Below are 69,532 nucleotides of genomic sequence, written 5' to 3' on the forward strand. Positions count from 1 at the left end.
TTATATTTTTTTCATCCCCATTTGTCCAAAAACCCCTCAAATGGACAAATGGGGAGGACAAATGAGAGTTCGCCCTTGGAGATGCGCTAAGAATAAATTCACTTAATATGAAATGGATGGAGTACTAAAGATTGACACATAAGCATCTAATTGACGTGGAGGAGCGAAGTAGTGAAAACGAGATGAAGTGGATTCTTGCAGATGAAACCGGTGCAACACAGATACCAAAGAGAGCCCTGTTGGACTATTTTTCATCTCCCGGTTCTGTCCATTTTTCATCTCCCGGTTCTGTCATCCCTCGATCTCTCCATTTTTCATCTCCCGGTTCTGTCATCTCTCGATCTCTTTGTTTCTCTTAAATCTCTTTGTTTCTCATCTTGTGGTCTCTCTCTTCCACTCAAATTAATCTCTACGTTTCTCTCTCTCATCTCCCAGTCTCTCAATACCTTTTCATTTCTCTGATTCCTCTCTCTTCCTCCTGATTTTAGTCTGCAGGACATCATGCAAGGCTGGGACAGAGATGAGGAGTACTAGCAACAACGAGGGCACCCAAATCACCCCATAACAGAGATTTGTGACTTTCTAGATCTCATGGTCGTGTTTCTTATTAAGTCCACTACATGGTTATGTGCAAACCATGACATTCTGAAGGCAAAAAAAAAAATCTCAGGCACTATATATGTATGTACCATGAAAATAAAAATATGTTTCTTTGGTAGAATTGGTTGTAGTTTTTGTTGAAATACATGTCATATTGAGGTTATTATTTTCCAAGCTCATATTGTAGATGGACAACAAGACAAAGATGTTAATTTATGCGATGGCATATGGCAACACATATATCTTATCTCGATGAGGGCATTGCTTATTGAATCTATGAAAAAGGAGAGGTATGTTATGTGATCTATCCTATGCAATAGTTGGATGTTAATTTATAGAGTGAATTCCATTATTTACCCTTTAGTTTCACTTTAGTGACACAATGGAACTAATCCAGAATTGTTCTTGGTCGCTAGTTCTTTTTTAGACATGGATAAACATCTGGCCCTTACATACTAAGCAAAGACTCCAAACGAATAAATCGCTCCACGATTATTTTTCTGAACAATCGAATGAAACATGTACTCAAGCAGCAAAGTTGTTTTTAGCCCAACGTGCTTGTGAACGAGAGTTCAGAGAACACACACTAGAGAGCAATTGAATACCGGATGGAGAAGAGCGTCGGAGGGAGCAAGCTGATGGTTGCTCGCCGTCGCGGCCACTGAACGATGACGCCGTGCACGGAAACAAGAGAACACCCTACTCAGGGAACTTATGGCTAGGAGGAGGAGAGCCTACAAGAGCTTGGAAGATGCGCCATGTTTGGTTAGTTAGTGGATCGTTTCAACTCGATCGATCGGTCAAGGTGTTGACAAGGAAGAGATAGGATTGACGTGCCGATCTATCATAATTCGGAAAAATGGGAAAAACATTATATGGGGTAATTTGTGTCACAAGTTTTGCTTTAGTGGGGTAAGATTGTAGAAATTCTGTTAAATGGGATAGGTTGTGTCATAAAAGTGAATTAGGGGTAAAAAAATGGTAGTATTTTTTTCAACTTCTATGGAAAATAGTTTCCCTTTGAAATCTAGCAGGGATGTTTACTACCCTCAAAGCGAATAAAATATCTCACCAGTTATTCGTTCTAAACTACTGGATAGGTTGAACCTGAAAGCTCTATACTAACAAATTCCATTTCCTATTTTCAGAGAAGACGAAGCAACGTGGTTGCAACTAAAAGACCTCGTGAGATTATTCGTAGCTGAAAGTTAGGTGCCATCTCAATCAATTAGTCTCTGTCAACTATTTATAGCACTAAACCGCAAAATGGAAAGGGAATGACACTCAAGATGGGGTACTGCATCTCCAGCCACAGGAACTAGATACCACACACACATAATGTTGTTCTGTCGAGTATGTCCACAGCAAAATCAAGCAAGATGGGCACGCCAAATGTTAAGCTACATAATCATTATCGTCGTCTACACATCGCTGGATGTAAACCAAACTCAACACCGAACCATAGAAATAAACCGAGCATTCGATCTGCTGCTCGACAAACTCCTATCATCATTCATAGAGGAAACATGGACAGTGACAGCATCCATCAGGAAGTTAAACCAGCGCAATGCTGCTCTCCCCTCCCGGAGGCTTGCGGGGTCCACCTAGGAACTCTCGGGTTGGGGCCTTGCCATCTGCAAATATATTGCTGCCGGTCATTTCTTTCAATTTCGCCGAGCTCAGATGCTTGTCTGCAGACTCTGGTGCCTCGTCTCCTTTGAATATGTTATTCCCTGTGAGATCAGCGAATTTCTTGCTGGTTATCTTCTTGGGAGTTTTCGAAACGCTGTCTGTGTTGGCCTCTCCAAATGAGAAGCTGCTCACCTGTTCAAGGAGGATAACATTAAAATAGTATCCCAGGTAGCAGAATTCCCGTAAAATACAAGCTAGATGAGATGCATTACGTTTGCATTCTTCGCACGTGTGTGTGAAGCAGAGCTGCCATTTTCTGAGTTCCTTGCCTTATTAGGCCTGGGATCTTGGGGTTCAGCAAAGATGTCATGGCCACTGAGCTCCTTGGATTTCGCATTAGATATCTGCTTCTTCATTTTACTGTCCGTGTCACTTTGCAGAGTACCACTAAGTTCACGCTGCTTTGCCACCTCAGCTACCGAAGTTGGCTTTTTGGGAGGAATACTTCCATCCTCAGCAAACGAGATGTGGCTTACAGTACTAATTGTCTGTAGTTAAAAAAAATAACCGCTTTAGATTCCGATCAAATCATGCACTATTACGAGTTTACGGTTACTTCTCCTGATTGCAAAGTGATACAGTAAAATCTATGGAGTAAAAGCATGCTTCTCTTCTTTGGGAAAAATAACGAGTCAATTCAGACAACTTTCCAACTACAAAATCAACCGCTAACTACAAAATCGTTTGTTTCAGAATCTGCAACTCCCAAAACTATCGTCAGTTGTTTTCGCTACCTTGGAAGCAACATCACTAGTCTTTGCTGTGCACATCAGCACATAATTATCCCCTAGTCAGCTACATATACAAATCGATACAAAGTAAATCCCGTGGATCATGATATTTTGGACAACAAAGTGGAAGACGCATCGCTCACTTAATCACATTGGGCTGATTTGTGTGTCAACAGCATATTCTGGCCTATGGGGAAGCCACGTCACAGAACCAAAAAATGTGGTGTTGCGTTTTTGGGTGAGGGGCTTGGTTGCAGGGGCGGATCTAGGGGTGGTGCTACCCGTGCTGTAGCACCACTCCAGCCAGGGTGTTTAAAAGAGATGATATTAGCGATCTAGGTCATAACTATGGAATATGCACAAATATAGCACCATTAGATCTATATTAGCACCATCCTTCTTTAATTTCTGGCTCCGTCACTGCTTGGTTGATGCCTGGTTTTGATAGTTGAAAGGCATCAAATGTCTATTTTTGGACCTCAGGTTAATTTCCAGTCTCAGAGAAGAGTTGACAGGCGCTAAGGTGGACTTATTGCTTGGTAAACTATATCAAGTAGTAATAACTAATGAGTCACAACTCATGCCTATCTGCTGGACATGCTCAAGTGAGGATTGCTGACCAACAGTAGCCACTACAAGAAAAAGGCTAATAACAAAGTTGAACACTCAAATTAATCCTACAGAGTGGTAGTTGGAACTGTTACCTAACTGACCAGATATATATTGTTGTCATTCGAAGAAGCAATAACAACAACTCTGTAAAAACTACTACGTCCTGTTCAGAAATGAACAAATGTTCTACAAAGTGTGCCATCATACTTCTCTATCTTTCGACAAATGATACACGGAAAACTATTTAGGTTAGTTAGGTGGAAATAGTACCGCCAAGAAAATATTTTCATCATAGTTTTTCATTTCTTATACTATAAATTAATAGAAACAATGACGATCCAAATTTCACATTGGAGACCATGTCTATGCCAAAAACATCATCTATCTACCAACAGAGGGAATAATTGACATCTAAATCGAACAGTTGACGCAATTTGAATATCTAGGTTCTGTTTAGTTCATCAAGCATCCACAGTTCTAATTTGTTCGGAAACCACATGTGCGGTAACAGTACCAAACATTTTCTTAACCTTGCAGCTAAGAGTTGTTGATGAAATAGCAAACACGACAAAGGTACGCCTGATCTAACAAATACGATGTGTTACTTCTTCCTGAAAGCCTAGTGAAACGAAGAAAAGCATTCCACATGGCAGCATTTACAACTAGTCCATGCTTCCCCATTTTACAGTACAACACATAGCCAATCTAAGCGAGCAAAAACCACATGAATGCGAGAGCTTTCATAATCGTGAGTTTGGAGACCAGCACCTGATAACTGCGTGAGGTACCCCGGCCAGTCGTCGGGTCGGCAGTGGCGCCACCAGACTCCTCCACGTCGCCGTTAGCCTCAGCCACGAAAATGCCGCTCCCTGACATCTCCTTCCACTTGGGCGCCGAGCATGGCTTCCTAAAATGCAAACACACGGTTCAAGGCCAACAGTAATTAAGCTCGCATTGGATTATGCAGGTACCAAGCGAGGTCAACCAGTTTCCCTTGATCTAGATCCCAGGAACAGGGTCAAGAAGGTGATGTAATCCATCCCTTGGTCGATTTCTCACCTTTTGTTGAGGCTCTCGGACTCCTCTTCGGACACTTGGCCCCCGAACACCACCTTCCTGAACGCCTCCGACGGCTGACGCAAGAGAGGAAGAAGGGCTCAAGGAACAGCAGAAACCATAGAGGCGAGCGAGGGAGGAAAAAGCTATGGTGGAGGGGTTTACCTGGTGGGGGCGGCGTGCTGGTGACGGCGTGGCCGTGCCGTCGGCCTGCTGCGGCCACGAGAGCAGGTCGGCCGTGGAGGTGTGGGACTTCCTGACCGGCGCCGCCCTCTCCATTTCCTCTTCTCCCTCCCCCTCGAGGCGTTTGTTGCTCTCGATTTCCTCCGTCTCCTCCTTTTCTCTGTCGCTGAAAAGGGTGGGGAAGAGGGGTGAGACTCGTGAGAGAGAGGTGGAGGGGAGCAGGATGGCAGGAAGGTGAGGTGTCCCCGTTCTGAGCTTTCTTTTACTCCCGACTTTCAGAGACCCTACGCGTGGCTACCACCACTTGCTTGCTTGCCCACTGGAACGTGGGGTCGGTCGGAATCAGGCCCTCAGGCGTCACGGGTGCGTGGGTCGAGTCATGCCCGTAGAGCGACCGGGTAGGCCTCGGCTGTCAGACTCGTAGCAAGGAAGGAGTGGTGTAAAACTCGCGTTTGCTCAAAGTCAAAGGCGCACCGCGTGTGGGTGAGTGGGTCAGAAAACTCACGTGTAGTAACTCACATATAGCTTTTATTTCCATGTAATTCTTATTGGAGGTGCTAATTTTGTTTTAAAAGCGCCAAGTTATCTCCGCGTCTGATCGTATGGCGTGACCGTTTGATCAGGTAACCCCTGGATGGTAAACTTGCAAATACCCTACTTCTCTATTCTGGTCGGATGTTCCACAGGAAATTTACAGGTTTCTATGTTTTACAAGAATTGTACAAAACAGGCCTGGGCGCACTTGTCGGGTGTGTATAATTCTAGTGTTTCTTTCTTAGTAATCCACATGAAAATTGACATCCAATTATTTGACAATTTCTGCAGTTTTTCTATTCACGTGTTTCGCATAACCCAGATCCGAAATACCTAGCCGACCGGAATCCTTCCTGCCACTTGGCTGGCCAACGTGTCAGCCGGACACCACCCCACGAGACACAATTCGTTGTGCCTCATGACCGCACTCCGGTTGCTGCTCCTCTCGGCATGTACGATAGCATAAGACATGGTTTCATCTGAATTTACTTTTCACATCCCGGGTCGATTGACCTTTTTTTATCCTTCCTATTTCTTTCTTTTGATTCCAAAGATTATTACGGATTGAGTTCTGAAGGGATGGACACGATATTATCATAGCAGAAAACATTTGTAAGATGTAGCTCAAACAAAGATGTGTAACTCAAGCAGTGGGGCCAGCAGCTTTGTGTGTTGGGACGTCGTTTGCGTGCCAAAGATTTCCAGCGGCCTCGAAATTCTGGACATTAAATTCAGCGCCGCTCTTAGTCTGTGATGGGCTTGGTTGAATTGGCCTCTCAGGAGAAGCCTTGGGCCTGTTTGGAGCTGCCTTTATCCGAGCCCGACCTGGCCTTGCTCGGCCTGCTCCTCGATCTCGATTGGTGATGGAAACACATTTTATTTCTGGAAAGATGCCTGGGCAGACGGTGCTTGCCCGATGGACCTTGCGCCAGAGGTTTTTGCCGTGTCACGTAGAAAAAACAGAACTACGAGGCAGAAGGATGTTTGGCTTAAGGATCTGCCGGCTAGCCTTTCTCCGGTGGAGCTGCACCATTCGTCCAAATTTTCTCCTTGGTCTCCCGCCTCAATTTTGTCTGAGGGAACTCCGAACGTCATCGCTTGGAAGCTGACCACTTCAGGTACTTATGCTGCCAGATTCCCCTATTTGGCTCAACTTCAGGGTCTTGCGCGTAGGCCTTTTGCCGAGCTGTTTGGAATTGTTGGGCGCCAGAGAAGTTGGCAGCTGGTGCAGCAGCGGGTCCCTAACGCGCCGATCTTCTTACCAGGAAAGGAATCCGCAATAAGTGGTGTCATTTCTGTCTGCATGCAATGGAGAGCGCGATGCACATCTTTCTTAGTTGCTGTTTCTCCAGGCAGGTTTGGAGGTTAATCGCGAACTGGATCGGGATCTCAAATTTTGACTGTTCTCTTGGAACATGGCCTGCTGGATCGAGAGTTTGTGGACGGACAAAATTGTCGTCGCAAAGCACACTTTAAATAAGTTCATTGCCCGCAGAGCTACCTCCCTTTTCTTGCTGTTGATGTCCCTTCGGTTGATTTGGAAGGAGCACAACAACAGAATTTTCAAGGCCAAGAGCAGCCCAGCTGCTGGAGTTGTGATGGTGATCGGGAGCGAGGCGGCTTTTTGGCGTGACAGCAAGGGCCTTGGTGCCTTGCTTTCTGGATGGGACAATGTTCCGTGATTTGCATCTTTTCCTCTTTTCATGTTTTTATTTTTGTTGTTTTCCCCTCTGTTTCATGATATTTTTTTGCGAGAAGACCAATGCCATATATTAAATCAACCGATCCTTACAAGAACCATCTTGAAAATAAAATAAAATAAAATTACATGCAAGTTCTTGTGGGGAAACGTCGTTGTCTTCCTTCTACACTCGCCGGTGGCGTGCCGTGAACCTCGATAATGCCTCTGGACCTCTGAACCACATCGGAGCCAGGAAAACATTGTTGACGTAGCAGTCGGAAAGTCGCTGGTCGGAACCAGAAGATGTCGGCGAACAAACCATCGTCCCGAAAAAAAAGACGACGAAAAGGGTTAGATGACAATTCTAGACCCGGTCAAACGGATCAGGGAAGACATAGCCTCGCTAACTCAGTGACGAAGTCGAAATTGACCGAGCCTCATCGATTGGAGAAGGAACCAACAAACCAAGACATGTAGATAACTCTGTTTTCTCTCGATCCTCGGTCAACCTTATATATATAAAGAGGGCGCCGCGCTTTTTCGTCAGAAAATGTATCGATGTAACCTATCAATGTGAATCTAGTTTTAAAACTCCTGTTACAAGAAAATCAATAGCGCAGCAGATTGCAATTTGGATGTTCAGTTCAAAGTTATTGCACATTAAATTTCAGGTCTTGTAAAAGAAAAAAACTAAGACCCATCTTCGAAGGGACCCTTTGCATCCTTTCCCAGAATGTGGCACATCATGTTTTTTTTTTGCTGGACCACTCAGGAAAGGTTGTTTTTTTAGCAAAACCATACATATTTTTGTTTTGAGTTTTAATACGAGACATAAGATCGTTACAGTAGGCTTTTTGGGCCAACTTAAAAGCCCAGGAGGGCAACTTGTAAGAGCAAATATGCCATGGGCGCACGGGGCATCATCATTTCCATCTGCAAAAGATGCTGCTGTATATAGTAGGCTAGCCTATCCTAGTGGCTGATTCAGGAGTAGGCAATCATCACATGAGCACGTCTAGAGATATGTAGAGGGTGGTGCGGCCGTGTCCGTGTGGGTCCAGAGCAATCGATTTGTTCCTCCACTAGCAGATGAGAGAGAGCGTCTCTTTTTTTCGTTTTTGAAACAAGTCCTTAGTCGGTGTGAAAAGGCGCCTGCCTTTCTGATGGGTTTCTAGGTGTGCTGCCTCCGGAACTTGCATGTTCTGCCTGACATCTCTACCTTTTGCCAACGATCTCTCTCTCCCTTCCCCTCCCTCCCTACTCTCTCTCTCTACGCTAGGGTTTAGGCTAGCCAAGTGATATATAGATTGACTCAATAAACAAGAAATGCCTATTTTTCGCGGGTAAACAAGAAATGCCTTTTGTTTCAACAACAAGAATGTTTAATCAGTTCCTTTTTCCTTCAATTAATGAATAAAATGTGTAGAGCATGATGTTGCTGCCTAATTTCAGTGTGAAAAGCTTTGTAAGATGGATGCTTTTCTGTCTGTGGTAGGTAAAATTCAGATATTTCTTAGTCATCAGTCATAGCTCCAGTTAATAGTTTAATAACACTTCTTTTCCCTTCTGAGTAGATCAGGTAGGGGAGACCATATGTAGCAGACAGATGTATGTGGCCAACAATGTTAGATGATGCAATCATGCATATGTTTGATATGGATGACAACTTTGCAGACGTACACTTCATCACGATATGTAGATCATATGTAGCATGTATCATAACTCAGGAAAAGGCAAGCTGATTAGGGAAAGAAAGATAGAGATCAGGTAAACAAGGCACACGTACGTACTAATTTGTTGCCCATATATACATCCATCAAGAGACGACATGCATTTAGCTAGGCGCATTAATTCAGCGCTGACGTATATATTATTATTCATATAGATAGATAGATAGAGATGCATGGCATACTGTATAACATATTCTCTAAGCTAACTAATAATTTGTGATTTCTGGAGCAAAAGTATTTATCATCTTATATGTCGATCGTTCAGTCATTCTCCTCATATTATGTTTATTCTAAATTGGACTCTAATCTTAAGTACGAGTATAAATTAATAGGGTGTCAAACTGTTAATATTGATTTCAAGCTGAAATGAAAATTTACAAATATTTCAGAATAACTTTTGTATAGCAACCAATTTGAACTTAATTAATTTAGACATTTCGGCTGATCGACACTGGCATGCATGATCCCCCCCCCCCCCCCCCCCCCCCCTCAATTAAGTCTCGTTTCATGTGCACTGGTACTGATCTTCATAGATGTGTTAAGCATTCATGCAAGAACTGATCATGCATAATGCATTTTTGTGTGAAGAAAATGTAGGCAAATCATCCACTTGCCCCTAGCTTGATGAGGTCTCCAATTGTTCTCCAGAAGATCAACATCTTCATCATTTCAGGGTACAAGAGATCATTTCATCCATTTGGCTCCTTGCAGTACACTGTATGGTCCGAGCAGCTTTAGAAAATATATATGGAACTAAAGTTTGTGTTAAAATTTAAAGTAAATTTATATATGTAGGAGAATCATTCTGATACCACACCCTAGCTCGGTCTAAAAAGGAGAGAGAATCATTTTGATACCTTTGTCTTACATAACTCTTTTGATTTATCTGGTAGTATTATATGTGATCGAAAAGAAAAAAGGAGAGATGACGAGAGATAAAGGCTAGCTAGCATTATGCATGTGTACATCGATTCTTAAATAAATTTTACGTATGCACACGTGATGGACAAAGTACGCATAATAAATATTTCAGTATATAGGCAAACTGTATGCCATCAATCTTTCAAGTACATATACAACAATTAAAACGATGATAAATGGCTGCACGTACGTCTAGCTTTGATCATCATGCATATATAGTTTCCTGATTAAGTATGCTCCAGTACTAATTGCTACGCACTAGCACTTCCAGTGAGATCTAAATTAAGTTAATAATCAGGACCACTTCTTCAAATAGATTTTGTTAAGTTGAACTAGATATACTACATTCAGATAAGGGACTGAGTTAACACTGTTATTTAGTTGTTACTGACACGGTTTGAGAAAAATGCCAAAAAGAAGGGATCAAATAGTAGCAGCTATTTCTAGCTACAACTAGCTAGCCCAAAAATGAATTATGTTGGTCAACTTGTGTAAAACTACTGCAAATTAAAAGCATGCATTTACTTTGTTAACTTCAATAATACGGAGATGGAGCTTGTAAGAAATACAGTAAGTACTCAAAAGTCATAACTATTCTGAAAATAGATAAGTGATAATATATCAAACGATTAGCAGTTTATGAAAAAACTACTCCCTCCGATCCATATTAATTGCCTCAAATTTGCTCAATTATGGATGTATCTATGCCTAAAAAGCGTCTAGATACATGTAATATTTCGATAACTAATATGGATCGGAGGGAGTACAACACTGAAACAAAATATTGCAACGTGCATGTATATATATGCATGCATTAATCGACTTGCCTCTGTGCTCTGAGATGGCATGCATGAATTAGTTTGCCATGGTAACATGTACACACAGCAATCAAATTAATTAAATGAAAACAGGCAAATAGTGGAAGCATGTTTATTTTTCTATCCATTTCAAAATACTTGTCTCTTGTGTTTCGTGAAACTATTTTTATATATCTTTGACTATTAATTCAGACAAAATTATCAACACTGGCAACATCAAATTGATACCCAGCTATAATTTTAAATGTCCACGAAATATAATTTGTCAAAGTATCACATTGGAGACAGTGCCCTTGTCCTAAAGATGGGTATTTGGAAATAGAGAGTAATTTCTAATATAAGAAAATCCATTATAAATTCCAAACACGTTTTGGATTAGTGGTTCATAACCAGTCAAACTTAAGTGACTAAGATTAAGATCAATAGTTATATATGAAACATAATGTACAGTGTCCCATTCACTTCTTGGTATTATTACTTGCAATTGTGAGCTTCTTCTAGTCAATTATATATTAATGAATTTGCATTTCTAGCAAGAAACAACACAAATGCATAGAATTGTGGACGACAGCAAATTAGAGCACAACGTACTACAAATTAATATCAAGCCCTGCATGCATTCATACTGTCTGATCCCGTAAACCTCATTTAATCACCAAAGAAGATAAATACATGAACTACCTCTGCATGAGTTGATCGCATCCTACAAATTAGACCACTGTCAAAAGGCACACATAAAAGAAAGCAACCTTATCTTCCACAGTAGTAAATCCAAATTAAGCTGAAAGGTTAAGGAAAACAGGAGGAGAGAGTTGGATCATTTCATCTCATCTCGACAAAGACAATTGTTTGGCTAGCTAGCTAGCGACGGAAACCAAACAAAATGGCCACACGCCTTCATAAAAGAATATATATACTGCTCACTCCGTTCCATAATTCTTTGTCTTGAATTTTTCCAAACATGGATGTATCAATTTCTAAAATGTGTCTAGATACATAATATAATATTTCGACAAGATATAATGGAGGGAGTATTCTTTTACATATTGTAGGAAATCATCGATCGGGGTGATGAAGGCAAACGCCAATGCATGCATCCAATATTCCTCCTAGTAATTTGCAACAAAAAAAACCGCACTACTCTTTCCATTTTATTTGCATAGAAAAAATTATTCAACAAGGTCGGGAGGGATCGAAAACGTGAAAAAAATAATCACCAAATATATGTACAAGCATCACATAAAAGCCAAGGAAACTCACATTTTTCTGTGTGTATCAAAAGGAAATTAACTCACAATAAATTAAGCAGCTTGCGAAATGCCAAATAGTAGTAGTGGCCAAGTAGTAGAAGGTAGCCACACTTATCAAGCTGCTCCTCCATCTCCATCTCTCAGTCCCAATCTCAATCTATTCTCCCAGATCACAAAAAGACTCGCACGCAGAGAGAGAAAGAGAGAGATACGCTACGCACGTGTACGTCGTAGCTGCAGCTAGAGCTAGTGCCGGTCATACTTATCTCCGGCGCCGCCCAAGCCCAAGGAAGAGAAGAAGCCAGCATGCCCATGGCCGCCGTTCGGGGCCTTCTCGCCGCCTTCCGCCGCACTCGCTGCCTCGAAATCGTCAAACGGGTTGAACCCTCCCAGCATGCCGCCTCCGTACTGATCGACAGCGCCCGATCCACCGGCGGTAGCAGCAGCGATTGGCATCTGCGCGTTGCTCCTCGCGAAGAGCGCGAGCGCGTCCACGAGAGAGTTGCTAGTACTACCGGCGCCCGTAGCAGGGGCCAGCAGCGATGCAGGGTTGTTGTTGTGCTGCTGCGGGTACTTGAGAGGAGACGGGCGCAGTAGGAAGGGCGGGCCGCCGCCGCCGAGGAGGCGCGGGCGGACGGAGGGGGGCGGGCCGGCGGCGAAGGGCGGCGCCGGGAAGCCGGTGAACTCCTGCACCATGGCGCGGAAGTTGGAGGTGTCGGTGGTGAGCACGGTGGTGGGCGGGCGGCGGGAGGCTCTAGGCCGCTTCTTGGGCGGCTTCGACGACGGCGGCGCCGGTGCGTGAGAAGGAGGCGCTGGCGGCGCCGGGGCCGGCGGAGGGGACGACATGAAGCCGGCGTGGAAGGAGGAGGAGTCGTGGTCGAGGTATAGGCCGGCGGGGGAGGAGGAGGAGGCCGAGGGGAAGAAGACGGAGGAGAAGGACTCTTGGTCGGCGCCGGGGAAGGAGGGGGAGGAAGGGAGGCTGTCGCTGGTGGTGGACGCCATGGATGTGGAGTAGAGATTGATTGACGGATCAAGCAAGGCTAGCTCCGATCGATCTCGATGGGGGTGAGGCCAGGGAAGGAAGAAGGGGGAAGAAGGGCCGGTGTACTGGATGGACTGGTAGATAGATAGGGTTTGGTGTGGAATATGGAGAGATCTTGATCGATGTGGGTGGTGGATTGCTGATGAACAAGCAGCTAGCTAAAGGGGCGAGGGGGAGAAGAAGATAGCCAGCAGGTTGATGAGGACGTACGTGCTGGAGACTGGAGAGAGTAGTGTGGTGGTGAGGAGGAGGAGGAGAAGAAGCTGCCAACTTTTCTTTTTCGATCCTTGCGTCTACTTTTCTTTGCTCTTGTCCAGGTGTTTGTGGTGAATTTTAGAGACACAATGAAGTTCGTTGTGGTGAGCATTTTTCTTTTTGCTTCGTTAATTAAGGGAATTTAATCACTTCTATCAATTAGAAGTAGTACGTACTAATAAGATTAAATTTCACGGAACCACATTTTTTGTGACAGCCGTCTCACAAAAACACAATTTTTGGGATAGTTTGTCAGTTTGTACGTACCCAACCCAAAACATCACCAGCTGTCACACTAGAGCAAAGGCAACTGACGTGGCGTCGAAAATGGGTCGAAAAGATGACGTGGCATCTGACTGGTGGCCTCGGGTTGTCGGAAACACCATCAACTAGCTTAATTATTGAGATTAGGGTTTTCTGAGACCAGCTGTCACAAAAGTTATGGTTTTGTGAGACTATTATAAACAACTGTGGTTTTGTGAGACAACTATCACAAAATGTGTGTTTCTAAGAAATTTACTCTACTAATAATAATGTTTGTGGCAGATGCATGTAGGAGTTTGTTTTTTCTTCGAGGAAACCTTCCAGCGTTGGGAAACGAGATTGTCCAAGGTGCGTCAAGTTGACAAGGGGGTACATCGCGCCCAGAAGCCAAGCGCCCTAGGCAAGGGACCAGCACCATCACCCGCAACAACCATGTTCGCTGAAGGACTCCAAGGCCACCAAGACAACGCTCCCAATAGAGAAAAACGACGCCACGCCGTCGCCGCTGCCGGGTCTGTCAAACAGACCAAGGATTTCCTCCGATGCCTCCAAGAAGGTCATGGCGCTCGCAGACGTCATCATCGTCGGCGTTAGTAACAGCCACACAAGGATTGCTCCCAGCCCATGAGCATGAACTCGCATCGATCCAGAAATTGCCACTGTGACATGCTGGCGAGTCCAGTGCCAAAGGGAGGAGAATCCACCGAGGTCATGACCCTACCCGCGCCTGCCGGATCCGAACCTCCACCGGGGATACCATAGAGGCGTCGCCGGAGATCCAGCGCCGCCACCCGGGCCACCACGCTTGAGACACTTAATTTGGATTTTTTTTATGTTGCATGCATTGTTTTCTTTATGCGTGTTTTGGAATGTTGCAACATTCTTTCGAGTTGGTCATGCAGACAATGTTACAACCACAAAAAAAAAACATGTTACACACAGAGGAGAGGTTTGAATTATTACCCGATCAACTTTTAACGTCCCCCATTTCATATGACTTGACTAGTCAAAAACATGCCCTCCAGGGAGACTTGATTGTCGTTGTATGACTTATCAGCTGAAAGGGTGGTGAAGGCTCCCCCTGTCGACATTGCCAAAATGTCTGAAGCGGTAAGCAAACTGAAGGTAGGAGAGAAAACTGAAAATAGAGAGAAAAAAAGATTTATCGTCTGATAAGTCCGCTGAAAATCTGCAGAAGAGCCCCTGGTGTGTCCCATCTTTTGTTCGCAGATGATAGCCTCTTGTTCTTCAAAGAGGATACAAGTGAAGCTCAGAGAATTAAGGACATCCTTGCAACCTATGAACACTGCATCGGGCAGTCTATTAATCCAAGCAAATGTTCCTTGTTACTAGGAGAAATGTGTGCGACGGATACTGCGGAGGAAATTAGGAGGATTTTGGGCGTCGAGTGAGCTGAATTTGAAGCTAAGTATTTGGGTCTCCCCACACCCGAGGGAAGAATGAACAAGGGGAAATTCCAAAGCCTGCATGACAAAATGAATAAGCGCCTTGTCCTGTGGGGCGACAATAATCTATCTGCTGGAGGAAAAGAAGTTTTGCTTAAATCAGTGGCCCAGGCCTTGCCAACTTATGTCATGGGAGTTTTCAGATTGCCTGCGGGTCTGTGCACTGATTTGACTCATATTGTTTTGGTGGGGGAAAAAGGATGGCAAAAGAAAAATGCCTTGGGTTGCCTGGGACACAATGCTCATACCAAAATCACATGGTGGCATGGGATTTAGAGATATGGAATTGTTTAATCAAGCACTTCTAGCCAAGCAAGCATGGTGACTTGTCCAGAACCCCGAAAGCCTGTGTGCCCAAATCCTTAAGGTGAAATACTTCCCTTGTGGAAACATCATTGATACTGTCATTACTGGAAACCCATCTTCTTCGTGAAAAGCCATTGAGCATGGCCATGAGCTGTTTAAAAACGAAGTTATTTGGAGAATTGGAGATGGCACTAAGGTTCGAGTCTGGAGAGATCTCTGGATCCCTAAAGATGGAAGTAGACGACCGATCTCTCAGCCGTGGCAACTCTCGCCTCCGACGGGTGGCGGACTTGATGAACGATCAAGACGAATGGGACATCAACAAAATCAATGAAAGTTTTCTCCCCATAGACCGTGAAGAAATTCTGAAAATTCGTTCTTCAAAGAGATTTCCGATTGATTTTCTGGCGTGGCAGCCGCATCGGCTCGGACAGTTCACTGTAAAAAGCGCCTACCAGCTGGCCCTGCGTGACAAAATGATTGAGCAGGGGGTAGGAGCCAATAGTGAATATCGGGATGGGCAGCGACACCTCTGGAAAACAGTGTGACAGGCAAATGTTCCTCACAAGGTTAGGATTTTTGCCTGGAAAGTGGCAACGGAAGCTCTCTCAACAAATGCAAATCTCCGCCACCGGCATATTGATACAGCCCCCAACTGTCCTATTTGTGGTGCTGATAAGGAAGACTCCTACCATGCTCTGATCACTTGCCCGCATGCTAGAGCTCCGTGGGAGGTCATGGAGGCAGATTGGAACCTCCCTCATATTGCCGACATCGTTAACAATGAGCGGGAATGGATCCTTAGTTGTCTGAACCGTATACTAAAACGACTAAGTTGTCGTTGTCCTTATGACCCTGTGGAGAATCTGACATGTTCACAATGAAATTACGCATGAAAAACCAATGCCAACCATTGAAGGTTCTCGCCGATTTCTTTCCAGCTACATTGAAACGATGCTACTTGAGGATCAGCACCAACACATTGACATCATGAAAGGTAAGCAGGTGGTCGATATTTCCAAAGTTCTAGCTGGTGGTGCAAACAAGCATCATATCCCTCACATCCCCGCCAGGTGGGAGCCTCCGGACCCTGGATCTCTCAAGATCAATGTGGATGGATCCTTCTGATATGAAGATGGTCAAGCTGGAATTGGCATTCTTATCCGTAACGATGCCGGTGTGCCCCTGCTGGCCCTGTGCAGAAACCTACACTACTGTGCTGACCCTCTCGAATCTGAGATGGCAGCCTGCGAAGAAGGCTTGGATTTTGCCACGAGCCGTTTTGATCAACCTTTGATCCTTGAGACTGACTCCGCTGAAGTTATTAACCTGATTAACCACCCGGAAGCTCCGAGATCGAGACACAGACATCGCATCCTGGCGATTCAGAGCACCATTGTCCAGAGACAGAACATCTCCTTACGCAAGATTCACCGGGAACAAAACAATGCAAGCCACTGGGGCTTGCAAACCTTGGTCGTGTTGATAGGCAGTCCTGTGGGTGGTTTAGCAACTTTCCTCTGCCTTTACTGAATGTACTAAGGGATGATTTCTCTATGCCTGATTAATATATTTTCTTTCCCTTGCAAAAATAAATAAATAGGCCGCACGTCTTGTGCATGTGCTGATGCGGAGACTATGTGCATTAATGATACGGAGGGGACACTACTGTATCAATATGGTGTTTGTAGACACTGATGTTTTTTTATAGAGATAACCGACGCCAATCCTGAAACAACTGCCTTTTCTTTGCGACAATAAGTCGGAAGATCAATTGTACCATGTCAAATTGCAGAATGAAGTAATTAAATATTGTTATTCACTTGTGTGGACGACCTCATAATTGTATGATATACCGATCGAGGACATGCATGGTATTGCTAATTCCATCTCTTTTAATTTATGAGTAATTATTTATGTTTGTAATTAATTAATTCTGAACAGAGCATCTTAACACGGGAAATTTGTTCTTTGTTGCAATTTTTGTAATGCATGCTTAACATGTCAAGAAAAGCAAGTTGTGGTACATGGGAGATCGATCAAATTAAAACTCATAAAGAGTGTCGACATAGCAAGCATGATTGTGACCAAAGGCGGAAAGACCTTTCCGCCAATGTCATTGGAGGAAAGGCCACGTGTCATTTTATGTGCATTCCGCCAAGTCATTTTTGACATTTCGCTCTGGAGAGGTCATTTCGGTCAAAAACGTCCGTCGCGGGCCAATTGAGAAAAAAAAAATCATCTATCGGCTGCTTTGCAGCACAGCAACAAACAGTACATGCACCTGCACGGCTAGCTTATTAGGTCTAGCCGCCTCTCTATCTCGCTACAGCTTTCTGTTTTCTTTTAAGAAAAATGAGAATCAGTTTCTGATGCTTTAATTTGCAAGAAAAACCTGTGCTTCTTATTTAATTTCTCTTTATTTGGTTGGAACTGTTCGTCTGTTCCGACCAAAATGAGCAGCTAACTAAGACACGAGTCTCATGGAAATGAATATAATTCAGGTATACGGAACATATGGCGCTGGCTACTATATAGCTTTGGGTATAAAGATATCACTCAGGACTATACCAGAATCATCCATAGGTGGAGTGAATAATCGGTTGGTTGGTTGTGTTGGGATAGTCATTGGTCAAAGGCGTGTTAACGAAACGAAATACACCAATCTTTTTAAAAAAGAGGGAGTAAAATTTCAACAGGGACCAGGTCATGAGTCTTATGTGGTGATTAATAAGTCACTAAAAGTTTTTTTAAGTCAAAGTGTGCGTCAACAGGTATATATCAAGCCTTTCCAACCAGGAGGGGTAAACAAGTGGAGCCGTAAATAAAAAGAAAGAAAGGAATGATCAAGCAAAAGAATAAAAAGGAGAATGAAGGGGAAGATGAAAAAGACCAAGGTGGATGGAGGATAAGGATGACTTGGTCTGCACCGTCCCTTCCTCCATTACTCCCCGGTACCAGGGTGGCGTTGCACATTTGTCGAGGGCCCGTATATAACATACAAATATATACCCCTTGAGGGGGTTGTATGTACTCTCATTCGTTATATCTTAAATCCATTCAAGTCTTGAGGTAACGAGACCGGCTCTAGGATATCTTGAATGACTCGAAGCGAAGGCACACACATAACAAACCAGTGCGTCGAGGATTTTGCATACCCTCTACTCATCTAGACCTGGGCATAGCCCGGGCCGGGCCAGGTCTCGAGCCAAAAATGACCTTTCTGGTATTAATAATATTTTTAAGGATAAATAATTATTTTTATACATATTTTTAGAAAAAAATCTTTCATCCATTTGGGATTTTTTTTGGGCTTTTGGATCGAGCTTCGGGCAAGAAACAAAGGCCCGGGCCAGACCCAGGATATGCCTGGCTTTGGGCTGGGCCGCCCATGCCCAGGTATATACTTGGCTCTCTCTTCTCTTTTTTGCGAGGAATACTCAGCTCTCTCCTAACATAGGAGCATGTCATGCGCACACCACGAGGCGACTAAACTTGTTTTAAAAACATCGACTCACGCATGTCAACTTTATTGAGTGTACAACAACCTCCTAATAAGACCGGCATACACGTGACCAAGAAACACAGCTTTACAGATGCCGAATGATCTCCAAAGAAAAACAAAAAAAAGAAAGAAATACCACAATATACCATGCCTTGCAAGGATGGATTTTTTGACGGAACCTCCTCGTCAAGAAGGCAGGGTGCTCCTGCAATTCATTAAGAAGAATAGAATCGCTCTGTTTATAAGAAAAGCCGAGCCGAAAAACCGTACAATGCACGGCTTATTCAAGGAAAATCACACAAAAACCTTGACAGTGAGTATTACAAAGCAAATATGACAAACAATTCGCAACCGGAAAAAGTGAACCACCGCCCGCTCCAACGACGCCGAACAGGAGCAGCTCCTAACGCCATAAGAAGGTAGACAAAGCTGGGCCTCTCCGGCGACCGAAGCAAAGAAGAGGTCACCCCGACAGGTACAAAATGTGTGCGCCATCTCTAACCAAGTCCTAGCCACACTCACTGCAACACCTCGACCACCGCCATACGAGGGCTCCAAAGACAACACCTCCCACCGTTGCCCGGTCCAGAAAACTGGATCTAAGCTTTCGCTCGGAGACACCTCCATTGCCAGGGATGAGGTGCAAAGGGGATACACGACGATGCCTTCGAGAAGGAAAACTGCGTCCTCGGACACCATCGTCGACGGCAGCAACAAAGGCAGTGCAAGGCTTTCACTTCATCCACCAACAACCTACCGCAGACAGGAGGAAGATCGCAGCGAACCGAAAAGCTGAGGAAGATTGACCAAAGGCACCCTCCACCACCGCTCCAGGACGCCGACGAAGCCCGCTAGATGCCACGAAGCCCAAAACCCACTGGTTGGTTGAGGGGGCGGTCGGGGTAGGAGGCGGCGGCGGCCGGGGTCGGGGGAGGGGTTGGCGGTGGCCCGGGTCGGGGTAGGGAGTGGCGGTGGCCAGGATTGGGGTCGGGGGCAGAAGAGAGAAGAGAGGAACAGAGGTGGGTTTGATCGGGGAGAGAAGAGAGCAGAGAGGGAGAGAAGAGAGGGGTGGCGGCGGGCTGAGGGAGAGAGAGAAGTGGTGGGCTGTGGGTGGGTCATTTATACCGTCCCCAGAAACCCTAAAAATGATGGGCCGGCCCAATTAAAGAGCTGGGCTTAGACAGGCATCACTGGCGGGCCAAGCGTAACAACCCGTCACTAATGGCCTGAAAAATGAACTTTTGCATAACAAAAATGGGAAATAATTTTATTTAACCAAGCATTTGTAAACCTCTTTGGAAATATTGTTTGTCATGACAAGAAGCACATTTTTTTAAAACATGGATACATTATCATGAACGATGGCATAAAAATTGACAAAAATTTGGTCATTTGGTTTAAACCTAAAGTTCAACGATCGACTATTATGGGAAATAACAAGATTGTACCACATAAGCAATTTTTCAAATGTTACCATCTGATATTATTGTTCCATCATGTTAAGCAAGAAAAAATAAGACATCAGCAAAAAGAATCACATTTTTCTGATTTTTTATGAATTAGTTATGATTTTATCAATCTTCAAATGTCTCCAGGGGTCATCAGTGGCGGGCCTAGATTTAAAGCCCGCCACTGGTGTGCGTTTTTGTGAATTTTGTTATTCTTCACATAAAACCATTAGTGACGGGCCTCGCGCGCCCGTCACTGATGAGTGGTCATCAGTGGCGGGCGTACCACACCCGTTACTGATAAGGGGTCATCAGTGACGAGCGAGCACGCGACCGTCACTGATGCCACTCATCAGTGACGGGCGTGGAAGACCCGTCACCGATGACTCGTCACATATAGACTGTTTTGTAGTAGTGACAGCTCCTCCATCCACATCCAACCACAGATCCGGCGCCCTCACACCATGGATCCGGCGACGCCCAACAGACCCACCGCCCTAGCCAACCCGCCGGCTCACTCCGGCCACCTCGCTGACACAAGCCCCCATGCCGCCCCGCAGGGACCCTGTTGTCCGCCCCCAATGGAACCGGGCATGAGGTCCCAGAGCCGCACGGAAGGCCAACCGGCAGGCCGCCGCCTCGTCGTGGACCCACCGCCTCGCACTGGAGCCACCGAACTGGCGACACCATGGGGAAACGCGCCACCGCCAAGAAGGGGAAAGCCCCCCCCCCCCCCCTTGGGAGCTTTGCGGCATCCTCTGGCGGCGGTGAGGTGGGGGATGCATATCCTTAATTCTGTCGACGTATTTACGTATATACTTATTTTCTTGTGTAGGATCCTTGAGCTCGTATTTCTGCATATATTTTTTTTCTCTTGTGTTTCGCAGCGCGTGGATCACGACGATACATACTACTGAATCCGTACGGATAACTGGGAGCACAAACGAGCCCATTTTGAGGATGCAAAGCATTAAGCATGCATCTCCGCATTTTAGAAACAATGTGAAAATCACAGCTGAACGTATACAACACGTTTCACATGTCCACTTAGAAAAAAAAACTCACTCCTATCCATAACAAATGTCGGGGATTCAGTATAATTTTATACGAAATCTATTATGAATCGGAGGAAGTAGAAAATAAAGAAACAAAACAAACATGGAAAGTCATGTCCTTTTGTACTGTGTACAAAATCACATGACGATCGAGCTGGCTAGCTAATTTGTTCATTGCAGCTTCGTGAGAGCATAATCTCAACCCCACCTCATATGTCCTCTAGCGGCTTTGGAAGGTGCATTTTTTCCCCCCACGATCAACTGATCTGATTCCATATTATCAAGATAGCGGCTTTGGAAGGTGCATGTTAGTTCAACCACGTACGATAGCAGATTGCGTTGGTTGCACCTACAACTAACACGTGCATATATCCATGGCCATCACACGACGGCCAGACGGAACTACTCGTAGTTAATTAATAGTACTCCATGCATTCCTTTATATCCATCATTACTGGCTTTAGTGGGCGTTCTTCAAGAAAGATTTTGGGTTTTTACTAGATCTAGGAATGACGGTACTGTACACAAAACCGCGTTGTCGCTGATACGCGCAATAATCGACGTGCGTGTGCTTGCAGTCCCGGGGAGAAATGATTTAGATGGGTCCTTGCGAGGGGTCGCTTTACGCAGCAGGGGATGAGTATCCGGTCGTCTCTGCTGGCTGCCGCTCTCGACTCTCGAGAGATATCGCGTGCTAATTATGCATGGTAGCAGCGCAGCGCGGCCGGGATGTGCTTCAAAGTTTCTATCGGGCCGGAGCTGCCATGCATGTGGAGTAGAAATGATTCCGCGATCGTCCCGGCACTATGTAATACGGGTCAATGATTAATGGCCCCGTTTGGTCTGGTCTAACTAAACTACCTCCCTCCTCCCCCAACCTGTCAGTGGGACCAGGCACTATTCGCCGTTTCTTCGACAGCATTATTCTATTTCAAATGTTAGAAAAGTGCAAACAGATAGAACTATGGTGTAGAAACGTAGACATATTACAAGGGTGTGTCTAAGATAAGTTGACCGAGAAATAAGAAAAACTATAAAATCTAAGTCATGTGTGAATCACAATCACATACAAATACCTAATTGCACATACAAAAAACTTAATGTGCAACTTACCCGGCTCAAAAGACTAAATTGTATTCCGTCCGTCCAGAAACAAGTGAAACCAATTTGTCTAGATTTGTATATATCTAGACGTGTTTTAGTGCATAGATACATGCGAATCTAGATAAATCCGAGTCACTTATTTCTAGACGGAGAAAATACATTAGAAGAAGAGGTGATATGCAGCTTGCCCAAAAAACAAATACACTCAAGTCATAATCATGTCCAGGGAGTCGTGTGCAACTCACATACAAAAAACTCAATTGCACATCAAAAGTTGGTCTTAGTGCATAACCAACCTCCAAAAAACTAAATTTTCACATCATGAGGTCATGTGGTCAGGTGCAACTCACCTAAAAGAACTAAATTGCACATTAAGAACCTTAATGTGCAAGTCATAAAAAAAAAACTGCGCGCATTAAGAGATGAAAATAGCAAAAAAACAAACTCAATTGCACATAATTATAAGGTATGAGCAACTGACCCCAAAAAACTCAATTATACTATATGAGAAGCGATCTTGTGTAGTTGGTCTCAAAAACCTCTTATCCCTAGCTATTTTCAGGCAACATATTTAGAAAACCAAACAAAATGCACAGTTTCGAATCAAAGAAAAGAAAAACCTGGAGTAGCCGAAGATATACACAGACCAGTAAACCCTTAGGGCCTCTTTAGTCAACAAATCGTACGGATTCTATTGGATTGTATGCCATGCAGACACATAACATTAGTTTAAAATTTTTATGTGCTCATATTTTTCAATTTTATGATAAATAAAAAATTATCGAAAAAATATTTATTTGAAGAAACAATTATCTCAAAAGTTCATGACAAACCAATCATATACAATCAAAATGCTGAAACATATATACTCCCTCCTTTTCACAAAGAATGGCGCGCACACATTTCAGTGTCGAACTTTCACAAACAATTAGACCACTAATATGTACACTATATGTTATAAAATTTATGCCGTTAGATCGTTTTTTTAAATACGGATCCAATGATATAATTTTATAGCACCTAATTATCATATCATTAGTTTAGTTGTTGGTCAAAGTAAAACCTCAAAATGCCGTGCGTGCCAATCTTTGTGAAAGGAGAGAATACGTACCACATTGAATGAGTGATTGGCAACAAGCAAGGTAATAGTAGTCTTAATAGGATGATCAGACCACCACAAACTAATTGTAAAGATAAAAGAATTCTATACTCGTTTGATTCGTAAGATTGAAACTCGAGTGAATACGTAGCAGGAAAGAACGCACTTTATTGTACGGAGTATTAGTAAAGACACAGAAATTAATCATGCAAGACTACGCAACGAAATTTTGGTTTCCAGCGTCGTTTTTGTGGCAGCTCCACTGTCTTGCCGCCGTGGTCGACCCATGGACCAAGACTGCAGTTTGAGGCTTCCACCGGCCAATGACAACGACCAGCCTGTACTACTGTTTTGCTGGTGTGACTACACGCCAAACCTCACGGTGCCACCCCAAGTATATGCCTTCCTTTTCACAGCCACACACATGTTTCCTCCTTCATTTAATTTTTTTTTTAATTATGACTTACCTAATTAACTAAGAGAGAAAGGAGAAAAGACCAAACATGTAGCTATGAAGTAGGGTGCAAATACTTGGGGTGGCAGAGCCACCCCGTTAGACTAGATGGCACGAGCTAGGACAACACAAACCTCCTACTAGCTAACGTGAAGTTCACTGAAAACTGCAAATCAATCCTCCAATTGAGAGAACCATATAGGTGCATCTATATCAATATCAATATATTAAGAAAAAAAAACCTGTGGCTGAACGTACATGCTCAAGGTCAGAAATTGCTCGATTGATTAGAGATTGAGTCGGATGGGTCCAACATGTTAAACTTGTCACACTCGTTAACATCTACTTCCCAGTCATCAAGCGAGGCCCCGCTCTGAGCATGGTCTTAACCCCAGCTTTAGAGCAAAGCGAGGTTAAAGAGGTTGAGAGTATCATCATTTAGGAACGCCAGCTCAAAATAAATAAATAAATCATTTAGGAACACTGAATACATGCGGAAACACCCTTAAGTAAGACATAGAGGCTACAAGCCTACAACGACTTCCACTAACCACCGGAACAGGCCTGGTCATTGTTTGAGTCTCCACTATTTGCTACCTGTGTGTGTCAGCCGGTCGGCTAATTATACGTCAGTCAGCGCTTATAAGTTAGAAAGTTAGCTGGACACTTCGTACGAACGAATAATCTTGTATGACAGCGATAGATCTCCTCATACATGGCACACCTTCGACTAAGACTAACTGCTGACAATTAGGGAGAATCCGACGCTTTCTGACAACGACCAACACTCAATTTTCTACCTACATGGTCTGGTTTGATCTCTATTTTGTTTCTGATGCCCCTCAGCTGAAAACAGAAAACACCAATAAGATCACTGCAGCAATTTGAGAGGATTTCCTACAATCCGCGGATTTCAACGAAAGTTACCCTTGTTGTCCATCAGTGGAGGTGGAGCTAATCAGTGTACAAAATTGGGAAAGATACACATGGGAAACTTTGGGGACAGCTGCCCAGTTGCATCGCTTGTTCGGATCAGGGAATTGTCAAAGGACGACTTTACCTCTTGCAAGAAATCTTTGATCTCTGCGGTTGCCCAGAACAATGTATTTTTGCATGTAATAAACCATTTCATTGCAACAGGAGGGCATGTACTTCCGTCAAACAGATTCCATAAGCAAAGTGGCGATAGATCATCAGATGCAAGGGAAATCAATGTCAGTAGATTAAAGTTTTACCTCTTATGAGACTATATTCGGGTAAAACAAAAGTAGAAGCACAAGCATATACTACCTAAGAAACAAAACAGCTGATAAATATCTAAAAACTGAGTACGACAAAGTTCCCAAGTAGGAGAAAGATGGGGCAAACTTGATTCGGTATACCACATGCTTGAATTCATGGTCAGATCAGATTATCCAGATTTAATGTTGTCAGAAGAGATTTGCCCTTTGTATCTGCAAGTTAAGAATCAGTCAAGATGTTATGGAAACCCTGTGAGAAAACTGTGAACTACTTACCTCTTCTCAAGAGAAGTCTTTGAATTTGACACATTTCTCCCCATCGCTGATGCTTTCCAGGAAAATTACGATCCTGATGGATCAGCCCAGCATTTTATTAAGTAAACAATAAACAATACACCGAACGAAATATGAGCCCAAAGTAGAGACTTCGTCAGGAAATCCCCAGGGTTGACCTTGTTTGGCAATTCTACTACGATAGTTGTGTCCCGCATTCCACTCCTAACAAGGGCTCCTTTTGGTGGATGGGAAGACATAATGAAGCTGGCTCGCAAATTCAGAAACTTTGGTTCATGTCAGGTTAAGGATAGATCATCCCTTTTCTGGAAAGATAATTGGAGTGGTGTACTGGCTCAGCGTTTTCCTAGATGCTTTTCTTATGTCAAGGACAAGATTGTTTCGGTTCAGGAGGTTATGAAGATTTGCTGGATTTGTTCAGCCTCCCCCTTTCTGAACAGGCTTTCCAAGAGTTTCAAGATATTCAGTTAATCATAAATGAGACTCAGCTCACTGGCGACAATCTGGACGTTTGGACCTACCCATGGGGTACTCGAGAATACTCGGCAAAAAAAATACTATAGGCTTCACTTCTCAGATCTTCCCACAGACAGACTTTTAAGCTGAGTGTGGAAAAGCAAATGTGTTCCGGAGGTGTTTGCTAGGCTGCTTATCAACGATCAATTAGATACAAAGGATATCATTACCAAGAGGCCACAGATAAAATTCTGCTTCATGTGTTCTTTGTGGATCCAGCTCCCTCGAAGATAGTGATCGCTTATTTTTTGGATGTGTTTTTAGCAGAAAATTTTGGAGCAAGATTAGCATTTCTTGGGACTTGACTGTTGAAGGTAGCGATCACTTATTCTTTGGATGTATTTTTAGCAGAAATTGTTGGAGCAAGATCGGCATTTCTTGGGACTTGACTGTTGAAGATAGTGATCACTTATTCTTTGGCTGTGTTTTTAGCATAAATTCCAAAGATACTTTTAGGCTAACTTGCTTCATGGAGATCTTTATTTTGGCAGGCTGGCACATTTGGAAGCAACACAATGATCTGGTTTTTGATAGAGAGGTCCCTATGATTCGCAGGTGGTACAATAGCCTTAAGCAGGAAGTCTTGTCCCAAACTGTTGGGTATAAGGAGGTAGTTCGTCCTGTTCTTCTAGATTGCTTTGCTTTGGTTGACTCTGTGACCTAATGGTCTGTGTTGTGTCTTGTCCCCTGCCCTCGGAGCCCCCCCCCTCCCCCCCTTTTCTAAATATTTAAAGTACATATATCTTTTCCTATTTAATATACCTCACCATCAGAGCCTCTCCTACAGATATTTCTAAAAAAATCACATTCTTTCAGGTTGTTGTTGACAAAGTGATCCGGTTCAATGAGCCTTCAACGTTGGCAAAGATAAAGAAAGAAGAAGGGCACATAAAGAGTTACTTTTCAACACCTGGTACAACTGTGGACCATTGTCATCATACCCAGCAATTAACAAAGATACACCAAATGGTATTACACCACTGCATGAAACAAGGTACTGACGAAAATAATTATCACATCAAATCTACAAGGAAAAAAGAGCCGACTTCATGTTTGAGTGCTTCAGAAATCAAAAAAAGCACAATCAACAATTATGTCCAGCATGCAGAGCATTCTAAAAAGGCATACTGGTGCAGATCTTAAATTTTATGAAGTCTGAACTGAACTTTCAGATAGAATGTTGTGAACGGGTTCAAGAAAAAATGACAGCAAGAAAATCTTATCAGGGTTATTATATGTGCAGCAAAACCAAACTAGTGATGTAGGTCATGTGGATCACATGGATAAATTAGGTCCTAAATAGTCATACTAAGTAGTGAATACAATATTCATTTATATCATTTTATGACCGGGATTCATTTAAATGATACTCCCTCTGATCCATAATAAGTGTCGGGCATTTAGTATTCCCTCCGTTTCATAATTCTTGTCTCAAATTTGCCAAAAAATGGTATCTATTCCTAAAAGGTGTCTAGATACATGTAAAATTTCGACAAGAATTATGGAACGGAGGTAGTACCAATTTGTATGAATTTTGTACTAAATCCCGGACACTTATTATGGATCAGAGGGAGTAACAAGGAATTACTTGAGTCAAAACAAATTAGTGTTGCTACATTGAGCTAACAGTTTATGTATGAAAACATAATGCAAATTATATAAGGTTTTCAATTGATAATAAAAATATCCAGCACCTTAATTCCTAATGAATAGATTGGGCAGAACAATTTCATCATTTAATAATCTACTGAAATCAATGGAAATATACATCAACTTAAGTACTTAGCATTCCCATATTGTGTGGACTCCTGCATAACATCAGTAGTTTCTCTTACTAGCTGTGGAACAGGTATGGCTTCCTGAATTTATTTATTTTCTTTACAAACTTAAGAAGTACGAAGCAGACGTTACAATAGTTGGTTCAAGACAATAGGACAGTTATTGGATAACATATACGACGTTTATTGACTACCAGGAATCGTTGTGCAGAGACCATGGGTGATTACTGATTACAACTCATTCAAAGTGAACATTATTTTCCACAATATGGTACAACCAGAAGCAACAACAGTCTTCACTGTATCTAGCTTCATGATCAACTTACCTATATTGGCTTTCAGATTATCAGAATATAACAGTAGAAATGATTTATCATGTTTAGAAGTTTCATGCAATATACATATTCATGTAATATACATAATATGATAATGATACATCTTATGAGACATTACTTCTATTTAACTTCTATTGTTGACTTGTTGGTTAATTTTCTAACTCCCTCCGTCCAACAAAAGATGTCTCAAGTTTGTCAAAATTTGGATGTATCTAGACATGACTTAGTGTATAGATGCATTCAAATTTAGTCAAAGATGAGACATCCTTTGTTGGACGGAGGAAGTATTAGTTCCAAAGATGTTCCCTTGCATGCATTAATTTCTAGCCAGGAAAGGCATAGATTGAGGTTCACTAGGATTAAATGATGGCTTGGTTCAGTAGTAGTGCATCGTGCAATAAGGATCACATGATATTCTATTTCCTAAGACAATGAAACAGTAAGAATCATGCTGAGGATATATGTTTTTTCAACAAGTCCACAACATATTTAGCGAACATGTCAAACAAATTTAATCTCTAAAATACCTTACACGAATGATAATATTGATGTGCTTGCTTCCAACTTTTCCTCACCAAAGATGGAAAGCTGGACCCATGCCACTGCAAACAACACAAGGTAAGCAAATGGACATATGCAACAAATAATTGAGAGTTGACAATCATCGATCTAGTCAAAGGTTAGTTTATAATAAATTAATCCATAGTAAAGTTGTGAAATTGATAGTAAGATGCAACTAGAAGAGAAAACGAGCTCCAACTTGTAATGTTTGGATAATAATAGTAATAATAAAACTCAGTTTATTTCTCAATGTCGCTTTGCTCCTGTGATCACCAACCTTCATTAGACTATTGGTGAACCTACTATACTTGTAGAGTTTATTTTGATGAGTATTGGCTTCTGCAGTACTGGTAGACGTCTGGAACACAGATAGAAATTCAAATTTGAAGATGACAAACTCCAATACATCAAGAAAATAAGAAGGGCGCAACGGTATAATTATCAATATATTAACTTCAATTATCTAAATGCACGTATGTTGCTAAGGAATTAAAAGTATGTATTGCATGAGTTGCTTAAGTGCTAGTGTATTGCATGAATTATTTAAACTTTAAACGCTTGTGCCCTCATATTTCCTAGTCGTGTTTTAAATAACAATTATCTCAAAATATACGTCAAATCAACTATAATCCCAAGACCGTGATACTGTAATCTATCACATAGAATCGGTCGCAACTACTGTGATTTACTAGCAGCCTAGGGACCAATCTTGGCGGAGTGAATGGGCAGCCACCAACTCTGATCTTTAGAAAAGTAAAGATAGAGATAAAGATAATTTCCATGAACACTGAAGAAACCCTGGATGCTCTCAGCTTTCGTGCTAAGAGGTTACTCCAATATCTTCATTTCAGCATAATCTGTATTAAAACAGAGTGCAGAACAATGCACAAGAAAAATGTCATAAGAACACAATTTTGCCATGTCATTTGACTCAGATCAAATAAACACAAGTGCACTGAAAAACTATTGCAGAGAAAATGGTATTTTGGCAATTGACAAGTTCCAACTATCAAACTATGCATCTCTATTCTTCGAAGGGGTACGCATAGAGGCTTACCTGGTCCTATACACATGTCTGCATAAACAATATATCCTACAATCTAGAACCTACCATGCTTTTATAAGTGATTATAAACATAATAACCAATCATGATTATTATTGATTGAACTGCTCTGTTGATTGGCTCCAATTCTTCCAATACTAAATTACAAAAGAACTTGATTACAGCAACTACATGTGGACTAGATCCTAGATAGTAGCAAAGAAACCCAAACCACTTGTAGTTATCTTTATATACTTCTCCCACTAGACCCAAACCACTCAATTGAAGCCTGACACTCAATCTGCCAGCCTCTATAGGCACTCAGCAGCTCCAAATTCAGTCTCTCTGCACAACTCCATGTAACAATATGGATTAACCAGAGAACATCACCCAAACTAAGAGACGGGCCAAAACCCTAACCATATGCCCCAGGCACACTGAAGACCGACATTGGCCCTAACAGAACAGCACGGAAGGAAAGGATTAATCAGCGCACGGGAACCTCGATCTGGTTACAATCAATCTCAGGCGAGAGAGGGAGTGGGAGAGGGTGCAGAACCTCGAGGAGGTGAGGGATAAGGACTGGCTACGGCCATGGCCGGCGGCGGCGACGGTTACCCCAGGGTTCTTCCTCCAAAATTTCCTGCTATTTGATTCCGGTTGGGGTGGTGAGTGGAGATCAGACGGGTCGACGGCAGCCGTCCGATAAAACATGGATGATAAAACGAGAGGGAAGATGAGAGTCCGTGATAACTGATGCTCCCTCCGTCGGCTATCCAAGAGCAAATCTAGCGGTTACCCAACCACCCGAACGATCCGAACTCGGTTTTCGGTTTTGGGCCGAAAAATGGGCCAAACCAGTTGCCGAATCGAGCCCATTTATTGAAAACCTAATTCGGATCACCGAATCGCTTCATTTCTGCACACTATATATAGCGTTCGGAGGGGGCTTTTCGGTTCCAACTCCGACCTCCCCTCCGCCACAATCCACCCCCCTCCGCCGTCGCCGCCACCCACTCCATTTCCAGCAAGCTTCCTCGGCAAAATGCGGCCCCAATCTCCTCCGCGGCACGTGCCTGGCCGTTGGTCCCCGCAGCGGCCGGCTCACCATCGCCGAGGAAGAAGCCCGGCGCCGCCAGTTCGAGGATGGCCGCAATCGTGGAGCCCGCAAGTGGGTGAGGTGGGCCGGCCTCAGCGCCCGCCGGGGAGGGGGATCTCGACCGCCGTTACAGCTATACCGCCGCCGGGGAGGGGAGCTCGAGCGGCGTCCACCCCACGCCGGCGAGTGATTGGCTTCGCCCTCCTCTTCTTCCTCCTCCGATTCGTCGGTGGAGATAGTCGGGGTGGCGGAGGCGGATGCGGCGGAGGAGGCGACGGACGAGGATGCGGCGGAGGCGGAGGCACAAGAAGCTGCGGAGGCGGGGTTCGACCCCGAAGACATCGCATGCCCGAAGGAGGCGTCAAAGCACTCCATCGCTGAAGTCGATGCGCGCCGCCTCGCCACGGAGGAGAGGATGCTCGCAGCGCCCTACGACCTCTCCAACGTCGTCCCCGCGCCTCCGGTGACGGCAGCACCCCCGGTCATCGTCCGAAATCCGACGAGGGGACAAGAAGCCGGCTGAGCCAGCGAGGAGCATTTTGTTTTTGGGTGTTTGCTCCTCTAATTTAGTTAACTTTTGGTAAATGTTGAACTAGTAGATGTAGTAGAACATAAGTATGTGGACAAATGACGAACTCCGATGATGTGCGATGTGAAATCGCGAAGAACCAGCCCCTTATTTACATGAATTTTGCGCGAAGTTTCAAATTTCTCTTTTGTTCGGTTTTCGTATTCAGTATCTGTTCTGCCAGAATTGAGACGTTACCGAATTCTCAAATTTGGTTGATCAGAACTCGATTAGTTCGGATCGTTCGTGGTCCGTAACTACTAGAGGTTCTATGAGGCCTATTTTCCCCGAAACCGAATTTGGGTATGTATGGCCGTACTAAAAAAAACTAGTACGAGTAATACCTAGTCTTTTGGGTTTAAGAATCCAAAGAAACTAGGTGATTCCCCGCGCGTTGCCGTAGAAAATTCTATTTGCACATAATGTTACCAACAAATGATCAAATGCAAACAAATATTGTAAAACCAAACGACTTATCATATAAAACACGAACAAATCATAATAAAATGATCAAATGCAAAAGAAATATGAATATTGTAGAACCAAATGACTTTTGAACATTAACTATTTTAGGGAAATGAAAAGGTAGCTAAATGAATTGCTCGTGGGTTGCATGATGAGCATGATGTGGATAATAATGTGGTAAACCTTGCATGTTGAGCTTGCAAACATTAAATGCATTTTAGTAGGGATCAACTTTATATTATAGGTACTACAGATTATAAATTACAACATGGTTTCTGATGAACACATATGCTGGACACGTGTCTATGCTGCTCACTTTGCTTGCAACGTGTCCAAAGGGGTGCTTTCCGTGTCGATCGCCGCTAGAGACACCAAGGGGTTCTTGCCGGCTGACGCCTGCAATGAGGAATAAGCACTCGGATGGAGTCCTTCGGATCTGGAGGAACAAGACCCTCCCAATGACGCCATTGATGCTGGAGACCAGGAGCTTGTGCGCCATGGAGGGAGAAATTGCCACTAACGACCTGCCTTCCCGGGCTCCTGGCCCATGAAACCATAGGGGCAATGGTCGCCCATCATCTTCAAGATCGACATGACCTGATAGCCACAAAGGGGATCTCCGAGATTTGAGGTCAAAGAAGGAGCGTGCCAGATCTAGGAGAGAAGAGAGGTTAGATATCTATTCCATGGAACCTGAAGTGGAGATCTACTGGGTCTCCGATGAGAGATCTCGGAAAATTCATGCTTTGCGGGAGCAGAAACAACCATAGTAGTAATTATTGAAAGAAAAGGGAGGAGTCGAATTGGGGAGGGCACAACAGCCCAAACCAACTCATTAGCCGGAACTGCAGAAGAGAAGTGAGGAAGTGGATGCACATATCATTCGAAGAAAACTCTGAAGAAGATCGCCAAGATAGCAAAAAACAAAGCCCTAACTATTCCTATACAAGCACAAACCTCCCTTCCCATGTCACTACATGGTTATGCCCGAATGGGCCCTCATCTCGAGTATACCCGTTATGGTTCAGGAGGAAGGCCCATCCGGAAGCCTAGTACTATCCAGGAAGCCCAAGTACCATGAATTGCGGCGGCTCAAGATAAGTGAGATAATTTAGGGTTTCCTTTTCAGTTGTAACAAATCCAGACTTTACGCCCGAGACCTAGGCTCCTATATAAAAGACTAGGAGGGAGAGCCGAGGAGGATACAATCTCTCATACGCACACGCCAGATCCAACATGCGCATCGTAGCCTCATCGGCAACCATGTAATCCTCCATCAATACAGCTCAGACAAGCAGGAGTTGGGGTATTACCTGCTTGAGGGCCTCGAAGCTGGCTAAATCGTGCCCCCTCTCCTTGTTAGCCGACGGAATCACTAGTAGGCACTTGTGCTCTCGTAAAACACAAGTCCAATAATTTGGGCATTGCCGAGATCAGGTCTCGTCACCAGCAACGCCAGGGGAGAGGTAAGAGGGAAGGGAGGCAAGAGACACTAACGACACTTGGCCAACCAACGGATTTTTCGGAGAGAACGAGCGAGCGAGAGGAGAAAAGGAGTATTGCTAGGGTAGGGGAAAAACACTACTAAAGGATCCTCTACCTGTTGCATCGGGACATTAAGCAAATACGAATAATGCTAAATTTACTGCACTAGACTAATAGCACGACGAAAATCTAGTTAATAGTGCAAATGGAAATGCAGTGCTCTCCAAGATTTCGACATTGAATATATATAGATTATGTCCTAATAAAGACACAATCAGCGGCTGTCCGTCACTTTTTGGACCGTCTCACTTGATATTTTATTTGTCCTATCACTTATTGATTTGACACAAATAGTTGAGACGGAGTTGAAAACCGTTTAATTTTAACCCCAAACTCTCAGATATCAGATAAATCACACCACTTAGCGGTTTCGGGGCTGATGTGGCACGTTTAGGCAGTTTGGAGTGTGATTAGGCGAGTTGATCTTTTTTTTACCGCTGACGTGGCCATCTTAGGCCCTGTTGTGCCCGGTGCCCTTGCACAAATCTCGCCGGCGTTGACCCACGCCACCGCGCTCCGAGCCCCTGCTGCACGCCGCCACTGCTCCAAGCCCCTGCTGCACCTGCTGCACGCCGCAGCCGCCGCTCGCCCCTTCTTCACGCCGCCGCTGCTTCGTCTTTTCTAAAAACACTTGGTAGAAGACAAGTTCAAACGGGCAGTGCAAAATATCTCACAACATTGATCTGAACAAGAACCCATGCATTGCAAGTACGTACTAATTTCTTGGTCAAACACCACACCAGATCAGAAGTATACTTGCTTAATCTCTGATAATCTCAAGCAGCAGCAGCTACGATACTTGGTTTCGATGGACGGAGAGAAGCTAGAGCAGAGCAACACCTATGATTCAAGGGATGGGTGCAGCAGAAATTTTATTGGATAAAGATACGAAACTGAAGAACCAGATTGTCCAGCAAAACAGTTCTTGAGACCGCACCGAGCCCTGCTGCATGCCGTTGCCTCTCGTGCCGCTGCACCTGCCCCACGCCGCAGCGCGCCTGGCCGGAGGGAGGGAGTAGGGGAGAGGGAGATAGAGGGAGCTGCGCCTACAGACCTGGGGGCACGACGGCGCGCTTGGCCTCCTCGTCTTCCTCCTCCAGCTCCTTGTCCTTGTTGTCCATGGCGGCCGGCAAGGCTGAAAACGCTACAGCGCACGCACCGTCTCCCGCTGCAAGGCTCCCTCCTCGCACCTCCCTCTCACTCGGCAGGCGGCTAGGCAAGGCAAGGGAAGGAACGGGCCAGAGGATCTGCAGGGGCCAGAGCACCGGCGGCGGTGGATGCTCATGGAGCTCCGAAAATGTTGGGATTCACGGTTGCCAAAGAAGGAGAACTGCCACCTGAGAGGGTCAGCAATGTAAAAAATTCTAATCAGCAACAAAACCGTCCTAAATTGGCCACATCAGTATGAAAACCACCTAAAGTGGTGATTTATCTGGTTTTGTGGATTTCAATGTTAAAAATAAACGTTTTCGACTTCGGGGGGTTATGCGTCGACAGACATACATTTGAGAGTGAAATATGAACTTCTTTCATAACTAAAAGCATATACCATTGTTTTTGAGAAAATATCACAAAACCACAACCGTCGTGTCCCTCTTATCACTTAACCACAACTTCTGGGAACTTTATCCGAAAACCACAACCGCGTGGCCTAATTGCCTCGGGCCTCTCTTAACGGCCAAACTGACAAGTCCGGCCCACCTGTAAGTGTTGACGGGGCTAATGATGTGGCACAAGGCGGAGTCTGGCGCGCGGCCATCAAGGGACGCCCTCTCGGCGGGGCCCACGCCGCACGCCACGGCGCAGACCTTCCACAACAGGAAATCGAAGGCGTCGGCCTCCACGGCATCGTCGCGGGAGAAGACGAAGGGCGCCGCCGTGGCCACGTCGTAGCATGGGATCGAACCATGAGGTCATCCCGAATGCCTTCCAGAACACCGCCTCAAGGCGAGCCCGGAACAGCCCTCCGCTGCCGCAATGGCGGCCAGAGAAGAGCTTCCGGTTCTTGGCCACGAGGTCTGACACGTCCTCGACGGGCATGCATGACGTGAAGAGCGCGGCCGCAAGGAACCCACCGGCACCGGACCCAGCGGCGAGGTCAAAGTAGTCGGCGACGTGGGCTCGCCAGAGAGCTCCTGAAGGCGACACTCGAGCTGCACCATAGCGCGTCGCCGTCTGCATCCCCGTCGATGGAGAGCATGCGCACGCGGCCGGTGCTAGTAGGGGTTGTTTTGGTTGCCTGTGGTGCCACCAGGCGCTCGCTCTCGCCGATCCGGGCGCCACCACCGGTCAATCCATATTGGCGCGTGTGTGCTGCCGGAGCCGGGGAAGAAAGAGGAGAGTGGTCGAGTTTGGGCCACATCATCAGCCCCGTCAGGACTTAAAGGTGGGCCAGCCTTGTCAGTTTGTTTGTTAAGAGAGGCCCGAGTCAATTAGGCCACGCGGTTGTGGTTTTCGGATAAAATACCCAAAAGTTGTGGTTAAGTGATAAGAGGAACGTGGTTGTGGTTTTGTGATATTTTCTCATTGTTTTTATACAATCTTATAATATGTATTTTTTTTAGTCTGTAGAAACATACTCCCTCCGTTTTTAGGGAACATGAGGTATTATTTTAGTATATACTCCCTCCGTTTCATATTAAGTGATGAAATATTACATGTATCTAGACGTTTTTTGATATAGATACATTCATATTTGGGCAAATTTGAGTCACTTGATATTGGACGGAGGGAGTAAAAGTTTGTGGTCTTCCTGCCACCCCATGTTTAGTGTGCTACCAAGCCGTCTCGCCACCTCCCCAGTCCTGGTCGTCACCACTGTTAGTCCGCCAGCGCCCTCACACTAGCCACCCTTCCTCCCTTACTAACCCCAAGTTGGACTGACTTACCTCGCCGGCGTCTCGTCACCTTCTCGCCTCCGTTGTCATCCTCGTCGTCGCCGCCGCTGCTGGGCACGGTGTCATCATCTCCGGTTCAGACCCAACTCGCCAGCGTTGCGTTGTCGTTAGCGGCGACGGCAGCACACTCGGCAGTCGAAGGGGGAAAGAGAAAGGTCGCGAGAGAAATAGAAATCAAGAGATAGGCAAAGAGTCTCGACGAGACTACCACATATCTATTTGACACCATATCTCTCCTAGGATAAGCTTCATCCACTGCACGAACCAAGGGAGCGAATTACCAATTTGTTTCAGCCTGATTGTATCACATTAATATTCCTCTAGGGCTCACAGGATTTCGGAAATGCCGGATTACGTAGAAGTTCGGTCACTGCATGTTGAAACCCACCAAATTGAGAATTTTCTTGAATAATTATACTCCATCTGGCCGGAATTACATGTGAATGTTGGACTCCGACTATTGTACCAAGTCGAGAATTTAGTAACTAAATCTGTGACAAGTAATTCCCGAAGAAAGTATCATATTTTCTATAAAAACAAAAGAATTTCTGCAAGGTTGGACTCCGACTAAAATTACATGCGAAGTAGTGAATTTCAATCCGACAAATCAAACAAGCTGGATATGGAAAAATTCTGGTAAAATAAAATCCTCCAAAATTCCATTGAAATAAACACTCTTACATTACAACGTGTTCTGTTAGCTTCAAAGCCTCTGCAAAGCACACGACGTTACCTGACGAGACTGAAGAAACAAACACCTGAACACATTAAGAAAAAAGCTACCCAAAAAGATTAAAATGCTTCCGTGCCCAAATTACAGAACATAATCTAGTAATACAACAATAGCATAACAATGTCCCTGCCGTTCTCTGGAATAGCTACGTTAAACAGTCAGGAGGGAGAGTCGTCCTAGGAGGAACTTTTGTACATGTCTCCTGCATAGCCTGACAAAGAGGTTCCAACGAAGAGTTTTTGCAGGCATGTTCTTGTATGACAGGCCGATAGGTTGTTACATACATTTAGGTTGTTACATATTTTTGCACCGTCTTCCATGTATGACTCAGGTACTTGTATTACCAGCCGTTGAAAAGGTCAATTCGTTGAACAGTTATCCAAAGTCAAGTGATGGTGCCTGGCATCAGTTCCAACCAACCAACAACTAGGTCAGATCACTCTTCCTCCATGCCTTTTGACTCGGCCTTTTCTTCCTCCATTTTGTCCTTGGCCTCATCAGCATTTTCTTCCTCCATTTTGTCCTTGGCCTCATCAGCATTTTCTTCCTCCATATTGTCCTTGGCCTCATCTGTACTTCCTTCCACCATCTTGTCCTCAATAGCCACGTCACCTGCCTCGCCATTACCTGCATCCATCTTGTTCCCTTCCTGCATCATGTCACCCTTTGTCTCAACTGTATCTTCATCCATCCTGTTACTGTTCATTGCATCAAAAGCCTCGCCATTTTCTTCCTCCATGACCTCCTTTGCATCACGCAGAACAATACCAGCATTTCCATTCTCAGGAGGGGTTGTATAACATTGCATGGATTGTATCTGTTCCAGAAAGATATGGAGGTTGGGTTGTCAGTTTCTTAAAAAAACAAATATAAGCAACATAATTAAATATTACCAAGCAGAAGTTCGTTACTAGACAGAGTAGTTCAGAAGTACCTGACGAAGATGTTCCAGTCTGAAGTTCACTAGGTGTCCAACATCTTCAACCCCAGTAATATAATGAATATTTCCAGCTTCTCCCAAAGGCCGCTCTGTAAATGGAGTGCACTCTTCAAGATTCAAGCCAAGCTTATCAGGTCTTCGGAGTAGAAGCTTGAATGTTGGCTGCAATTCATAGCACTGTTCAAATAGAGAACGGCGGCAGAACACATACAAGCCCAGACGAGCACGGGACATTGCCACAATAAGTCTTCTGACGTCACGGAGATGGCCCACAAACCGGGTCCGTACAAGAGATAATAAAATGAAATCATTTTGTTGGCCCTGGAATTTGTCCACCGTGGTGACCTAAATATCACATATCAAAGCAAAATGTCAGCACAAAATGGTTATAAACTGATAAAATGTTTGCTTGATAAAATAGAGCTCATCACTGGACTGTTCTAAATTACCTTGCAAGGTGGCTCAATATTCCATGGCTTGCACCTTCTGCTGATAACGTCACGAATAAGAAGCTTCTGACCATTGTAAGTGGTTAATATCGAAATCTTGTTGGCAGGGTATCCGATCAGACGCATGTAAATATAGACACTAACAATATACTCAGCCTCCCCTTCGTTCTGGTAGAACCAAGGAGAAGGAGCAGACTCGCCTCTGCCACGGTAATCAGGAACATCAACAAGCTGATACTCATAAGAGAACCCAGAATTAGCCTTATGGAAGATTGCTTCCTCACGTACGTAAGGCAGATCTCCCAGTTCTCTGTATCTCCAGTTATAAAGTTCGGCAATACTAGGCCTGGCTCGACCCTGGGCATTGAGTTCAATATAAGGGACACCAAGGCGAACAAACCTTGTAAAGAGACTCTGGTCCATGTGGCTGTATTTCTGAAAAGCCATGTTCTTCACAACAGGGGGTAACTGGTGGTGATCACCAATTAAAATGCAACGTTTGAGACGAGCATAGCCATCTTCCTGGCGTTGCAGGAGGGTTGGTATAAAAGTCTCTATCTCCAATATCTGTGCACTTTCTTCCATCAGCAAATTGTCATATTTGAAACCCAATTGAAGAAAGTCTCTCCTCTTCAACGCTGCATGAGTACAGGTCATGGCAACAATCTTGGCTTGTTTAGTCATTAGATAATTTGCTCGCTCTGCTGTTGACTTCAGTAACTCAAAAGCCCTACACTCTTCCAGCTCTTGGAATATCGTAGAAAGATGTTTGAAACAACCTTTGGCTGCGTGCATATCTTTCTCAAAGGATTCGCCAGTGAATATAGGCTGTGGGGTGTCCGAAAAGAACTCGGAAAATGGAAAACGGTCTTTAACAAAAGAGGGGTTCTCTTTATTTGGCGCACAGGCAGCCAAGAATTGTTCCCAACGGGCATACACATGTAATAACCAGAAATATGCAGCATTCTCACATGTGTAGCTCACATCTTCAGGAAGATGGAGGGATCTTGCCAGTTTTGCAACTTCAGCAAGCAACTCTAGACGGCGAACAAGCATAGCATTGACACGACCTTGACGGCTAAAATCGAGATCAGTTGCCAGCTCTTGCTCACCCTGACCAAGACGGAGAAGATACCTGGCAGGCACATCCCTCTGAAAAAAAAAAGTTACATCAGACAACCAGTCAAAAACATGCGGTGGATAATTGCACATATATTATTGTACATATGTACATTGTGAAGTGAATCAAGTAATTCATGACATCCACCCACCAAGATAATTAGAACATGAGGCATACATCATTCTATCTAGAAGCCCTTAAGGACCAAGAGATAATCTCTATCAGTACCGTTTAAATTCAATTGATGGAACATGTTCTATAGCAAAGAAAAAAAGTAGAATCTTGCACTTACTAGGGACAGTAATAAAATATTCAAGTAATTCCCAGTCATACACTGCAACCTCGCAGCTAACATCAGCCATATTAAAGGACATCACTGCACCGTATCAAATAACCACTGATACACAGTATCTCTAAAGTACTAATATACAGTAAAGGGTTCAGAGGAAAGCTGGTGCAGTCGCAATACCTGCATTATCTTCTCGAACAAGTCATTCAAAGCTTGATTGGAATGGGTTATAATCAGCGTTCTTTGTGAAGGACAGTTATGATACAGAACATTTAATATCTGCACAGCTGTGTCTGTTTTTCCCGTACCAGGAGGACCAACAACCATTGTCAATCCAGGTTGAATACCAGATATTATAGCACCGATCTGCAGATAGGTATATTATAAGTTATCAGCATCAAATTTAAAGGAGAATCAGACCATTAATCTCGAAAGCTGCAGAATTTGATTACACTCCAAAAGGCAAAGGTGCATATTATAGAAGTACAAAAATGAAAAATATCACAACTAATAAAGATAAGTTTATTTTATTTTAGTCTTAAAACCAGGGATCCTAGTGAGCACATAAACACAGAGCCAAAAATCACGCATAAACATAGTCTATAGTCTGGAATCATATCAGAAGTTTGAACAAAACTAGTACTGTACTAGTTTTATAATATTCGTTAGTAAGTTTATAATAGACTATAAATCGATGCTGCAATGCTGACCTGGGTGGGCAGTAACTGAATTCTGGAATATGTGAAGATTCCTTACTTCCATCTAAAATAAATCATGTGGAAATCCAAATTTCAAGTTGTACTTCGTTCAAATATTTGTATTTCCAAAAGTATCACTACAGTGCTACAAGCTAAAATATCACCCCGTAATAACCATGCTACAATGTTCAATTCATTTCCCAGGCTGAATATATAAGAGTACTTAGTTTTCAGCCTCAAAGTGAGTAATTCAGTTTTCAGGGTGCATCCTAATCATAAGGTGGAAGGCTAAAGACACAGCAATTCTCACAGAAAATATTTTAAAGGTTTCCTGGTAATGGGTAAATTCTGTTCTGGGATATGCACCAACAGAAAATGATTGTTTGGCTGAGGACCTGAAAAGTACCTGAGTGGGTGTAAACCTCACTGAGTTCTGTTTAGGTTTATCTTGAGGATATGGCCCTGGATCAGCAGGAATGTAAGTCTCAACCCTTAGTTTTTCTTTCTGAGACCCTTCATCATCAGCCATATTGTTCTTGCTTGTTATATCAGAGGAGTTTACATTGCCAGGTAGAGCGTGACTGATTTCCCTCATTTTCTTGGACAACTTAATCCTAAATGGAGGGCTTGGATGCATGTTTTCTGTACCATCAGTATTGATAAATGTGACCTAAAAATAATTTTAAGCATTAGCATATTGAGGATCAAAGATGAAAAAAATAAAAGAATATCCAATTCAAAAACTAGATTTGGATAATAAAATATACCTGAAAAGCTGGAAAGCTTTGCACAACATGGTCAGCATCAAGAAAAGTGTCCTTAAAGTCTATAGTTTCCAGAAGATCAGGCATGTTTGTCCACTGGGCGGCAGAAGGATTTCCATAACCCAAGAATATGTTATGCAACCATTCAGGAACTACACATGTTTCATTCATTAAATCACGTATAGATTCCAGGATTGCTTTGAAATTATTCTCCTTGGGTTTCCTTCTCATTAGAATATTAAATGTTCCATAAACATTTTCTGTGTGCTTCTCTGCTAATTCAGTAACATCAATGTGGTACTGCGCTGTATCTAAGGCAATTTTAACAGTCCGAATCTCACCCTTGGGAGGTTTCCACTCATCTCTCTTTATCCTTCCTGTATAGTCATTCATGAGACCTCCTTCCTCGTCACGAATTTCGATCACCTCGCATCCACGTACATATTGCAATCCTAGCCTTTCAGGCACAGTTGATTTTGCAGCCTCCTCAGGGCTAAGAGGTTCAAAAGATGGATGGATTGACAACAAAAATAAAACATCATGCTCTTTCAGAGAATCCCACTCAGATTTTATCTGTGGTCTGTAGCTTGATATGCTAAAAGTAACATCAGCAGTTACAGCAGAAGGCTTAACTTCTCCAATGTTTGGTTGCTTAACTTGTGTGATCCTAAATTCCTTGATTGGAACAGCCATCCTGGACCATCCACGAAAGGCAGTGTCTCCCTCATTGTTGATATAAGAATGTAGATGAGGAACAGCTTCTTGAATATCTTCACGAATTTCGTATGTTGATTCAAGACGAAAGAGATTGAAATTCCTCAACAAATAATCATGAAGTGTCAGAAACTGGAGATTGAGTTTTGGGAGGGCAAGACAGCCTTCTCCAGAATAGTTTATGCTAGGAACAAGGCTCTCATCCCACATGATCTGTTCATTTGGATACAGTGGAAGTGCATTAACGGCTTCTTTCTGAGATTGTCGCTTCTCAAAAAAAGCAACTAGGACTTCGATAAGGAAATCACGCCTTCCACTGTATGGATCCTTCTCTGAAATTATTTTAAGCTGTTTATAGAAAATATTAGTACTTCAATACCTGCTTTTAAGTTTCATGCTAGAATAAAATGTCCAAGTCTTGCACTGATAAGCAATAATAAAATAATGGAACTACAAAGAGGAGCTTTTAAACTAAATCGACTTACAGTAAGACTTTATTGTGCCATTTCAGTGTGCATGCAAATCAAGATAGCCTCTCTAATCTAATAGGAACATGTATCAGATGTTCTGTCCTTTAAGCAGTTTCCTTGTAGGTATGGTTGCATTCTCTCACTTTCATGTATAGACCTTCACTGACGAATAGTAAAAGAACTACTCCCTCCGAACCATATTACTTATCGCTGATTTAGTAGAAATTTGTACTAATCAGCGACAAGTAACATGGGTCGGAGGGAGTAGTATATCCAGCATAATGTATGTGAAGGGAATACCAGGATACTATTTACAGATAAACACTAACAGCAGCAGCCTGTTAAAAAATTTAAAGAGACAAGAAGCACAGAGAAATTGTAACCATGTGAACATTTTACCTTATTGCAAACCAGATCTTGCAGTTCAGTATCTGACAAGACAAGCAGCTTCTTCGTTAAATCGGCACGCTTATGGATTGAACCAATATTACACAACGCAAGGTCTCGCAACTGCAACAATTTGACAAAATGGGGAGAAAAGTTACTATTTGCCTTCTACTCCCTCCGTCCCATATTAAGCGTCGAAATATTACATGTATCTAGACGCGTTTTAGTGTGTAGATACATGCATATTTAGAAAAATTTGAGACACTTAATATTGGACAGAGGGAGTACATAACTAGTATTATCCAGGAAATCAGCTTAACAGATTCACCAAAACAAACAACAAGGTACCTTAGGTATTTGTTTGAATGCTAGCAGCTGAAAAGCTTGGAAGCGGGAATAGTGAGCTTGCAGGACATCATCATCACTAAGCTGTGTTCCAGACTGATCATTGATCTCAAAGCCTTCGTAAAACTGCAGCAAGTCCACTAACTGTGCAAAAAGACGGCCCTTTTCATGAGTATAGAGAGTGCTTAAATGGCACTTCGCAATGACAGCAACATCAGCAACAAGGGGCCTAAGAAATCTGCATAATATTCAATAAACAACATTAGTGGAGAACAAATATATATACATGTTACATCATACACAGACGAACTAAGCTTTTTTAATACTTCCACTAAGCAGCAAGATTTTAAATGAACTAAGGTAGATCCTTCACTTCATGACTGTAGCTTGATGTTGCTGGATAGGACAGATGAACTACCTATACCTTCACAGAGATTTAAAGAAATGCAGCGGAAGATATGTGTATGGTTGTGTAAGGTTGCATGAACCAAGGAGCACTCGTCCCTGGTCGGCCGGTTTGGGCTCTTCCCCCAAGCCATCCAGCCCATACCTGAAGGCTCTGAGGACCGGTCGGAAAGAGAGTCTGGAGAAAATCTGATTATTATTTGTTTGTCCAGATGCACATGCATGAATGTCCTTGCGTCAAGATTTTTTCAAACAATCCTGGCTAACTAAGAAAACCATCTCTTAGTGAGATCTTATCCCCTAATGGGAGTGTCTAACCAAATAACTACTCCCTCCGACCCATATTACGTGTCTCATATTTGCCCAAAAATGGATGTATCTATGTTTAAAAAGCGTTTAGATACATGTAATATTTCGACAAGTAATACCGGCCGGAGGGAGTAACAGAATTGTATCTCAACCATGAACCCAGAAGGTAACAGTTCAATCTTATATAATTTGGGCAGTTGGTGAAGGTGGGGCTACAGTTCCGCGGTAGTCTTCATGTGAACAATAATGGAGAATGGATATCATAACACTTCCAGGGATATGATAGGAACAATAAAAAATAACAGAATCCCCAAATGATGCCCGGTCATCACAAGACGTGGATACAAAGAACAACAGAAAGATCAACTCCTAGACAACAGTTGAAATATGTTGACTTACAAAAGAACTCATGGTGGAAAGAATAAGACACTCCTACAAAAAAGGGAGGAGGAGAGGACACCTAACAACTTATGTTTATGACCTTTTTTTATGCAGGACTTCAAAAGTTGTATGATAAAAGGACACGGTTATTCTTAAATAAAATGCAACTTAGTCCTTAAACTTGAATGGCTTGTTAAAATACATTGACTGGAGAACTGTCCCTAAAAGGTTGTAAAAAAACGGATTGATGATACGCATATGGGCCTGCAAACCCAACCTGCATCAATCTGACCAAGTGAATAAGTTCTGCAGATCTACTATCCTAGATGTTGAGTTCTCAGGTTTTTAGACTGAAAAGTAGAAAACCCATGAAGATTTAAATAACCTAGAGTGCAATGTGCTCTTATGCTAATCAAAGATGCAGCTTGGTACCACGTAGAGAAGTAATAAAAATAGTATGTGTACCTTCTTGTAGGAAGCTGGCTCAACATATCAATCAGAAATTCCATGAACCTTTCACAATACAAGACACTAGAATCATCGACCTGCCCACTAAGTGACTCATTAAGAACAGATTCTTCACCACCATCTTGACTGGATAACATCACCTTTAAATCAAGAATCTACAGAAGTTTCGCGGATGGGGGTTAAGCACGATCCATATCTAGCAACAATATTGCAAATTAGAAGAGTTACAAAGCGAAACCTCCAGGAATTCTTCAATTAGGTTCCTAAGGAATTTATTCTCAAGCATGTCTGAAGGATTACAAGGTAGGCCTGCCTTTTTTGCTTCCTTTGCTTCTTTTCTTTTGATTTTGGTCCACTTCTTAACCAACTCAGGGTTCAGACAAAGTTCCATCTGTAGATGTTTCAGAAATATATAATACCAGGGGAAGCACGGAACAAGCTAGTCTGAGGAGAGAAAAGCCAAGAATTACCTGAAGCCGTCCGGATGAAAGAGTATGCCACAGTTTTAAGCTTACTACCTGGAGTATAGTTTCCCGGACAAGTTCATCCTCCAAACTCTGCAGGAAAGCATGAGTTAGTAGGCCAGAGAAAGCATGCTCAAACGAAACAACAAGCAGTACTCCTCTCTGTGCAAAAGTATAGGTCATATCAATTTTGTCCCAAGTTTAACTTTTGAAGGTTTGACCAAGCTTATAGCAAAATTTTAACAACATATGTCACGTGGATCTACAGATATAAGACTTGTGACAAAATTGATATGCCCTATATTTTTAAATGGAGTAGATAAAAGAGCATACTTCGCAACGATAATTTTAGGCACTAGCACAATACCTGTGCATTGCTACAGCCTACAGATTAAAAAATACACTAGATATGTTCAAATGGAATGTTGTACTATCATTTGCTGTCTTAGATCAAATAATCTGTACCCGTTGTTATCTCAATTATTTGTGTCAGGTTAACAGACACAGTATGAAGGTGAGGGACCGCTGCCACCAATAGAGATCTTATGTGAGTAAAGATTAGGCCAGTGGCCTTAAACAAACAACCAGTGATAAATCTATTCAATAAAAAATCATATACAATTCAGGCCTAACAACACAGCATCCTAGATTACTCTATTTGAAAGATACTCCTAACTTTTAAGCCAATAGAAGTTTCACTTTTTATCAAAGGATCGACAGGTGATAAAAATATTCTAGTATGGAGCATGTAATTAGTACCTGAAACGCATTTATCATGAACAGGAGGTAATTGGTTTTCTCTGCCATACTAACGGGCCTATCCTGCAAGGCAACATAAGGATGAGACAGATTCAGAAAAAATTGAGAAGCTATCTATTTAGTGTTTTTTCAAGGAAAACATCCAAAGACGAAGATACCAATTGAATTAACACAGAAGATTCAGATAACAACCGAACTTGTTTGTCTCACAAAAATCTCAAATAAGTGAAAAGAAATAAACAAAACACAATGACCTGAACAAATTATTTCATGGTTTCCATCAACTCCGTAGAAACAATCATCGCATGAGCATCAAAGAAAGAACTTCAGACCACACGACCTCTTAACGGTGCTCCCAAGACAACTTGAGAATCTTCTTCGCTCAACAACACCATTCCCACCTACCAAACTTCCAATGTTTTCCCAGCATATCTTATAATCTCGAGAACACCAAGAAAACTATTCTGGCTGGTGACTACTGACAGCATCTCATAAACTCAAACATAATTCCTGTAGCTGGCCTGAGAAACATGTTGCTCTGAGCCTCTGACCAACTCTAATGGTTGCTAGCGGCCATCGAGCTCCTCCTAACCAAATCTAGCCACATGTGATCTGATAAACTTGTGTAGACCAGTATCTGATGAACTATTCTGGCTGGTGACTACTGGCAGCATCTCGTAACTCATTGACAATGTTTCACCAAAAAACTAAATGGAAGTAGATCTATGAAGAAACAAAACTAAATTTCACCTTATCGATAATTATGCTGCTCCAGCCTACAGAGGCTCAGTTTTACTAAAATTGATGCGCACTGTAGACTAATCATCTGGCGAGCAAATGGATAAGTGCAGCAAAATTAACACATACCTCTTCCTTTAGCTTGAGAACTCGCCATAGGAAGCCTTTAAACGAGTCCTTCCGACCATGGAAGCAGGTCCACGCCGCCACATTCTCTCGAAACTGTACACAAATCCCAAACCATGTCAGAAACCCTAGAAATAGCCCAGGGAATAAGGCTGCCATTAATTGCAACAATTAGAACAGGGGGCTGTCAACACGCATCACCTTCTCGTTGACCATGAGGATCATGGACATGACGTGCTCGAAGGACGCTTTGTCTGGGTCGAAGTGCGGCCAGAGGTAGTTCTCGAGGTACTGGCTGACCTCGAGGATCATGACACGATGGAGCGGGACGGTCTTGCGCCCGCGGCCCTCCACGCGGAGCTCGGTGGCGTAGATCTCCTTTACAAGTTCGGCATCGAAGGCGGCGGCGGCTGCTGGTGAGCCCCAGTGCTCGGTGGCGACGCGGGTGAGGCGGTCGCGCTGGATGTCGAGGAGCGTGATGGAGGCGCCGGTGGAGGAGGGGACCTTATCGGGCGCCGCCGCGGCGGGTACGTCGGCGGGGAGCGGATACTCGGCGGCGCGGGGGTGCCGAAACTCGAAGACACCGGTGCCGTAGACCTTCGGCATGACTGGTGTCCGCGAGGTTTAGGGTTTGGATGGGAGGTAGTAGGGACGTGGTAGTGTGAGTGGTGGCGACAGCGGGGAGGCGGTGGTGCAGGCGGCGGCGGAGGAGTAGGGGATGGGAGTCGAGAGAGAGATTTGAAAGGGGGTTTATGAGCCGGAAGCCTCCATTGGGGGACTGGACTACTGGAGGGCGGAGGCTGAGGAAGGTCCGTTTCGCTTCGTTTTAGCTCAAAGCCTCCATCAAAGCCCGTGTGGCCCGTCGTTGGCTCGTTGCCTTGTGCTTCTTGCGCCCCGCAAGCACGACGTCCTCGGTTGAAGGAATGAAAGCCAAATCTCGGCAAAAGCCAGATCCAGGTAAAATAGAACTCTGCCAAACGACCATAGCGTGCGTAATTTTTGAGGTTAATTGGACCTATGACATTATAATTTTCACCAGTTGGAGATATGTCATTACAAAAACTTGACTTGGAGAAATGCCCCTCTAACTTTTTTATACCTTTGTTCATGTCATTTTGTCCAATAAAAGCACGTACATTGTCTAAATACGTATAGATATAGTTCTATACGAACAGTTTTTTTCCATTCCAAGTCAAACATTTCTATTCCTCTTATTTCCCACGCGCTTCTCATATCCCGTACCCAATGGTGGACTCATATTACTGTTTTTTATTTGCTGTAATTTTTATAGATTTTTCTAAGAAGATTGAATTTTGGGCCAAATTTAATTTTTTTAACCTTTTGGTCTTAAGTGGACACAATGGCATTGACAGAGGTATAAGAAAGTTAGAGTGGCATTTCTCCAAGTCAAGTTTTTGTAATGACATATCTCCAACCGGTGGAATAGAGAGTGGCATAGATCCAATTAACCCTAATTTTTGCCATAATCGAATTATGATCTTTGTTCTCTGTTAATAATGTCTTCATTTGCTTTTGTTGTCAAAATTCCAATAAGCAGATACCTTTTCTTCAAGTATATGGAGTATATTTTTTTTCTGTCTGTGTTGGCCAACTCTTTAAGCAAAAGCATTGCTCAAATTTTGACTGGTCAGACTTTTGTTAGGGTGAAGTTAGGTTAAAGTCAAACACACCATAATATCGGTTACCAGTAAAACTATGTGTCTTTCATTGACATACAACGAAGCATTGGAGGGTGTCTCACCGGCGGGGAAGGAAATAGGAGTCCAATGTGCCTTCCCCCAAACAAAACATGCCATTGACTATATTTTCAAATTCTTCACGTGGAGTGACAAACCCGAGTTGAAGACGGCTAGATATAGTATGAGACCTCTATTGCAAGCTGGTGTGGACACATGAGAATAACGGGGCCTATTCATGTGTCATGTTTCAAACCCTGATGCTTGCGTCATAAGAGCATCTCCACTCGTCTCCCACATAAATCGTCCGGCGCAAGCAATCCTTTTGGGGTGGAACGGGCACACAGCCGCACCATCCAAGCGTCGCCCCCTAAATTTGGTTTGTCTCGCCGACAGTCGTAGCCCGCCCTGCTTTTTAGCTTCAGCCGGCGCCCCCGCTAGCCCCCCTAGGAGCAGGGAGTGGCTTAGGGCGCCAGCTAAATTTTTGGGCCGCGCCAGTTACTTTTTGGATTTAGGGCAGTGGACTGGGTGAGTTTTTCAGCGCCGGCACCCCTATTTGACGTGTGGGGAACTTTTAGGGGGGGCGGCTGGAGATGCTCTAAGCCAGTACTACGTATGTATGTTTGGCTGATAACAGGTTTATTAATTGATACGGGTCGAAGTGTCTTTCCTTTGAATAGCATAACAAAAGTTTTTGCTTATGTGAAGTGAACGCAAGTATGGGTCCATATTTTTCAAGTAAATAATCCAGTCTCGTCTGCTGATGTGGCGTTGTTGTCAACCTGCCTCACTCGCTGGTCACATGTCCTCGTGGTCACGCACTTTTATTTTTCTTCCCATGAAACTTCAAGCACCACACAAAACAACGCCACGCCCAACGCTTGATGCTCTAACTCTGCCACCGGATGATCTTGTTGCTGGCTTAGTGCCTTACTGCTCCTCTATGCACATCTTCTCTTTGCATCCACCAAACAATCCTGACGAGGAAACGAGCCTTCGGATTCTCAACCTTTGTATATCTACAACCCAACAGGAGGCCCACATGAAGGCCCATCAAATATACATAGGTCGAGTGTCCTGGAGTGCGGCTCAAGCTAAGGAACGTAATCTAATCATACCAGAATGTACCGATCTGATTGTAACCGTCTCGATTATCACGCACCTAGCCGCATGTATATAAGGCTAGGAGAAGAGATCGGGAAGGGCCATCCTCTACTCCCACGTCAGATCCCATCTGCGCACCATAGCTTCAGAGCTTCTTTGTAACCTTGATCAATACAAAAACACCAAAGCAGGACATAGGGGTGTTACCTCCTTGAGGGCTCCGAACCTGAGTAAACCTTGTGTCCCCCTAGGTCCCTGTTAATCGACGAGGTTGCTGGTGCACCCCGTACTCTCCTTAGTCGAAAACCCTCGAGTTTGGGTATTGCTGAGGTAGCCCCTTGTCAAATCCTTTAGCGGAGCTTGCTGTCGTAGACTTGAGTTGAAGCTCAAACATAAACCCACATTCTGCCAAGCTTGAGGAAGGTGAAAACCAGTAGAAATGAATTTAGGCTCACCAAATCTAGCTCTAACGGGGTGGTGCCAAATCAGCGAGGGTGGTGCCTCGACTGGAGACACTGAGAGGTCAATCAATTTATGATTTTTTTAATGTTGCATAGGTTCTTCTAACATGTTGCAAACGCGTATATTATCTGAACAAGGCCATCATGCTGCAACGATTCTTCAGATGCTACATAAATTATATATAAATGTTGCAACCTTTGTTTTTCTACGCCGCACTTACCTTTTTCTAAAGTTTTTCTACAACGAAGAGTGATTTATTGTATATGCATAACTTATTTGCTACACGAGCATGGCTAAAATGTTGTAAGATTCTGGGTCTTTTTTTCAAGAGATCAATATTGCAATTATGTTGCAAAGGTAAAAAATGTTGCATGCCGGAGTTTGATGATATGATGATTTGACGATCTAGATTTATGTTTTCAATTAGATTGGGCGACTCAGGAGGCGATTGATTGTTTGCTCCTTATGTTTGGCATGGTATTTATTGCTTACAGAATGTAGCGAGAGCGTTTCCCTTGAACAAGGAAGGTGAAGTACAGTAAAATGTACAAGGAAAACTGGGAGAGGCGGTGACTAGAGGTGAAAGAGCATGCACGGATCCAAGTCATTGGGTTGGCGGGACAATGACAAAGTCGAGCGGCGGCAAAGGCGGAGATAGTGCTGGGCAGTAGATACGCACGGTGGAGCCTTGCGGTGTGCAAGAGCCGCGAAGGATGAGAGCGCGATGAGGGCACCGGTGTGGCGGCCGAGTGTTCTTATCAAATGTCCTCGTAGGACCCCAACGACTAGGTGTTTTTTATGTGTGTAAGGGATCCACCATGTTGGTAGTGTTTGGTTTGAGAGTAAGTTGGAACGGGAACAATTTTAGTTTTTATATATTTTAGGAACTTACTTTTTTAAGAATAAGATGATTATGCATATTAGGGGGCTTTTGAGGAAAGAAATGGCTCCATTGCAATTTCATGTATTATAGAAATCAAACATGCAGATGATGGTCAAATGTGGAACCATTCCGTCATGTTTCACCGTCTTCTAGCAACAAAACACTTTAACAGAAAACGGAATCACAAGAGATTCACTCCACAGAAATAACGTCAGCGGGACACTTTGGACGGTGCAATTTTCATGCTGTGGATTGATCCAATCAGAGAAGAGACACAGAAGATTTGAGTTTCTATCATTAGTGGTGATGGTGATAACGAAGACGATAATGATGATCACGCTGACTAGAGCCAGGTATAGCTAGCCAACTGCAGGGTACGGCGCCGCGGGCTCGGCCCGGCACGGTACTAAACGGGTTGTGACTGGGCCTCTACCTCGAGCCCGCGGGCCGGGCCGGCCCGGCCCGTTTAACTTTTCCTTTTTACATTTCGGCTTTAGCCCAGCCTATCTTCTCTCGTTTTACTGGTCCAGCAGTGCATCTTCTCTTTTTTAGCCCACCTCTCCTCCCGAAGCCCAGATCGGTGTGCTCCCCATTGATTTGGGAGTTGGCGGCGCTCCTCTCCCCATCGATCTGGAGCTGACGGTGCTCCTCTTCTCCGGATCCACCTCATCTCCGCGTGCTGCCGCTGGCCTCGAGGACCCTGGGCGACCTTGCCTCCCTCCTGCCGCCGGCCTTGCGCCATCTCGCCCCTGCCCGCCGCCGCCAGCTCCTAGCCCGTAGAGCCAGAGGGCGCAGTGGAGCTCCACGTCTAGGGTTAAGGCGAGCGGTCTTTTTTTCAGCCCACCTGGCTAACCAGGCCCAGGCCGGCCCGACCGGGCTCGTGTGCTGTGCTTGGGCCGGAGTTTCGCACAACATGACCCGTTGTCCAGCTATAGGGCCAGGCAACATGCCTTTCTTATTTTATTTTATTTATATAACGGGGAAGGCTGAGAGCATCTTCAGCAGGCCCTAAATAAGGAGCCCCTATCTTTTTCTAGAGGCTGAGGTCAAAAAAACATCTTCAACGGGCCCCTACTTAGCCTCCTAAAATAGGTCCCTACAATACCCCCTCAAGACCCCATTTCCAGGAGCTCCCAAGGGAGGCCCCTGTCCCGTGCCACATCACCTCTCTCTCTCCCCACGCATTTCTTCCTCTCGACAGCCCTCCTTCCACTGCTCCCCATCGCCTCGTCGACAGCCTACAATGCCGCCATCGCCCTCGGCCGTCGCGCAGCAGCACCACATCCCCGTTCGACCATGCTCCTCTGCCGCCGTCGATTCACCTCGCCGGTTGATCGGCGATGCCTCCGGCCAGCCCACTTCCCCGCAGCACACGCTGGCCTCGGCCCTGCTCCCCGCGCTGCCTCCCCGCATCGCGCCTCCGCCCTAGCCCCGACACGGCGCGGCCGCCCTCGACCTCCAGCTGCGCCGCCGCCTCCCTCGACCCCAACACTGTCGCTGTCCTCGATCTCCCGTGCCGCCGCCGCCACCTCCCCGTCTACATCCCATGCTCCGACCTCGGCCCTCGCCGCGGCGCCGCCGTCCCGCGTTGGGGGCCGCTGCCATTGCGCGCCCGGCCGCACCTCGCGGCCGTCGCCCACCATGCCCCGCGCTGCCCGACTGCACCTCGCCGTCGCCGCCCACCTTCCTCCCCGCCTCCTCTCGCTGCCCCACCCTCGGTCGCCGCCGCTTCGATCATGTTGTTGCTTCGCCGCGCCGCTGCGCGCCCATCTCGCCCCGCGCCCCTGCCGCGCCATCCCTAGCCGACGCGCGGCCCCGCAACATGGTGACACGCCTCGCCTCTCCCCCACCGGCGGTGCCCCATCTCCTTTGGGAGATGCAGGTGCTATTGTGGGGAAAAATTAGGAGACCAAAGGAAGAAGATGAGATGAGGAAAATGATGGCCACTGACATGTGGGTCCCACTAGTCGGTGTGATAGCAAAACTAAATAGGGGCTGATATTTAGGGGTTATTGCTGAAGATTGAGTTGAAGTAGGGGCCTTGGGATCTCTGCTGCTCCAACCTCAGGTGAAAGCTCCTTTGCTCCCAGATGTACTGCGCAATGACTTAATTGCTACTGCTATTTGGTATATTTGGGGGGAGCGTCGTCAGGCTACACATGGAGAGAAAGTTCAAACTCCGGCTAGGTCGGCACAGGCTATTTCGATTCCTGCCTCTAATTATTCGAGGGCAAAGAAGAAGGTGTATGTGGGTATAGAGAGGCACGGATGGCAGAAGCCTAAGGAAGATTTTGTCAAATAAAATGTTGATGCGGCTTCTGCTGTCGATACAGGGGGTGGTGGTACAGGCGCCATTATCCGCGACGACCATGGTTTCTTTGTGGCGGTTGCGAAATGCCAATTCCAATTTGTTGAGGACGCGGCCACTGTGGAGGCGATGGCCCTTCGGGATGGTCTAGCTCTTGCGGAGTCTGTTGGGTGCAACCGAATTGTCGTCAACTCGGACTGCATGGAGGTGATTGAAGTGATGAAGAGAGGTGGTAATTCGCTTGGCCTTGCGGTGGCCATCTTTGAAGATTGTTTCTTTACTTGTCTTAATTTTGAGTCAGCGTGTGTGAGCATTGTCTTAGATAGTCTAATAGGACAGCACATCTTGTTGCTAGTAGGGCCGTTGGTCCTGTAGAGTGTGTTTGGCAGTCGGACCCTCCGACTTTTTCTTAGATGCAATCATTGACGATGTAACTATTTTTGCAAAACAATAAAATCAGGCACGATAGCATTCCTTAAAAAAAAAGTTGAAGCAGAGGCTGAAAAATTTAAGTAGAAACCTGTCAGCAGTGCCCTACGCCCCTACCCGACCGCGCAAAGCCAGGACCGCAGGTCGCTAATTTTGTACGGCGGCGGCGGCCCGCGCCATTCCACGAGACCACGACTGCCTTTGCTCCTTCTCCGAGGTTCGCTCCCTTGATCCCTTCTCCCTCCCATGCCCCCGTCCCTTCCTCCCCGCCGCGCACGCATATATACCTCACATCCCCCCTCCCCGATACGGCGATACCCTCTTCTCTTCCCTATTTCCCCTTCCTATATTCGCTTCCCCATTTCCCCTTCCTATCTGAATCTGAATGCCGTGTAATTACTCCATGTTAATCTGTTTCCTTTTCTTTTTGTTCATGCGTCATGCGCCTATGAGCGAACTCTGATCTTCTTTGTGCGTTTGTTGGTACTTGGTAGTCAGATGTAGCACCGGGCCAGCAGCACGATTGGATGAGTTTTCGTCCAAGATGCTGGCTGACCAAACACAAACCAAAGGCGCCCTTCAGTCAGTCCTTCGCTAAGACTCATCAGCAATCTTTATAAAAAAAATATCTTTATACCTATTTTTAGGGAGATTCAATCATTTGCCACTTCTAAACAAATGCAGTTCACATAATACCACCCATGTGTCCCTGACATTGGGGGGCCCAGGGGGCACATTTAAGTGAGACAAGGAGGACATTTTATGAATACCATTTGTTTGTACTCCGTAGTGGCAGTCCTCCTAAAATTTGTATGGTGGCAAATGATTATTTCCTCCTCTTTTTTAACACCTTCATGCTTGACATGCGATGGTATTTAATTCCAAGCTCATGCGCAAACGATTTACTTGATGGGTATAATTACCCGCAGAAAATAAGAATTACTTGGATGAGTGGTGAAGATTTTTTTTTGTTGAATACGGTTGACCATTTTCAAAAGACGGACAAGGAGTAATTGTTTTCCAATGATTTTGTACTACCACCTGAATTATGTTAGCTATATAGGAGAGCTAAACCGACCCTCCTGTACACTTGAAAGAACTCAATTTAGAGCAAAATTACATCATTTCCTTCGCTTCTGCAGAAAATTTGAACTGAACCCAAGCTACTAGTAGTTGTCTATGGTCCCATGGGATTGTGTAACACTTAAAATCCCTGTAGCTTATTAGATCATTGTGGTGGAAGCTTTCCTTCAAGGAAGGATGAGAACATCGCTAGAGCCCTGCGAGGCTGGTAGTAAGGGACCATGTGCCCAGCTCCTTTGACTGTCGCAAACACCAGGCCCTTGTACCCGACCACATAGCCTGCAACCTGCCATTTCATGAACGAACCAGTAAACAATTTTTAGTTTCACAGGTTTAGCAGTGTAACTATAGGAAATAATGCAACATCCTGAAGTTCAGTGTTAAATCATGTGAACCATAGTGCATTCTGTACCTCATTGTCAATGCGCCACGGACGCCAAGATGTTTCTGTGGGCAGGCCAAGAATGTCTAGTGCGTATTGGGTTGAGGTGACAGAACACACCGCATCCATATCACCACTGGTGCACATGTGTGGAGTTGAAGTTAGGGAAATACATTAATAATTGGTTGCTTAAGCACTTTAGAAACAGAATTTGCAGTACCTGTACAGCCATACCCTTGTGCCACTCGAAATGAGTTTCTTGATTGATGGCAGCATGGTCTCTGGTGAATCCTTCCAGTTCCAGTTATCAAATACAAGCTGACTGTTTAAGGGGGAAATCGAAATGAATTAGAAAAATATTCCAATGCTAATGTTGCATTTTTCTCCATGTCGATTTAGTCAAAGGTTTCTTGACAGTTAAGAATTCCAAGCAGTAAAAAATTGTATTATGCTTATTAAATGGCTCAAAATCTTCACAATTTCAGTTTGATGGCTGCTGGACAAGCAGATGTGCTGTTTATATATATATGCTGCAGAATCATATTCCATCATGCCTTCTTTAATGTTAACTTACTAATACTTATTGTGGACTGTTGTTCACACATACTGAATCTTTGATGGATGGTTTATATAGATTGCAGGTGCCTTTTGGGCATCAAAGCAAATCGCAAGTGACTAATGGAGGCATACAAGTATGTTTACTGGTGAGGAAGTTATTATGGTCAGTCAAAGTATTGATTACCTTTTCAGATAGCTGTAAGAAAGCAAAAGCGTGGAGTGCTAATAGGTATTATTCTTGGGGAGAAACTGTGCTTAAAATTGAGAAGCAAATGAAAGAAATTTGTTTGGGTATTCCAATCCATATACCTGCAATCCATCCATGGGTAGCTCAACCCTGTTGTATTTGCATGTAGGGTCCTTTGGACCTCAAGACGATTTAGATAAGAGGAGACATAGTGGTTTGTGCAAGGATCACCAAACACCACCTTACATCAGTAAACCACAAACTCAGTATCCTAAGAAGCACAAATACATCAAAAGAATTGACAATATAACGTGTTTAGGTGTGTGTACCGAATCACTTGATCTAGGAGGATTGGAGGCATCATGACATTGTGGTGCATAGACATTGTAGTCATCAACATTACCTTTTTCCTTGATAGCTAAGTTCATGGCATTCAGGCAATCATTAGTGTATGTCTCATTGAAGCCACAGTTGGCCTGGATGGTTCTGTAAGTTTTTCCAGAAATCATAGCGTGCATCCAGTAGTAGTCAAATGATGCTCTTAGAGTTAAATTGTCATGCAAGTCTGCATTGCCGATCTGTTCAAATTTCAGAGTGGTATCATCAGTTAGAATCTTACTCAATATTAGAAGATTCAAAACAGTTATTGTTGAACACTTACTGCAACACCTCTAAGCATGACACTGGTTGCATTGCTGTCTCTGTTGTTAGACACAATCAAATTAGCTAGCTCTGGTACATAGTGGCCAGCATAGCTCTCACCACTTATGAAGAAATCACGGTCACGATACTCGGGAAATCTCTCCATCCAATTGACAAGGAAACTGTATGCATCCTCTGTGGTTCTTTTGTCGCCAGTGTTGTGATAGTCTGACGTTGTGTTAGAGTATGAGTACCCAACACCAGCTGGGATCTCAACAAACAGCATATTGGCCACTGCATTTGTGGATGAACAGTAATAACTTAATATGGGTAGCAATGCAATTACTTTGTTAACTATTAATTATGGGCAGGATTGGAGTGAATTACCTGTATTCCATGCATGCCTTTTCTTGTACAGTGTCTTGTTGTCACTATGGACAGAGAAGGGTCCAAGTTCTAGCATGGCTCCAGCTCCAAAGGATGAACAGCCAGGTCCTGCAAATTCATTATCAATACTCCTCAAAGGAAACTCTAAGTTCATTTGAAAGAGCTCTACTAACATATGTGTTGTGCATTTTCAGTCTCAAATGCTCACGCGCGCGCACACACACACACACACACACATAGTTTTATTGGTTTCATGTAGTAAAACATGCTGCCGGTTTATGTATAACAAAAACACACATAACATACCTCCATTCAGCCAGAGGACTAGTGGTTTATTTAAAGGATCTCGAGGAGCTTCAACAAAATAGTAGAACAAAGCCCTTCCAGCATTTGCATCCACCGTGATATATCCTGCATATTGGTCAAATTCCACTTCCTCCAGCTGACCTGGCATTGCTCTGATCTTATCTTTCTCCCGCAGATAATCTTGCAAGCCATTATGCACTGAAGGACTGGTAGTGCCGTTGTTCATAGAGGCATGCTGTTTTTCTGGAACATATTTCGTGGATATGTTCAGTTGATCAAACTCAAGAGGGTGTTTGGGATTGTCGCCAGTAGTTGTGTTTGCCACACTGATGCAGAACAAGGACGAAAGTACTAGTAGTCCTCTTTTCATCTTGATAGGAAGCGTGTGCATGGGTGCTTGGTGTCTTGTGCTCTGTTGCCATTGGCTAATATTTATATATAGGGAAGACATTCTGTTTTCAGCACAGTTGTGGGAGTCCTCTAAGGAAACCATAATATGATTGATTCTTTGACTTTTTCCCTCCAAGTTGGACCTAAAAGGCTCCTAATATTCTCTCTTTCTCTTGGCATCTATGTTTGTGTTGTCATTTGTCAATGGTGTTCATTGTTCAATTAAACTGTTAGTTCCTTTTCGTCGACTGTGATATAACAAAATCAGGATGATTCCCCAACAGCTATCTCCAGCTCAATTATGGTCTTTATGAGGGGACAACAAATAAATAAGGGCCATATTGAGGGTGTTTCATCTATCACAAAGTGTTGTCCACATCATGGTGGCATTTGATCTTCTTATTTTCTTTATTTATTTTAGAACAATAGCAGGAGCTTCTACCTTTCATCAAAGGCGATCTCATTTTCTTACTACCATTCGCCCTCATAAGCTTCTTGTATACTCAACCGTATCCTGCCAAGATTCTCAGGAACCTTTACCTTTAATTTGCTTTTCTGCCTTGTTATGTTCCAACCCAATGGATTGCATATTTGAACTGCATTCATTGCTTCTGCTGTTTATCTTTCAATGTTTGTACTGTGTGACATTGTGTAAACTGAAAAACCATTTGCTTGCTTAATTGTCCCATAAAGCTGGATGAAATGCATAATTTAAACTCGTGTACTTCATCTAGTTCTGACTTAATGCAACTAGTCATCATCATGTATACATTATATTATGTCATATTTCTGTGTGGCTACCCCTGCTGGCCACTTTACTTCAGGCTTACTTTTGTTGATCAGAAAAGACATTTAGGCACAACTTTTACTTCTGGTTTGAAGGATATATACAACCGAATCACAATGCTGATGCATGATATTACTGCATTTTCAGCATTGACTTTCCCCTGAAATCAAGGAAACCGGTTGATCTCATTGCTCAAAGAGGTGAGAGGTTGATAGGATATGCCGACTTAGAGTGACTCCATCACCATAGCGGATGCATTGGCACCTTATGAATTCTGTTTCAGGAACTAGATTGAAATATGTGCGCACACTTTTGAGGAGTTGAGGTGTGACTTTGAAGCAAGACGCCCTTTCAATCTGGAACTTTTCCTTGGAAAAGTAGATTGTAGATACCAAACTTAAGCAGTGAGCATAGAACAATCTTTCACCAACACTTACTGATAACATTTACTGCTGACAGCAGCCCCCTCCTCTGTGAGAAAAAACTTGGAAAATACATTCTTTTAGGGAACAAAGGTTATAGGTCCTGGTTACTACTTCGAAATGTTCTTTCGGTTTTGTCCTATTCCTGTCTTTGAATATCATCATGCAACCATTTTGTTAGTGTATTTGTTCTCTTTGTTTTTGTTCTTGCAGTCGGTGGTTATGCACTGAATAGATGCCACTCGTTAGACTTGAAAGATCTGGGACCCGAAGCATAAACTTTGGAAGGGAATCCCACCTTTTACTAGTGTACATACGCAGAATTCCTCCCAAGACAACTCATACTGGCAAATGAATGCGTGAGGGCAAGGAAGATGTGCATACCATAATAAGGATTATAAAGGCAGCAAGGAACATTTCTTTCTGCTGGTACTCTGATTCCTTACAAAACCATATGTTTAGCATTTTGAATAAAAAACAACTCTTGTGCTCAAGACAAGTTTTACTTGGTACAGAAAATTAAAATCTTGACTCTGGTGGTCATGCAAAAACGATTATCCAACTCTCAGTGGGGCATTTCAGTGAGAAGAGCATCCCTTTCATGCCAGTTTGACTTCTGTAGCAAGTTGGCAACTAGCATGCAAATTGGGCAGGAACCTTCATATGTTTTCCTGAGCAAAAGAAAGCCCCTTCTATTAGCGGATTGCTTGATGCATGCCTTAGTTGAAGAGTTGAGGTGCTATGTAGAGAAAATCTGAGAATTGTCTTGTGGTCCAATGCAATGTACAACAGATAGGGAGTGTCTTCTTACACCACCATCTGCCAAAGTCACTGAACCACTTCGATCTCCACCGACCACTATTGGATCCTTATGGGCATGTTTTTTTCCGAAAAGGGGAAACAGTTCCCCGCCTCCGCATCAATCGATGCACAAAGCCATCCTTATGGGCATGCAGCCTCACGATCCGCAAGCCCCGTGCCACCTTGGATTGGTCGCCTCCTGTCTACAGCGCCATCATGTCTCCCGTCTCAGATGGCTAAGAGGCCAATGGAGGAGAGACGTTGACAAGGATAGGAGGATGAGGAAGGAGATGCGGATTATTCCTTTCCTCTGTTTCTTAATAGTACAGCTCTGTTGAAAACTCGGATCCTCAGAGATGCCTATTTGGTATGCAAAATAACAAATATTTGGAATAAGTGTAGTTCATCAGGTCAACAGATTTATTTAGGTTTGAACTATTGGAATAGGCTATTTCAATGCCTCAAAGTCATGTTTAGTTCTTTCTAAAACAAAAAACCTGTTTCAGTTAGCATTTAGAATTTCCTGTTACACGACTTCCTGTACTTCCTTTGATGAAAGCAGCTCCATACGTGATATCGGCTGGTTAATACATAACAGTTTTATTTCTGATGAAAATCGTTCTCTCTTTCACTATAAATAACAAGAGAAGAAATAGAAGATCGCAAAGTTCTGGTCATTCAGGGGGCAGCTTCCCTTGCAGGAATGATGAGAACAAGGTTAGTGCCCTTCGAGGTTGGTATGTAGGAACCATATGTCCAGCTCCTCTGACTGTTGCAAACACCAGACCTTTGTACCCGATAACATAGCCACCAACCTGAAACAATCAGTTTCAGAACCCTAAATGCAAACAGATGTTTTGGCTATATTTTTTTTCAAGGAGTTTTTGTTTATGCTTTTGTGTCTAGTTCATACTGCATATATACCTGATCATCGTCGGAGTACCATGACCTCCAAGATGAATTTGTTGGTAGCCCAAGAAGGTCTAATGAGTACTGTGTCGAAGTTACTGGGCACACTGAATCAACATCACCACTGGAAGGTAAAACGAATCGTTTCTTATCTGGGAACCAGACAGAGTTTAGAATTTATCTTTTCTTTTGTAATGTTTGTAAACTCACCTGTACAACCACGTGCTTACTTCACTTGAGATCAGTCGCCGGATAGATGGTAGCATGGAGACTGGTGCATCTTTCCAATTTTCAGGAGTGATAATGTCACTGGTCCTCAAAAAAGTATACAATGCTTGGTTAATACCTGTTGGAAGCATAAAAATAATAATCTAAAATTGAGTATGGAATGCTACAAGACACTTTGGGGATGTTGTTGGCACCTGCAATCCGTCCACGGCCGCTTCAATCCAGTGGTGTTAGCATGAAGTGCCCTCTGTACCTCGGGGTTGTTCAGATAAGTTTGGATGTAGTAAAGGGCACAGGGGTCAGTGTTGGCTGCCTGCAAAGCCATATCATAAGCTGGGGGAGAAGCAACTTATTTGAAGTTATGAGAGCGTCTTTACCATGCCATGCAGCTCTTGGGGATTGGAAGCATTCCAGCACACGGATGCGTAGATGTTGTATGGATCGATGATGCCCAGCTCCATGTTGGCTGCTGTTATCGCGGTTCGACATCCCCCTGTGTATGTTCCATTGAAGCTGCAGTTTTTCTGAACAGCTTGGTGAGCTTCTCTTGAGATCATAGCGTGTGTCCAGAAGTAATCCATGGTTGCTCTTGTATTCGTGTTATCATCTAAGTACGCATTTCCAATCTATTCCCACCAAACAAATGCTGTAATTCAGTTTATAGTATCTTGATATGGAGTATATTTTATCAGAAGCTCTGCTAATTGTTAGTATTCGTGTGAGAAACTTACAGCAACTCCTTTAAGATTGATGAATGGGGCATTCGTGATCTTGTTATTCGACAATATGGTGTTGGCGAGCTGTGGTATGTAGTGGCCACCATAACTTTCACCGGTTATGAAGAAATCGCGACCTTTGTATTCTGGGAACCTCTCGAGCCAATTGACGAGGAAGGTGTATGAATCTGTCGCAGTACTGCTGTCACCGGTGTTATTGTAATCTGAAGTTGTGTTTGAGTATGAGAAGCCGACACCAGCAGGGCTCTCAAGGAAGAGCATGTTTGCCACTGCCATCCATAAAAACGATCAGTCAGTGCAATCGATCGTGCAAAGGTAAGAATCCCTATGTGAGCACACCCTCAATTTCTCATGAATGTAGTTTGATATCTGTAACCTCGTGTGAGTTTTCTTACCATTGTTCCATGCATACTTGTTTGTGGACAGTGTCCTGTTATCGCTATTAACGAAGAAAGGTCCAATTTCAAGCATAGCTCCACCCAGAGAAGAACATCCTGGCCCTGCAATTTCAAGGTAACACTTTGTATAATTTAAAAAATATTAATCTTTTCTTGAAAATTCAAAAAACAAATTCCTCTCCACTTGTCCCATATGATCTTGCATCCTAATATTTGTCAGGAACATAGCTTCTAAAAAACTGTGGACTACTTAGAACAGAGACAGAAAGAATTAACGCAAGCTTAGATTAGAGCGGTAAAAGAATTTGCAAATGTATATTCTCGTTATGGACAATTGCTGTGCACCGACACCTCCACAGCTGTAACCCAATTTTTTGCACTTGTAGAAGCAAATAAAAATGATGGATTGTGAGGACAACTATCCATGCAGTTTTTTTCATGCTACAACAAAATATATGCAACAAGCATAAAGCAACAGGCAACCAGAGCATAGAAACCATTCATCAGGAAACATGGTATCTGAGCAGCATATCAATTAGTTAGGTAGGATACCTCCATTCAGCCACAAGACCAATGGCTTAGTGGAAGGATCTTCAGCAGCCTCAGCAAAGTAGTAAAATAGGGCCTTCCCAGATGTCGAATTAACCGTGACATAGCCTGCATACTGATCAAATAGAGCTCTCCCTGGCTGACCAGGAAGTTCACTGACCTTATCTGCCTCCTTCATTCCATCCTGTGGGCTCACCTTCATTGCATGATCGATGTGTGATCTCCTATGCACCTTGCTGTCTTGGTGGTGACACTGCATCTCCATTCTTGACGTGGAGAACTGCAGGATCCGAGCAGCCTGATCAGCAATTGCCCCATGTGCAGACACGAGGCAGAATATCTGGAGGGCAAATGCTTCTATTCTCATCTTGGAGGATAGGGAGGACTTGCTGCGGCATGAAGTCTTCATGGTGAAATGTTGTTGGTCTGGGATTGCTGTGAGCCAGCTCTTGCTTGTATAAATATTGTTGTTGATAGGTTGAAATGATCTTATATAGAAGGGACCATTTCCATATGTTTAGATTAGAGGGTTTGGTTGGGGTTTAGTTCATGATTTGGTTGGGTCTCAGTTCTAGTTTTAACTAAATCCTAGCAATCCTCCTGGGAAATAATAGGAATTGAATAAAACAATGAAATGCATGCCACAGGACCATGAGTGGGTACATTAAATCGATGAAACCTTATTAGTTAATAGGTTGATGCAGTGCTAATCTCTCTGTGTATTGCCTTCCAAGTAATGATTTTTGCTAGGTAAGGTGTGTATGCCTGCTAAATAATGAATAGGATGTTGCTAACTAGGGTAGGGTGTATATTCCTTCCAAAAAGTGAACTAACTATACCTTTCTTTTTTTGCTAACTAGGTGTGAATGCCTTCCATTGAAGGAACACTGTTGCGCACATGACATAGCTATATCCTGAAATGAAACGTTAACTGTAAACCGCTGTCCAAACAATCGTTGGGCCACCTTTCTTAATTGCTGTTCGCCTGTTACTTTAATTAGCTGCTCATGAATTTATCTCTTGCAGGATGTGCCAAAACAATTGGATTAGCCAAAAGAAATTCTGTTGAAAGATAAGAGTGGTTTGAGACTACGACGACGACCGGGAACTTTAAAATGGTGAACTGAGTCACACCAGAATTGACTTGGAATCTGGATTGTTAAAGAGCAAATCAATCAGGAAGCAATTGCCACACTTTCCCTTGCATCCGGACATCAGGTATCTTGTTCTCTTCTCCTTTTCTTTTCTGGAGACTCCTGGCTCCACATACCCGCTGAAAATATCTCTATTCTAGATTTCTAGTGTAGAATACGGATGGAAGATGCCCTGTGGTTTTAAAACTGGATTTTGTAATTTTTTGTATGGAAACTGGATTTTGTTTTGGCTTTATCTCCGACTCAGCGTGCTACAAGGCCGAGTTTTGTTAGCGATCCCTGGCCCTAGACCAGCTTTCAGTCGGATTTATTAGTTGGCAACGTATGTGGTGTATCTGATGCAAATCTGAAAAACTTCTGACAGCCAAGATGGGATTCACCTCCAGCAACTTAAAACATGTTTTGTGAAAGAAAAAAAAAGCATGTCACCCTTCGACTAACCTACCCGTACGTTCTCCTACCTCCAGATGGCACGGAGAGGCACACCATCGCTCAAGGGAAGCAAGGACCTACGCTAGTCCACTTCACAGGATGTAGAGTATGTGATGGCGTCGCCTAGTGGTCGCAGGGTGGAGTGCGCAGACACCCGCGGCGGCAAAGGCAGTTCCATAGGTCTAACGGCGTGTACAATGGGATGACGTCGGTTTTTTTTTAACGATGCCACATAGGATAATTGCTAAGTGGAAGAGAGAGAAATGAAGAAAAACATTAGCTTTATCTTAGATAAGAGATGATCTTTTTATAAGAAGGATAAGGCAAAGAAGTCAAATTTCCCATTGTACTAGATTTTGTCTTTTCTCAATATTTATTTATTTAATTTTATTCATCTAAACATTAATTGTAAGATATGGCACTAAGAGATGACCTATTGTACAACATATTTTGTTGTTTTTTCTAAATAATGTGGAACACATAAAAGAAGGCAGTCCTATCAACCATTGTCCTAAGTAGCTTTGATGAACAGGATGTAGTCAAAGTTTTGAACGGGCCCTATAGCAGTTTGGGAGTAGTTCAGCTACCGCTACGATTATTTAGTGCTAAACAGGACAAACCCTGCTAATAGCGCGCTAAACTACAAATAGCGCTAAAATTTGACATGATATTATAGCGTTATATCTTCGTTGTCAGTCCAAAAATTTGGCCCAAATTAACGGTCGTTCGCACGGCTCATTCCTCATTCCCTCTTTTTGTCATCCGAAAATCACCAAGAGAACCCTAGCCTCCATTCTCCGTTCCTCTTCTCTTCTAAAAAAAGTAGTTGCTGTCAGCTGACTATTTGCAACGACATCTCTATATGTGATATATGATGCCTGGTTGGGTGATTTTTTTTCACCTTTTCATGATTTTAGCAAAATCGCTAAATGGTTTAGCCTGTTGTTTAAAACTTTGGATGTAGTACGAGGTACGTGGATATAATGGAAGGATAACATGCGGGGTTTTTTGCAAACATTTTTAAGTAGTTGGAGATAATCATCTCCCATCTCGGCTGCGTCCATCTATGATCCGACGGCTTTGGGCCGCATTTTTCAGATTTGCACGAGATTAACGTATTCGCATGGGCTATATGCATTTTATACACAGAAAAAGAAGCTTGCATTTTCGAAAAAATATCTTAGTCCCATAGCATACACATGTGACGCCCATGAATCCTAGGTATATCTCTCCATTATCATGATTTGTTGTTCTGAATAGTTCGTTTAGTTTCCAAGGACATGGGAAAAACTCTAATCATGGTTTCCATATCAATTTGGGGTAAATCTGTTTTACATCAGTTGTTGTTCTGTAATGGTAGTAGTATGCGTGCATCCATTGCATGCTACTTCAATATTTATGGGCTTAGACTTAGAGGATGCCAGTATCTTGTAATATGAATTGAGGAGAAAACACCAAAGTGATCACAAGAGAGCATTTTCAGGATCTTTAATTTACAACATATAGGATTCATGAGCGTCATGTGTATGCTCTGGGCCTAAGATATTTTTTTGGGATCTTGATGATGTGGTTAGGCTTAGCCTCAATGTAATCACAAGTGTATTGGCATGTATGTGCATCGGCTCAGTCCACATAAGAACAAGAAGAATCACCTCTCTTAATGTAACGATTATCGAAACATATGACTAGTAAAATACCCGCCTTCCTCAGGAGCCAGTGGCGGATCCACATTGATGAATGTGGGTTCATCTATGATTTATGAACATACATTGAAACATAGTGGTGTTTGTGATTATATTTTTGAGATGCCAAAATTTTAAAGGGACTGCACCCACATATCCCTAGCTCTAGATCCTACACGGTGCAGCTATTTGATCTTGTTAAGTGCCATCTTAGGCTTGTTCTCTATCATATTTTGAGGACCGGGCCATCACTAAACTTTATTACTCCCTTCTATCCATATTATTTGTCGAAATATTACATGTATCTAGACGTTTTTTAGACATAGATACATCCATATTTAGAGAAATTTGAGACAAGTAATATGGATCGGAGGGAGTATTACTGTAACTCGCTCGTTCTACAGCTGTATATGAAAACAGTTGCTACTCAACAACGTTTGCAACATTTGCATTTATCTGCCAATTTCATATCCTGGTTTCCTTCTGTTCCTCATTGGGTTCGGCACTCTTATTTACCGAAACGAGGTACAATCGATCCACTATACTTGTGGGTATCATTTGAGATGTTGTAAGTGTTTGCCCCCATGTTTCTAACTGGATGGGTAAACTTCTCCAGGTAGGCCACATGATTGATCACATCGTCATGATCCTTGAAGTTCTTAGACCTCATATGGTGTGGGACCGGTTTCCGAGTGATACACCTTACCGGGGCTCGACAACGCGAGATGACATGCGGGACATTGTCGTCAGATAAGAAATATCATAGGCTTGGTGATGTGAGTAATGGTTGGATTTGGTAGGAAGGGTGTCATAGCAAGCAAGATGGCTCTTGGAAGGCTGAGCTTCTGGTGGGTGCAGTGACAAAGGCTCCGGTGACAATGTGATGGAGGCGTCTGCCATGCGGGGGTTGTACCTTGCTGGACGAGCATGAGAGAGGCAAAAGAGTAACAAGATGAATTTCATGTCTTCAGGTTTTCAATTTTAGTTCCAGAAATATTCGGTCACTTCTGAAATAATTGAATTTCACTGAATTTCAGTGGTTTTGGTTTTCAGTTTGGTGAATGACGAAAATTCTCACTTGAAACGACTCAAATTTAACAGAAAATAGACAACATTTTGAGAGATACTGGAAAACTGTTATTTGAATATCCGTGTACTAGTGAAATAGTTGGAATATTGTGGTCGAAAGACAAATATTTCGGCATCCAGCTGGAACGATCAAAATTTCTGAAATTTCATTAAAAGTGAGAACTCATTGAAGATTCGTTCATCTATAGTTCTACACATAGTAATTCTTTGGTTGTCATTTTCCCTGCTTGATGGCTAATGTATTCTTGGAGACACTGATGTGCCGGTCCAAATGTCAGCTGAGCTTCAAAATAGGATCATGCCACTGACAAACCCAGATCAGATGAAAAAACATGGGAAATTGGTCAATGGACACCGTTATTTTGTGGCCTTTGCCCAAACACACTGTCCGAATGTGGATTTGTCCAATACCATTATAATTCTTGGGCCATTTGCTGAAACACACAGCCCATCCAAAAATGGAAAGTTGACCTTTTTAACTGCTCATTGTATATTTTTTTGCTTGTGATGGCTGTTTTGAATAATTTTTTTTATCCAAAGTTGGCACATAGGTACGACTGAAAGGGCCAAAATTTTCATTAGACAAAAATACACTATTCAAAACGGCCATCCCAAGCAAATTATGAGCAGTAAAAAAGGTCAACTTTCCATTTTGGGACGGACGGTGTGTTTTAGCAAATGGACAAAGAATTGTAATGGTACTAGCCAAATCCACATTCGGGCGGTGTGTTTGGGCAAAAGCCACGAAATAACGATGTTCCCTGACCAATTTCCCAAAAAACATTTATATCCAAGGGTTGGATTGTTGTATTTTTAATAGAAGGGCTGGTATTTAGTTCAACTTTTGACATTGACATGAAAGTTGAACTAAATACCGCACACCTCACAAAAAAATACACATTCCAAGCGGCGCCTAAAGGAAAATGATTATGTACAAACTAATCAACAGACTGATCATGCCTAATCTGTCGACTAAAAAAAAAAGAAGCTAATCTTGGGACGTCGTGCCTGCCGTCGTCTCCGTGGACGGCGAGCCACGCGTCATCTCTTGCGCGACCATCCTCCTGCTCCGGTTGATGGTGGTGAGGCATAGGCAGGCGTGCTCCTCCAGCTCCTCGAGCTGGCCCCTCAGGTCCTCCCCGCACTCCTCCTCCTCCCTGGCTACCTCCCGCAGCAGCGGCCGCTCCGCGTGCCCGCGCACCGCGATGCGCGCCATGTCGCGCCCGTGCTCCAGCTCGTCGTGCGCGCGCCGCACCATGCGGCTCACGGTGTCCAGGTCGCGCCCCACGATGTACGCGCCGCGCGCCGCCGTGTCCACCGCAGCCTCTCTGGCTCCGGCGCGCTCCCGATCGCCGCCACCGATGACCTTCTTGGCCGCGAACCAGCGGGCTGCGGGGCGGCAGCAGGCGCCGAATGCCGCGGCGGCCGCGCCGACGCCGACGACGGCGTGCGCGGCGAGGACGACCGCGGCCACGACGGCCGCCGCGGACGCGCCCACGATCGTGGCAGCGACCGCGCACCGCGCGACGCGTCCGGCACGGGCGAGCCTGCGCAGCCGGCGCCGTGCCGCGGCCAGGCGCTTGGCGAGCGGGGCGCAGCGCGCGTGCGCCTCGTGGAACGCCGGGATGCTGCCCGGCGCGAGCGGGTTCTCGCGCCCCACGTGCCGCGCGAGCGCGTCCTTGGCGGCTGTGTTTCCGTCCAGGCCCCGGAGGAGCAGCCTCCGGAGCGTGAGGTGGTGCCGCCGCGCGGTGCCGATGGCGGCGAGCAGCGCGGAGCACGCCTCGCACGCCTCCCGCGTCACGTCGAAGAACTCGAGCAGCAGCGCCTCGGCGCGGTGGCGGCCGTGGCACCGCAGCCCGCGGCGCCGGCGGCTGCGGCGCCTGACCCGCGCGACGAGCGTCTCCGGGCTGGGCACCAGCACGAAGTCGTCTAGGACGGTGTAGGAGCACGACGACGATTGTCCCGTGGCCGCCTCGTCGTCGTCGTCGCTGCCGATCAGCTGCCGGAGGTCTTTGAAGCTGGAGCTGGTCTTGGAGGAGAGCTTCAAGGAGGAGGAGCCCGTGTGGCTGAGTTTGCGGTGCGCGTGGGACCAGAGGTCCACGAAAGACTTGGACTTGAAGGCACGGCCGTACTCCTCGTCGACGTCCACCGGACTGCGCCGCGGCGGAGGCGCCGGAGCTGGAGAGCTGGACTCGTTGCTTCCCTCCATGGTTGCTGTTGCAATGCATAAACGAATTCAGGGAATGAAGCAGAGCTAACATTTAGAGCATGATAAGGCGTCAAGAAATAATTCTTCTCCAAACTATAGTAAGAAAGAAAGCAAAGAAAAGAGGAAGCGTCAAGAAATGATCTCGAGACTTTAATTTGGGAGCTTCCAGTTGCTTGAGATGCAAGTAGCATTTTGCCATTCAGGGTGTGGTAGTGTACAGCATTGACAAGTTAAACTCAGAAGGAAAGAGCACTGCTACACGTACGACGTTTTCTGTACGATGTTCATACGGCACACATCGAGGCCCATCTTCTACTCCCAGTAATAATTTGGGCATTATTGCTAGTAAGTTTTAGTTTTTTCATAATGAAAAATAACTTCTAGCATCCGGAATGCACACAGCCAAGGCATTATTATTATTTAGAGACATCAGGACGTCGAAAAATAATATTAGTTCCAGACAGAAACCTTCATCATGTAACTAACGCAGAAAATCTATTTTTTTTTCCGAAAAGGAGCGAGTACCCGGACTCTACATCGATTGATGCAGAAAATCTACATGATCTCAAGAAAATTTAAAACTAATGATGAAATTTGTTTGGAACAGATC

General features: G+C 44.1%; 6 protein-coding genes and 3 long non-coding RNA genes across 13 annotated transcripts in view; 2 read left to right on the forward strand and 7 right to left on the reverse strand.

Moving 5' to 3' along the window:
• Positions 1-1,890: 1,890 nt before the first annotated feature.
• On the reverse strand, positions 1,891-5,108 carry LOC100827409. The gene is made up of 5 exons (XM_003557750.4): positions 4,857-5,108; positions 4,695-4,768; positions 4,404-4,542; positions 2,505-2,780; positions 1,891-2,424 (listed from the first exon to the last, which is right to left on the reverse strand). The coding sequence occupies exons 1-5, from the start codon at positions 4,968-4,970 to the stop codon at positions 2,155-2,157; spliced, it is 873 nt and encodes a 290-aa protein (XP_003557798.1). The 5' UTR covers positions 4,971-5,108; the 3' UTR covers positions 1,891-2,154.
• A 6,645-nt stretch (positions 5,109-11,753) lies between these two features.
• LOC100833457 (extensin) lies at positions 11,754-13,235 on the reverse strand. Its single transcript, XM_003561534.4, has one exon. The coding sequence runs from the start codon at positions 12,808-12,810 to the stop codon at positions 12,055-12,057; it is 756 nt and encodes a 251-aa protein (XP_003561582.1). The 5' UTR covers positions 12,811-13,235; the 3' UTR covers positions 11,754-12,054.
• An 11,008-nt stretch (positions 13,236-24,243) lies between these two features.
• Positions 24,244-30,488, reverse strand: LOC112270056. The gene is made up of 2 exons (XR_002962369.1): positions 24,734-30,488; positions 24,244-24,652 (listed from the first exon to the last, which is right to left on the reverse strand). It is a non-coding gene; the product is annotated as an uncharacterized LOC112270056 (long non-coding RNA).
• Positions 30,489-36,779: 6,291 nt separating this feature from the next.
• On the reverse strand, positions 36,780-47,534 carry LOC100828122 (intron-binding protein aquarius). The gene is made up of 14 exons (XM_003557753.4): positions 46,909-47,534; positions 46,711-46,803; positions 45,844-45,906; positions 45,091-45,177; positions 44,859-45,011; positions 44,618-44,775; positions 43,061-43,295; positions 42,725-42,835; positions 41,145-42,203; positions 40,784-41,047; positions 39,860-40,045; positions 38,271-39,422; positions 37,816-38,166; positions 36,780-37,698 (listed from the first exon to the last, which is right to left on the reverse strand). Exons 1-14 carry the CDS (start codon positions 47,311-47,313, stop codon positions 37,318-37,320), a joined length of 4,698 nt encoding a protein of 1,565 aa, XP_003557801.1. The 5' UTR covers positions 47,314-47,534; the 3' UTR covers positions 36,780-37,317.
• A 4,473-nt stretch (positions 47,535-52,007) lies between these two features.
• Positions 52,008-58,844, forward strand: LOC112269850. Of its 2 annotated transcripts, none has more exons than XR_002962027.1 (5): positions 52,008-53,807; positions 55,690-55,759; positions 56,861-56,934; positions 57,311-58,512; positions 58,596-58,844. It is a non-coding gene; the product is annotated as an uncharacterized LOC112269850 (long non-coding RNA). The 2 variants fall into 2 exon arrangements; XR_002962028.1 differs by lacking the exon at positions 58,596-58,844 and having other exon boundaries at positions 52,008-52,921; positions 53,187-53,807; positions 57,311-57,661.
• On the reverse strand, positions 54,604-57,665 carry LOC100828726 (serine carboxypeptidase-like 27). The gene is made up of 8 exons (XM_024457198.1): positions 57,136-57,665; positions 56,830-56,937; positions 56,462-56,736; positions 56,130-56,378; positions 55,923-56,041; positions 55,276-55,377; positions 55,086-55,191; positions 54,604-54,959 (listed from the first exon to the last, which is right to left on the reverse strand). Exons 1-8 carry the CDS (start codon positions 57,626-57,628, stop codon positions 54,819-54,821), a joined length of 1,593 nt encoding a protein of 530 aa, XP_024312966.1. The 5' UTR covers positions 57,629-57,665; the 3' UTR covers positions 54,604-54,818.
• A 1,177-nt stretch (positions 58,845-60,021) lies between the features above and the next one.
• LOC100829030 (serine carboxypeptidase 24) lies at positions 60,022-63,191 on the reverse strand. Of its 2 annotated transcripts, none has more exons than XM_024457199.1 (8): positions 62,360-63,191; positions 61,805-61,909; positions 61,404-61,678; positions 61,050-61,298; positions 60,867-60,985; positions 60,655-60,759; positions 60,460-60,568; positions 60,022-60,350 (listed from the first exon to the last, which is right to left on the reverse strand). In XM_024457199.1, the coding sequence occupies exons 1-8, from the start codon at positions 62,763-62,765 to the stop codon at positions 60,210-60,212; spliced, it is 1,509 nt and encodes a 502-aa protein (XP_024312967.1). In that variant the 5' UTR covers positions 62,766-63,191; the 3' UTR covers positions 60,022-60,209. The 2 variants fall into 2 exon arrangements, with proteins under 2 accessions (XP_024312967.1, XP_003557804.1); XM_003557756.4 differs by having other exon boundaries at positions 60,655-60,753; positions 62,360-63,188.
• On the forward strand, positions 61,587-66,703 carry LOC104581769. Of its 2 annotated transcripts, XR_002962029.1 has the most exons (5): positions 61,587-61,724; positions 61,836-61,922; positions 63,383-63,574; positions 63,978-66,149; positions 66,241-66,703. It is a non-coding gene; the product is annotated as an uncharacterized LOC104581769 (long non-coding RNA). The 2 variants fall into 2 exon arrangements; XR_729919.3 differs by lacking the exon at positions 63,978-66,149.
• A 726-nt stretch (positions 66,704-67,429) lies between these two features.
• The window catches only part of LOC100833762 (putative UPF0496 protein 2), a 2,336-nt gene continuing 233 nt past the window's right edge, over positions 67,430-69,532 (reverse strand). The window contains exons 1-2 of one of the 2 annotated variants that reach the window (XM_014896588.2): positions 69,072-69,518; positions 67,430-68,927 (exon numbers count right to left, since the gene is read on the reverse strand). In XM_014896588.2, coding sequence (XP_014752074.1) covers positions 67,702-68,922 — 1,221 coding nt within the window. In that variant the 5' untranslated portion in view covers positions 68,923-68,927; positions 69,072-69,518 and the 3' untranslated portion in view covers positions 67,430-67,701. Of the gene's footprint in view, positions 68,928-69,071; positions 69,519-69,532 lie in introns of those variants that run through there. The other variant, XM_003561535.4, reaches the window with a different exon arrangement.

The sequence above is a fragment of the Brachypodium distachyon genome, chromosome 1 (genome assembly GCF_000005505.3).
Source record: "Brachypodium distachyon strain Bd21 chromosome 1, Brachypodium_distachyon_v3.0, whole genome shotgun sequence".
Taxonomy (NCBI): domain Eukaryota; kingdom Viridiplantae; phylum Streptophyta; class Magnoliopsida; order Poales; family Poaceae; genus Brachypodium; species Brachypodium distachyon.

Bases quoted from the DNA above. Each gene is read 5' to 3' on its own strand.
- LOC100827409 (XM_003557750.4), bottom strand. From the start codon at position 4,970: ATGGAGAGGGCGGCGCCGGTCAGGAAGTCCCACACCTCCACGGCCGAC. The intron at 4,769-4,856 runs GTAAACCCCTCC...CTCTTGCGTCAG, and splicing joins CAGCACGCCGCCCCCACCAG to CCGTCGGAGGCGTTCAGGAA. The intron at 4,543-4,694 runs GTGAGAAATCGA...TTTGCATTTTAG, and splicing joins TCCGAGAGCCTCAACAAAAG to GAAGCCATGCTCGGCGCCCA.
- LOC100828122 (XM_003557753.4), bottom strand. From the start codon at position 47,313: ATGCCGAAGGTCTACGGCACCGGTGTCTTCGAGTTTCGGCACCCCCGC. The intron at 42,204-42,724 runs GTAAAATGTTCA...TTCTATAAACAG, and splicing joins AAGATCTGGTTTGCAATAAG to CTTAAAATAATTTCAGAGAA. The intron at 37,699-37,815 runs GTACTTCTGAAC...TTTCTGGAACAG, and splicing joins GACTGGAACATCTTCGTCAG to ATACAATCCATGCAATGTTA.
- LOC100833457 (XM_003561534.4), bottom strand. From the start codon at position 12,810: ATGGCGTCCACCACCAGCGACAGCCTCCCTTCCTCCCCCTCCTTCCCC.
- LOC100828726 (XM_024457198.1), bottom strand. From the start codon at position 57,628: ATGGTTTCCTTAGAGGACTCCCACAACTGTGCTGAAAACAGAATGTCT. The intron at 56,938-57,135 runs GTATGTTATGTG...ATGAATTTGCAG, and splicing joins AGTCCTCTGGCTGAATGGAG to GACCTGGCTGTTCATCCTTT. The intron at 56,379-56,461 runs GTAAGTGTTCAA...AAATTTGAACAG, and splicing joins TCATGCTTAGAGGTGTTGCA to ATCGGCAATGCAGACTTGCA.
- LOC100829030 (XM_024457199.1), bottom strand. From the start codon at position 62,765: ATGAAGACTTCATGCCGCAGCAAGTCCTCCCTATCCTCCAAGATGAGA. The intron at 61,299-61,403 runs GTAAGTTTCTCA...TGGTGGGAATAG, and splicing joins TCAATCTTAAAGGAGTTGCT to ATTGGAAATGCGTACTTAGA. The intron at 60,760-60,866 runs GTGCCAACAACA...TACTTTTTTGAG, and splicing joins CGGCCGTGGACGGATTGCAG to GACCAGTGACATTATCACTC.